Consider the following 72,089-nt stretch of genomic DNA (forward strand, 5'->3'; position numbering starts at 1 on the left):
GTAAAACTAGATGGTATAGAGTTACGGTCTGCAACTATTCAAATATCTCAGTTCAGTGCTGAGCCATGACAGGCATATGGATGCAGATGTTAGGAGTCTCATGAAGAGCATTTGCAAATGGAGGGAGTTGATGGGAATTTTCTGTGATAAGACTATGCCAAGTAGATGTAAGTGTATAAGCCCATGATTGGGCCAGCCATGGCATACAGGTTAGAATGCTGTCTAATGAGGAAGAGAGAAGAACAACTACTTGACACTGACAAAATGAGACTTCTCAGGTGGGTCCTGGGTAGGACTAAAGCTGATAGGCTACACAATTAAATGGAATGAGACATGATGCAGGTAGTCCCATCACACAAAAAGCTGAGGGAATATTGCCTGAGATGGTTGGGTCATGTGAGATGATAAGATGCAGGATATGTTGGCAGAATATAAAATCTAGTAGTTGAGAGACAAAGACTAGGAGGAAGACAGAAAAAATGAATTGAGATGCTGAAAGAGGACATGAAGAAGATCAGAGTCAGTTTGGAAGATATACTTGACAGAAACACTTAGACACAAAGAACAAGAGCTGCTGACCCCAACAAATGGGACAAAGCTAAGGTACAGAACAATTAAAAAGGCAACACAATATTCCTTTTTATTGTCCAGTGATGTTTAAATAGCAAGCTAGCACAAAAGCTGCACTGATAATGGGATTTGGGTGTGCGTTTCAAAGGGCTGCATATTAATAAATAATTAAATAAAAAATCAATCAGCTCATAATGTAAAACATCACATAACATGAATGCATTATCAGTGCATGACATCCACCTCACAGTATTATCCTTGCAAGCTAAGCAAGCCTGCAGTGCCACCCAAGACAAATTTGCTAACTTTACTAAACTTTACTAAAGCAACCTTCAAATCATGTGTATCCGAGCATTTTCACAAACAAAAATGCAAAACATATATTATTTCAGTTAGAGGAGTTGCATGGGACCCTGAAAAGGCTTTGGTATTTCCAAGCATGGTGGATCTCACAAAGTGAATCATAAATAGATATGTTATTGTCCCCATCCACAAACACTTGCACTGATTTGCATTTCACGAGTCTATCACCTGATTCTCAGCTAGAACCAACTCTTGAAGTAAATGATTGCAAGCAATGTTTGCACTGGGAAGTAATAAGTCACAAAAAATGAAAGAACTAAAAACAAGGAGGAAAAATCACAGATGGGAGTGAGAGAGTACAGTATAATCACTGATATTGCCAGACCATCACGTCTTCCTCTTATTCAAGCTGTGCATAATAGCACTGTAAGGTCTTTGGTATAGGGGCAAAAGACTGGAAGACACAAGAAGAAGGAATTAGTTAGTAGGTTTTTTTAAACCTGCATGATGTGGCTCATTCCATCAAGATATAAAGCTCTCTAATCTGCACCAGGGCAACTTGGCTAGAATGTACCAAATGCAAACGTTTCAAAATGCAAATACCATAATTATGTCTCTCCGAAGATGACAATCTGAAAAATCTTTCCCTGGAGGAGTAATTTGCAAGCTGATCATAAGCAGATAGTTATTATAGACACACACACACACAAAAATTCTGTTAAGAAACGTGAAAGTTGTTTGGTTAACCACATGGAAATCAGGAAATGCCAAGATTTAGGGTTCATGTGCATCTTTAATTCAGTCCCATGTGTGTTTGCATATCAACAGAGTCATCATGTACTATTTTTCACATATGACGACAGTATCTACATATCATACAGTATATTCTCCAACTTTAATATCACACATCTCAGAATGTAGTAAGTATTGTGTACGACTCTCTGCCAGAGTCCATTCAAATCACGTATATGAAAAATATATAATAAAGCAGTTCTTGTTCAACATAGTACAGAATAAATATTACATTTACAGTACAGAAAACGACGGACATTTATTTCAATAAATTCGCAGGTAACTTTGGAGCTAAATCAACTTCATCTTCAACTGCCATATGTTCTGAATTGAAAATGAGGGAAGTGAATGTAAATTAACAACAAAGTTAACTGCCTCAGGTACTGCCTGGCTTCAGCAGGAAAACTCATGGCAGGGGGATAGTCGTTTGGCTCTCCTAGGAGTTTCTCCCCATTCATTTAGTAGGGGGTTGTGGTTTGCCCCTTAGCCCTGTGGAACATAAGGATGATCAGGCCCTTGGAAATGGATGCCAAACTAACATGACCAATTTTCAAGCAATCGATATTTTTAATAACCAGGGGCAGATATAAGGATCAGATCATGGTCAGCAAACATGCAGCATGGGGCCCAATAGTCATGTCACCTTAGGCTTTTTTAAAGATAAAGAGTTAAAAAAAACACAAAAACAAAAAATCACAGTGGAATCTCACCCAAATTGTGTTGTATACTGTGTGTAGTTCTGGTTGCCCCATCTCAAAAAAAAAATGTTACAACTGGAAAAGAAGGGCAACAAAAATGATTTGGGCAATGGAACAGCTTCCGTATGAGGAGAGATTAAAAAGACTGGGATTCTTCATCCTGGAAGAGAGACAACTAAGGGGTGATATGATAGAGGTCTATAAAATCATGAACGGGGGGAGGGAGAAAAAAAAGTGAATAAGGAAGTGTTATTTACCCCCTCACGTAACACAAGAACCAGGGGTTACCCAATGAAATGAATAGGCAGTGGATTTAAAACAAATAGAAGGAAGTACTTCTTCACACAACACACAGTCAACCTGTGGAACTCGTTGCCGGGGGATGTTGTTAAGACCAAAAGTATAATTGGATTTTAAAAAATTAGTTAAGTTCACGGAAGATAGCTGTTGATGGACCTATCAGCCAAGAGCCCTAAGCTTCTGACTTCAAGATGCTGAGACTGGACGACAGGGGATGGATTTCTCAATAATAGTCCTGTTCTGTTCATTCCCTCTGAGGCATCTGGCATTGGCCATTGTCAGAAGACAGGATACTGGGCTAGACGGACCATTGGTCTGACGCAGTTTGACCATTCTTTTTTGTTCTTATGACTTGCATATTTCCAATTAGTGGAACATTGCACCACAGCAATACTTTTACTTGGCAAATTGTTCTGTGATGCTGTCCAGCTCCAATCTTGCTATCTTGTCATTCTCAAACGCAAAGAGAGCAAGGTCACTCAGCCATGTCTGGGACAGTGTTGAACATGTGTAGGTTTTTGACACATCACAATGTTCTCATTGTGCATTCAGCAGTAGCCGCTCCAATTGGTATGGTGACAAAAAGTCAACACAACATTTCCATTTCTGGTAAAACATCAAAAAATCTTTGGTTTCAGAGTAACAGCCGTGTTAGTCTGTATTCGCAAAAAGAAAAGGAGGACTTGTGGCACCTTAGAGACTAACCAATTTATTAGAGCATAAGCTTTCGTGAGCTACAGCTCACGCATCTGAATAAGTGAGCTGTAGCTCACGAAAGCTTATGCTCTAATAAATTGGTTAGTCTCTAAGGTGCCACAAGTCCTCCTTTTCTTTTTTCAAAAAATCTTGACGCTCTGAAATTCAAACAGCTCTGGACTCCAAGTGACAAAATGAACACCTCTGTGTCCTTTGTAAAATAATACATCTTGAAAGACGATCTCATGAACCAAGTCTAAAGAAAAATATGAGCATTTTCCCATGAGTTTAAGAACTTCTTTGACTCTTCTAAAATTATATTTTGAAGTCATCTGGGATAGAAAACCAAATAGATAGCTACTTCTTGAAATCCTTCACATCACAATTTTAGTTCCCCAATCATATTGTCTAAGACCTCAAAATATTCCCTTTGATGGTTATCCTTCGCATCTAACACAGAATAGTATGCAAATTCATCATCCATGCAGCATACATGTCTCTTCCTGTGGCTTGGATAATTTACATTTTCAAAACCCATTGCTTCCCATCTGCTCTGGGATTCTTTTACAATTTCCTGATTCTTTTTTTCAGATCTGCGTTTGCTGAATTCATTTACTGTATCCTCAATTGTCCTGAGAACTTGGAACAGGTCAATTTTCTTGAATAGAAGTATTTCAGAGGCTGTAGCCATGCTAACTAAGCTCCTACACCACTCTAACAGACTGAGGTAGAACATCCAAGCTGTCAAAGACAGGTTGCTTTTTGCTCAATGTATGCCCTTACTAGTCCTGCATTCAGTGACCGTTTCAGCCTCTAGGCATTCACTTATACTCTGAAAATTTACTATCATTGCCTCATTGGCTTTCATTTGACTGGTCCATGTAGTCTTGCAGACTGCCTTTAGATGGACAGGTCTCCTTTGTTCTTCGGAAGCCTGTTCAATTTCATCTGCTGCATTTATCCTGTCAACTTCTTGAGAGGCTGAAGTGCATCTTCAAGTTCCTCTTCCCTTTTCAAAACTGTGCTCTCTTGAGCAAGAGTTTGAAGATAAAGATTATTTTTAGACTTAATCATTAGTTTCTCCCCATAGATGGTTAGAGTCTGTGAAACATTTATATATTTCCTGTAAAGTTGAGAAGAAAACCTTCAGGCCTGCAAGGGCATTATCTTCAGCAGCATTCACTGAAACTAGGTTAACGTGATGTGCTGGGCAATGGATGTATGCTACATGCACTTTGTTTTGCTTGCCTGAAAGATAATCTCTCATTTTTGCTTGCAGTCCTCCAAGAGCTCCAATTAGCTATTTGACCAACCTGGCTAATATCCATGGTTGCATATGTAATCACAGTAAACAACGTAGCTTCTTGACAGCTATTAAGCATGCACTCCTGGTGCCTGATGCTAAAAGACTTATAAGTTCATCAGTAATTGTCTTGCTCAAGTATTTGATTCTTTTGGTGTCACTGATACACTGGGAAAAAGTTGTATTATGTCTGGTAAGTAGCTTACTGATGCTCAAATAAATACTACAGTTGTTGCTCTCCAGTACTTCATTGTAGCAGTGGAAGGGGAGACCTACATTAGCCAAAGTTTTGACTTTGTCAAGCAATATTTTTTAGTAATTCTCGCCATTTCCTAATATTTTCAGATGCTCGTTTATCAAAACACACATTGATTCTATGACTATTCGCGAACTGTAGAACTGCCACATGACTGTACATGTTATTTGCTCCTCCCATGAAGAGACATTGATTTTACCATATTTAGCACTGTTAACCATGTTGATTTTTGAATTTCTGTATCCTCAAATAACCAGCGAATGTGACCGTATGCATAATCTGAAAGATATGCTAATCCACTCGACATGCAAATCTGCATGCAGTGCATTTTTCATTCTGTATAATGAAGATGAAAAATGGTGGTTTGTTAGGAAAAAAATGAAATAGACAATTTGGCATATCACTTTTCGTGGTCTGGCAAGGACCAATGTGCACAAGCATACACAATTACTTAGCTGAGAAAACTAAATCTTGACAACTACCTTTATCAGGTGGGAACATCAAAACTGTTTCAGCAGGAAGGATGTTCTGACCTGCTTCATTGCTGACCTGCTAATCTACATGGCCTTTGGTTTTGCTTCTTTCAAGTTCATCTACAGAGTCTTAGGATGTTCATGCTTTTTGATTTTAAGATAATTCATGGTATCTTTGGCTTTGTTGGTTTGTAACTCATCTACAAGGTCTTCAGTTGTGCTGGTCTCAAGCAAAGTTTCTCTGGAAGCATCATCAGCTACTACTACAAATACAACATTAATGGTATTGCACAAATCATTTTCCTGAATTAAATCCTGACACAATGACAGATTTATTCTCACTAAATTGAGAGGCGGTGCTTGACTTGCTACTGCAGGAGCTGATCAGAAACTGTTCAACCTAATAGTTTGTGCTGCTTAGGATCTTAGGAGGCAGTTTGTAATAACAAAATCTCTTTTTGTTTTCTAAAACCTGACTTACATAAGAACTGCCATACTGGGTCAGACCAAAGGTCCATCTAGCCCAGTATCCTGTCTTCCAATGGTGACCAATGCCAGGTGCCCCAGAGGGAATGAACAGAACAGGTAACCATCAAGTGATCCATTCCCTGTCACCCATTCCCAGCTTCTGGCAAACAGAGGCTAGGGATACCATCCCTGCCCATGCGGGCTAATAGCTATTGATGGACATATCCCCCATGAATTCATCTAGTTCTTTTTGAACCCTGTTATAGTCTTGGCCTTCACAACATCCTTGAGCAAGGAGTTCCACAGGTTGACTGTGCACTGTGTGAAGTAATACTTCCTTTTGTTTGTTTTAAACCTGCTGCCTATTAATTTCATTTGGTGACCCCTAGTTCATGTGTTATGAGAAGGAGTAAATACACTTCCTTATTTACTTTCTCCACACCAGTCATGATTTTATAGACCTCTATCATATCCCCCCTTAGTCATCTCTTTCCCAAGCTGAAAAGTCCCAGTCTTATTAATCTCTCTTCATATGGAAACTGTTCCATACACCTAATAATTTTTGTTGCCCTTTTCTGAACCTTTTCCAATTCTAATATATCTTTTTTGAGATGGGGGCGACCACATCTGTATGCAGTATTCAAGATGTGGACGAACCATGGGTTTATACAGAGGCAATATGATATTTTCTGTCTTATTATCTATCCCTTTTTTAATGATGCCCAACATTCTGTTTGCTTTTTTGACTGCCGCTGCACATTGAGTGGATGTTTACAGAGAACTATCCACAGTGACTCCAAGATCTATTTCTTGAGTGGTAACAGCCAATTTAGACCCCATCATTTTATATGTATAGTTGGGGTTATTTTTTCCAATGTGCATTACTTTGCATTTATCAACATTGAATTTCATCTGCCATTGTTGCCCAGTCACTCAGTTTGGGAGATCCTTTTGTAGTTCTTTGCAGTCTACCTGGGATTTAACTATTTTGAGTAGTTTTGTATCATCTGCAAATTTTGCCACCTCACTGTTTACCCCTTTTTCCAGATCATTTATGAATATGTTGAATAGGATTCGTACCAGTACAGACTCCTGGGGGACACCACTATTTACCTCTCTCCATTCTGAAAACTGACCATTTATTCCTACTCTTTGTTTCCTATCTTTTAACCAGTTACCAATCCATTAGAGGACCTTCCCTCTTATCCCATGACAGCTTACTTTGCTTAAAAGCCTTTGGTGAGGGACATTGTCAAAGGCTTTCTGAAAATCTAAGTACACTATATTCACTGGAACCCCCCATCCACATGCTTGTTGACCCCCTCAAAGAATTCCAGTAGATTGGTGAGACATGATTTCCCTTTGCAAAAAAACATGTTGACTCTTCCCCAACAAGTTATGTTCATCTATGTGTCTGACATGTTTGTTCTTTACTATTGTTTCAACCAGTTTGCCCAATACTGAAGTCAAGCTTACTGGCCTGTAATTGCAAGGATCACCTCTGGAGCCCTTTTTAAGAACTGGTGTCACATTAGCTATCCTCCAGTCATTTGGTACAGAAGCTGATTTAAATGCTAGTTTACAGACTACAGTTAGTAGTTCTGCAATTTCACATTTGAGCTCTTTCAGAACTCTTGGGTGAATACCATCTGGTCCTGGTGACCTATTACTGTTTAATTTATCAATTTGTTCCAAAACCTCCTTTAATGACACCTCCATCTGGGACAGTTCCCCAGATTTGTCACCTAAAAAGAATGGCTCAGGTTTGGGAATCTCCCTCACATACTCAACCATGGAGACCGATGCAAAGAATTCATTTAGTTTCTCCACAATGGACTTGTACTTGTATTTATGGTTTTCATTTTTAGATATCTTCCAATATGAGAATAATTAAATTGGAAGATAGGCCAAAATAAAGTGTGTTTTTGTGCTGCTTATCTTATCCTTCAGTTGTGGGGATGTTGATTTTTCTGTGCTCAGTCTAGCAGAGATAGGCAGAACTGGAGTGGGGCTCGTGGGGAAGAGTTCTGTGGGGGACGGAGAGGCTGGAGCTGGCAGAGGCACATCTTTCAGTGTCCCACAGCAAGAGGAGTGTATGGAAGCTATGGAAACAAACTACATTTCCCAACAGCAGCCCCTTCAGCACTGGAGCATACCCAGTGGCTGTGACCCCTGCAGGAAGGGGTAGGAAACTTCTACTACTACCAGCATTCTCAAATGCTGTGGGATTTAGCAAAAGTATTGCAGGACAGGTGGGTGCCAGTCCCCTGTGACCTCTATAAAAATGGGAGCTGATAGCTGAGGGCCAGGGGCAGCGTTAGACACAGGCAACCCGTACAATTGCATCAGTCATGAGGGGGCCAGGAGGCCCTTTGCCATGGTGACTTGTGGGGTGAGGACCCAGATATGAGTGTGGGGGGGCAGATGGCAGTAGCAGCAGAATAGCTGTGCAGCTGGTCAGGGGCCAATGCATTTAGAGATCCCTTGGAGGCCCAGGGCTGCTTGAGTGCACAACATGCCCAGCCCAGGCTGCTGCCACTGTTTCCAGCCTGCTGGATCCTCTAGGAAAGAGCAGTGTTCCGGTCCCCACTGCCCATGTTTGAATTTGTCTGGGGAGGAGGCCTCCAAAATGGTGGCTCTCCCATAAATTCTGATTAGTGGGATCACCAAAGGCAGAGCCTCCATTTTGGTTGGAGACTCCTCTTCCTCCCCTCCCAGTTGATTGGGCAAATTCAATGGCAGGTAGCAGTAACTGTCCCACTATTTTTCCTAGAGGCTCTGACTCTAGCTCTAGTGGTGGCAGAAGTGGTGGTTCGCAGCTCTGTCCCTCTTCCCCCTTCCTCCAGCAGTTCTGGCTTTGGCAGGAGCTGTGGTGAGGGCTCTAGCAGCAAAGGAGGAGCAGAGTGGGTGTGAAATAGCAAGGATGAACGTGGGGGGGAGAGGGGGTAGGGGAAGTGAGAGTTTATTTGAATGTGGAGCATGTGGTGGCCTACAATACAAAACCTGTAGCAGATCTCATTTTTTGTTTCTCTGCCGTTGGCAGATGGGAGAAGGCTAGAGAGGGCCCAGACCATGTGGGGCCCGGTCAGCATTTGTTGACCTCGGCCGCCTATTAAATCTGCCACTGTTAATAATGCTAACAATGGGGCAGTTGCACATGTCCAGTATGATGCTGAGAATGAATGAGTGAAGGGAGTTTGTGAAGTTTAAATGCTACTCTTATTGAAAACAAAGCACATAATGACTAAGGTTAAAGATCAGCCAACCCAGAGTGGGATGGGGTTTCACAAACCCCTTAGAAGTTTTTAAAACACATTTTTTTCATTTAAAGAAAAGCATGTTTCTCTAATTCAATACATGTCTTGTGGCATGCAGAAATAAATACCAATGAATCTCAGACCCACAGCCTCTGTGGTTGGATGAAATACCTCTCCTAGTTTGAGTTATGGGAAAAATTTTCAACTTTTTTTTCTTAAAGAGCCCCTTCTTCTGCTCCCAGATTCCTGATCCTCTTTCTTTTTCCTTTCAGAGCTCTGTCTGGCTAATTTTACTCCAAAGTCTCTTACCTTACTTCTTTTCTCTTGTCTTCCTGCCACTGTGAAGCCCCAGCTCACTTTGTCTTCCTTGCTGCCTGCTCCTCTCTCTGTCAGTCCACAAATTCCTCCCCCAACATGTTGTTGGTGTTTTTACCAAATCTCTTTTCTCCCTTTCTCCCTATACAGGGCCATTCATCTGCTCGTGGCACCCAATTTTTCTTTCTCCTCCCATTTATTGCTTTTCTGCCCCTCACCATATCCTCCTTCCCGTGACAGATTACATTCCTCTCCCACTTCACTCTGGAGTTCCTCTGCACATCCCAACTTCTCTCCCCTCGAGCACATCCCTCTCTTCTGCCTGCTTCTTACCACTAGCAACCAAAATTGATAAAATATGACCTCCTGTGAGGTATTCTGGTTTTAGTTACTCAGTGTAGTGGATGTAGCTATGAAATTTTGTGCGTGTGCGCACATGGGCAGGTGCATGTCTATGTGTACACTGCATTGTTAGGGACCTTCATTTTTGGTTTTTATTTTATTTAATTTTTCCCCATGAATTTATCAGTGTTTATTACTACAGCAACAAAACTGAAAATCAGTGCAAAAAAACTATTAATAATCTTTCTGGGTACATATCAGGGTTTATTTTGGTGGACAGAAGGACAGGGGGAAAAGTATTCAGTAGATTAATGCTTTGAGTAATAGAATTCATTGTAGTTTGTTGCAGAACTAAAACAGAACTCAAAACACAAAGCTTGAAATGTGTAGGTGGTGGACGTGAGATTCAACAGTACATTCAGATGCACATGTACTTCGGAGCTGGCATGGGTGCCTCTGTCTTTACTGTATTTATCTTCTACACTAATACATAGCTTTACTGCTTTGCATATACACACAGATTAATGTATTATTATAATACATATAGCTCATGCAATGTGTTGTATTTTCCTAATAACCCAAGGTTTTTTTGATATACTTGATACAAATGTAGGGTGAAAATTGGAAAAAAAAATGCTTTAGTAAAACCTGGGATGGTTTTTTTTTTTTGGTAAAAAGCAGTTTAAACTAAAAATGAAAGTGCTTATACATTCTACATGTCTAAGAACGCTTCCCTATATGCAGAGTTGGCAGCCATTTTGTTTTCAGTATTTTTGCAACCTGTTACACAGTAAGAACACAGGCTGTATTTTCCCTTAGAGATTTCATATTTATTCTTTCCTGTTTGGGAAAATATATCTATACCCAAGAGAACAAAACATGAAGTTTTAGTTTAAAATTATGTAACCCTTCTGCCCGTCAGAGTTGGCAGCAACAAGGGCCGGGTTCAATATCTAGGGGTTCCATTCCAATAACACAATGCAAACCGGCTCGAGCCCCCACCCAGTGACCTGGGACAAATATATACCACCCCCGCTGGGCGCCTCCAAGAGGCAATACTTCCCCTCTCGCAAGCACATAGTCTGAGTGTAGCAAAAGTCTTTTAATAACAGAGAGAAACAATGTGGCATTATGTTGGGGAAACACCACCAACCGGATTCATAACACAACCCATGAGCAAAAACAACCCCACCCCAGGCAAATTGGGGCATGCCCTTTTCCCTTTGGTTCTTGAGTCCAGCAACCCCAAAAGTCCAATGCCCCAAAAGTCTCTGTCCCTGGTCAGGGCAGCCCCAGAGTTCGAAAGTTTATCGGCGGAGCTTTACCTCCCAACCTGGGTGGAAATGGGACGGGGGTAAGAGGCACCTTACGTGATCTGAAGCTGACCGCCCCATAGCTCCATAGCGGCGCTCCGCTCCGCCAGCCGCCCCACAAAACTCCTTCGCGCAGCTGCACTCCGCTCCACCAGCCACCCCACGAACTCCTTCACTCAGCTGCGCTCCGCTCCGCCAGCCGCCCCACGAACTCCTTCGCTCAGCTGTCCTCCGCTCCGCCAGCCGCCCCACGAACTCCTTCGCTCAGCTGCGCTCCGCTCCGCCAGCCGCCCCACGAACTCCTTCGCTCAGCTGCGCTCCGCTCTGCCAGCCGTCCCACGAACTCCTTCGCTCAGCTCCGCTCCGCTCCACCAGCCGCCCCACGAACTCCTTCACTCAGCTCCACGGCCCACAAGCAGCTCCTGCCATCCACACACTGCTCCGTGTCGAACTGCTTCACCCGCCGTCCCGCAAACTGCTCCACAATATATCTTCAGGCTCCCCCACTACTTAACACAACACTCAGTCATTTCAGCTCTTAGGTGAATTCAGCTTATAGTAGGGGAGCCCCAGTGCTGGTGCACTGTCAGCCCAAAGTGAGCTCAGCAGCCTATAACTAGACTTCTAATGAAATCAAAATTAGCTCTGATATTCCACAGTGGAGAGAGGAGGTAGTGCAATCAGCATGTAAGGCTCTCACCAAGGGGCCCATGCCACCAAGTATTAATACTTGTCCCCAGCCTCTCTCCATTCACACAGTTTTGGAACCCATGACCCTTGCCTAGCGAGTGCTACTTAGATGATGGTGAATCCCTCCATCGTAACAAAAGGCCACGTACAGTTCCAAGCACAGTTCCCATAATCAGGGTAATAACAATTTATTCTTCCTGCCCCAATAACAGAGACACTGGGGATCCCACAGCAGCCAAAGTGACCATTTGGGCAGCTATGGTCTCATTCTAGGCGTGGTGGGTGTGCCTATGCAAATGAGATCGGCCCCTGAAGTTCTTTTCCACAACTTGCCACACCTCACCACCAGATGTCAGGGTGGAGCTCATCCTGACACTGCTTACAATTATATTTGTTAAGTTAAAAAAAAACAAATGAAAAAAGAAAGAACAAACGTAAAGTCTCCATTGCAGGACACTGGGGATGTGTGTGTGTGTGTATTCTTCAACAGGCTAGAAGCAATTCTGAGCACAAAATGCAATGGTTCATAACTGCCAATGCTTGTGGAGGTACCACCTTATCCTTTGCCACAGAATAAGAACTGAGGCATAGATCCTCAGGTGTTGTTAATCATTAATGGTTGAAGCCAGTGGAGCTATGCCAATTTATATCAGCTGAGGATGTAGCCCAACTATAATATTTTGTTTTGACCAAAATGTTCATCATATTTTTCTTTAGGGATGAAAAAAGGAGAGGTACTTTCTATTGGCCTAAAAAGTTAGGGGTTAGATTGTGCTTTCTAGGCACAGCTCTGAGAAGGGTAAAGCACAGAGACATGTCACCCCTGTGGAAGCTCTAGGAAGCATTGTACACAGTGATTCCCAGAGCTCCTCAATGTTCGTTCCCCTCCACAGCAGGCCAGCTCCGTGGTCAGTGCAAATTGGGGATGGAAGCCATTGTCCTTCCCCCTTGCTGCTCCTTCCTTCCCCACAAATGCTTAAAATGATCTGAAAAGAAGTGGGGAGGAATATCATTTTCTAATAAAAGCTACATCACATATGTTCTGCCCCTGCAATCAGTTCTGCCCCCTCCAATCTATTCCATTCCCCCACCCTCGCCTCTGCTCCTCCTGCAGTTCCTGGGGCTCTCTATCCTTCTATCCCAAAGCTGGGGGAGCTGCAGAGTTGGGGAAGCCACCTTCCGAGGCCTCGTGTTGCGGGTGTCAGAGGGGCGGAATGGACGGGCTGTCTGGCTTCTCACAGGAGAGGAGGGGTGAAAGGGAGCAGGGCTATTTGAGCTCTGGACTCCCTCCTCCTCTCCTGCAAGATGGGCTTCAGCTCTTGAGAGAAGAGGAAAGAGCTCTGCTTGCTTCCTGCACTACTCCTGATTGAGTGCTTGCACCACATGAGGCTGAGAAGTGGAGAAAGCAGCCAATTAGACAGGGTTACTGTCCTGTTCCCCCTCCCCCGACTCCCTGCATCAGGTCTGAAATGTGTATACACCTCAGGATGCTGTGGGAATTCTGTTTGGTGGGTCTGTCACCCCTTACAATCAGGAACACTTTCAGCACCATTCCCCACACATCTAAGAGAGGCTAGCACCAATTTGGTGCAGGTTGTGAGCATCCCTCACACTCAGGGAAGTAAAAGTGCTGCAATTGTTTCCTCCTTGCCCTTCCACATTTAGCACCCAATATGGAGCCAACCAGCAACAATCTGGCCTGAAAGGAGAATTGTGCTGTCATGTATCTGAACATTTTATGGGCATATTTTGCAGAATTTTGTCTGCCAGTTCCCACTGTACTGTTAAAAAGCTGCACATAAACAAGCAGTCTGGATACAGAATGATGACATTATCTAGATCCCACCACTATGTTTCATTAAGTAAATTTTCCTACTTGCTTTAAAGTCATTCAGTTACTATGGTAATAGTTACATTAAAGACAGGTTTCAGAGTAGCAGCTGTGTTAGCTATATCCGCAAAAAGAACAGGAGTACTTGTGGCATCTTAGAGACTAACAAATTTATTAGAGCATAAGCTTTCGTGGGCTATAGGCCACTACATCAAATGCATAGAATGGAACATATAGTAAGATATAGACTGCTATGGGTACCCGCATGGCCCCACAGTATGCCAACATTTTTATGGCTGACTTAGAACAACACTTCCTTAGCTCTCGTCCCCTAACACCACTACTCTACTTGAGCTACATTGATGACATCTTCATCATCTGGACCCATGGAAAAGAAGCCCTTGAGGAATTCCACCATGATTTCAACAATTTCCATCCCACCATCAACTTCAGCCTGGACCAGTCCACACAAGCGGTCCATTTCCTGGAAACTACTGTGATGATAAGCGATGGTCACATAAACACCACCTTATACCAGAAACCTACTGATCGCTATACTTACCTACATGCCTCCAGCTTCCATCCAGGACACACCACACTATCCATTGTCTACAGCCAAGCTCTACATTTGCTCCAATCCCTCATACAGAGACAAACACCTGCAAGATCTCTATCAAGCTTCTTAAAACTACAATACCCACCTGCTGAAGTGAAAAAAAAGATTGACAGAGCCAGAAGCGTACCCAGAAGTTAGCTACTACAGGTCAGGCCCAACAAAGAAAATAACAGAACACCACTAGCCATCACCTTCAGCCCCCAACTAAAACCTCTCCAACGCATCATTAAGGATCTACAACCTATCCTGAAGGACGACCCATCACTCTCACAGATCTTGGGAGACAGGCCAGTGCTCGCTTACAGTCAGCCCCCCAACCTGAAGCAAATACTCACCAGCAACCACACACCACACAACAAAACCACTAACCCAGGAACCTATCCTTGCAACAAAGCCTGATGCCAACTCTGTCCACATATTTATTCAAGTGACACCTTCATAGGACCTAATCACATTAGCCACGCCATCAGGGGCTCGTTCACCTGCACATCTACCAATGTGAAATATGCCATCATTTGCCAGCAATGCCCCTCTGCCATGTACATTGGCCAAACTGGACAGTCTCTATGCAGAAGAATAAATGGACACAAATCTGACATCAGGAACCATAACATTCAGAAACCGTAAGAGAACACTTCAACCTCTCTGGCCACTCAGTAAAAGATTTAAGGGTGGCAATTTTGCAACAGAAAAGCTTCAAAAACAGACTCCAAAGAGAAACTGCTGAGCTTGAATTAATATGCAAACTAGATACCATTAACTTGGGTTTGAATAGAGACTGGGAGTGGCTGGGTCATAACACATATTGAATCTATTTCCTTAAGTTAAGTATCCCCACACCTTCTTGTCGTCAACTGTCTAAATGAGCCATCTTGATTATCACTACAAAAGTTTTTTTCTGCTGCTGATAATAGCTCATCTTAACTAATTAGCCTCTCACCGTTTGTATGGTAACTTCCAACTTATCTGTATGTGTATATATCTATATCTCTATATATCTTACTATATGTTCCATTCTATGCATCCGATGAAGTGGGCTGTAGCCCATGAAAGCTTGTGCTCTAATAAATTTGATAGTCTCTAAGGTGCCACAAGTACTCCTGTTCTAGTTACATTAAAAATACTGATGGATAAAACAGAAACAGTTCCAGGTCATTGGAAGTTTAATTACAACTCTTACTTTGAGAAACATTTGGGCCCTTATTATTATGTAGTTAATTATACAAAACAGAGTATCTTTACACACTCATGTCTAGGGCATTCTTTTCTGTGCATATTTTAATTGCTTTCTGTGTATTATGTTGTCACAGGTTATATTACAATTATATGCATCTGACTGGATGTGGATGCAACATTACTATGCAGCATGAATTTAAAGTGACTGTTTAATCTTTGTTGCAAACATGTGGAAGCCAAAGCCTACATTGTAACCTTACTTTATTTCAGGGCATCAGCAACAGATAATTCAGCATATATTAAAAATTCTGACATTGTTTGAAGTTTCAGAGGAGGGTAATGAAATATAAAAAAGCACAGAAAATGTTCATCTTCGAGGTAAGACTGGTCTGACTTATTAGTATTCACAAACAGATGATTCCCATTTCCGCTGCAGTTGCTACATATATGTTAAGTATCCATTAGATGGCCTTCAGTCACTAATGGTCTTCTTGGTCCCCTTGGGTCTGTCTGCTTTATGGATTCAGTCTGCATGTATACTATAAAGGCTTTTGTTGCAGTAACTCACTCAATAGCCCCTTGTTGCACTAGCATGAATCATTCTCAGCACAGACTTCTGTTCCCAGGCTACGCTCAAGTGCATACTTTCTTATGTCAATTAAAGGCCCAGTAATACAGAACAAAGGAAAGAATCATCACAATATTTTTAGTATATCTTATCACAGAACTTTTGGTCTAGTTGTTGTAGTGTTTACATGCTAATGACAATCTGGTATTGTCTGTCAATTCTTTTTAATCATCATCTTTAGGCTAGAAGGTCTCTAACCAAAAAGTAACATTGCCCTCTTTGGATTTTTTTTAACCACTTTTTACCTCTAAAAAGCATTTTATTGACTGATTTTTACATTTTCCCCAAGACTCAAAAGAGGAGATCTGGAACAAAGAAACCTATTTCATTTACAGAATATTATAGAAATCTAACAATACACAGCGCTTATTATTACAAATGCAAATATATATATTTATAAATGTCTTCAATGAAAATATGCAACAAAAAGAATCCATTCCTGTAATAATAAAATGGAAAAATATATAATTGATACAAGTACAATGGAAGATAATACAAAACAAGATAGGTGGAAATAGTCATAAATCAAGCACAATCAAATGACAATGAGCATTTACCATACAATCTGGCAATACTGTCATTTGCATAGAATTGCATCATATTTGCATAATACATCATTGTACATTATTAGAGTGGGAGCAACTGCTATTATTGTGGTGGCATAATAACTTCCAGTTGCTTAAACATTTCCCAACCATTCATTTTTCAGGCCTAAATTCTCCAGGTTTGGCTTCTGCCAAAAAGAGGCATCTTTGTTTTTTTACGTTTAGGTGGATCAACCACTTTGGAGAACATGGAGAGTGAAAAGACAGAATAGACTTTTCCTATTATTTAAAAATATGTCTGTACCTTGGTACCTTATGGTGAATAGATCTGGCACTGAACCAACTAGGGATAGCAAGCTGCCATTTGGAAGTGTAATAGCCCTCTTTGAAACCAATATGGATCTTTGCAGGGGTACAGTATCACTGAGATGCAGGTCAACATTAGCCACACCCCTCCCTCAGTGATCCCTGGAATGCTCTTAATGCTGGGGATTGTTGAGGACATGGAGTAGAGATGGTGGAGCTGGCTGTGTGTCTGGGCACAAAGGTCCTCTCATGGGGATAGTGGGGACTTTTCTGGCCTGCCAACCCCCATGCCAGCCTAGCTAGGGGAGTGATGAATCAGGCCCTACGAATCACTTAATTCCTTTTAGTATTTCAGTGCAAATAATTTGCTCTGTCTCTTCCTTTAGAAATTGAAATGTTTTTGATATCAGCATATCACCATTCTTAAAACAGCCTGCTCATAATGACAGAGACCTATTGGTACCAGCTGGCAAAAACTTCACTACTCTGTGTCAGCAACTAAAAGGCCTGACAAACTCACTGCCCCTACTGCACAGCTTTCATAGTATTTGTCTGTAACGAATGTCATGTCAGGTATTTAATATAAGCTTATGTCATAATTGTTGTGAGATGTACGTAGCTTTCTAGCTTTTCCAAGGGTCAGACACCCTGCTCACACACTGCTGCTTGTTTTCTTGGTTCTGGCTCTTTCAGTTTCTGTGTCTTCACCCCAGTTGTCCTTTTCACCCACAGACACATACTCACCTACCTGGTCAGAAGAATACCCAATGTAACCCTCTACCCCTGCTAGTTTCTGGAGAGACTATCAAGGCTTGTTTTATGGATGGCCCCTCAACTTAATCACAAGTATCTAAAGTGAAGGTTGCATTCACATATCATTTTAACTCAACCCATAACAAGGTTTAACCCAGCTCATAGTCTTATTGTTTCCCCTTGTAGATCAGCTTCCCATTGAAGGAGAAATCAATGCTGCAGAGTCGGGGTATACAGTCTTAGTGTAAATTGTTTTATTTACACATTTACCCCAGTCCAGGAAAAGAGATGGTCACAAACAGTAAACAGGGCAATCCCTTCTTTTAAGAATCTCAGCCCAGCACCAATACCAACTCCCAGGGATCAACCGTGCCTCAAGAACTAACCCAAATCAGAGACTAAGGCAAAAAGTAAACTCTCTTGCTGCTCAGACAGCTCCCTCTACCCAGAACAAAACCACCACCACACAGCTGGTCTACCCAAGACTGAACAATTAGTCACATGCTATGAAAAGGAACTTGGAAGACTGTGTAATAGCACCACCTGGTGACTCCCGCCAAACAAAACATTGTTATTTTATTCTATTTACAGTAAAAGCTTATTTTATCCAGCATGATGGGGGAATGGGGAGTGCTGGTAAGTAAAAAATCCCAGTTAACTAAGAGGGAGGGGATTTGGGTGTGGGAGGGTGCAGGGCTGGGGCTGGGGTGCAGGAGGGGACACAGGGTGCTGGATCCAGGCAGCACTCACCTCAGGTGGCTCCCCGCAAGCGGTGACATGTCCCTGATGCTCCTAGGCAGAGGCACAGTTAGGAGACTCTGCACGCTACCCCAAGAGCTGGCTGCCCAGCTCCCATTGTCTGGGAACTACAGCCAATGGGAGCTCCGGGGGCAGCACCTGTGGGTGGAGAGAGAGCTCAGAGTTGCCTAGCAGCACCTCCACCTAGGAGCAGCAGGGACATGTCACCGCTTGCGGGGAGCTGCCCGAGGTGAGCACCCCCCAGATCCAGCACCCCAAAATCACTCCTGTGCCCCAACCCTGCACTCCCACGCCCAAACTCCCTCCCAGAGCCCGCATCCCCAACCCCAAACCCCTTTCCACACTCCGAACCCCTTGTGGCTGTTCCTCCACTTGGGAGCAGCAAGGACATGTCACCGCTTCCAGGGAGCCAGGTAGAGAGCCCACCGGCCCCGCACCAACCGGACTATAAACCAGAGTTTCAGTGAAGATCAGAAATGCAGTTTTCCAGTTGGTAAAGTTCCAGATAACACAGCTTTTACTGTATTTTATTATTTGTATTGCAGAAGAGTGCAAAGGCCCCAGTCAGAATCAGGGCCATTATGCTAGGCTCTATACAAACACAGAGAAGGACACGACTCTTGTTCTGAAAAGTGCACAGTCTAAATAGACAAGACAGGCAAAGGGTTGGAGGGGGAAACAGAAACAGAGAGGGAAGGAGAGAGGTAAAGAAACAGAGAGGAAAGGAGAGAGGTGCTCTGATGTGCTTTCCCAACACAGCACATCAGAGCCAGGAATAAAAGGCCCTTTCCCTTGGCTAAGTGCTATGATTCTGCTTAAACATGCCTCAGAATCTTTAGCATATAAAACAAAGTGGTCAACCTATTATATGTTTGAACGTTTTAAAAAGAAATGGACATTCTGTATTTTTAAGTGTTTGTCAGAGGTACCTCATGTTTTGTAAATCTAACTAAATGAAAGAATCCATGCAGAAAGCTGAAAAGAACTATATGGCTTCAGTCTTGAAGTCTAGTGCCATACAGTATCTAGCACCTTATTCCTCTTACTTGTAAAGTACATGGAACCATTAGGTTTAGACTAATATTTTTTCAAGAGCAGTACAACTTTATTTTAATTGAAAGCTGGAAGCTTAAGCACATAAAAAATACAAGCAGGTGAAAAAAAAAACGAACCTCAAAAGTGTGAGAGCCAAATTCAGCTCTGGTGTAGCTTCATGGAAGCCACTACAGTTATAGTGAATTTGACCCAGAACACTTTGCACAGAGCTGAAGTGTGTCTGTGTTTTTTAAATTAATCTGATCTTTTTACAAGACTGAAGCACATGATAAAAGTAGTTTCCCCTGCTATCATGTAGTGCTTCATCACTCCAACATTCTCAACATCTTCCAAGAGAAACATTAGGTGTTTTTACAACTTTTTCTTCTTCTTTAGGAAAATAATTATGGTGTAATTTCTTCTCATTCAGACTTTAAGCCTTGATTAGAGATGTGCAATCTTACCTTCAAATAAAATATATAATTTTGTGCAGTACATACATTGATTCATCTTACTAAATTACAGCAAACGGTCCAATTTTGATTTTGGGGACTGTGTAGTTAGGGCAATCAGCTTACCTGCACTTTACCTCTGCATATGCTATAGTACCCCTCATAATGAATGTCATTTTAATCAAAAGGCTTGGAGAAGTCTTGTGATCTGACAGAAGACTTCTGCTTAGAAAACATGTCACAAGACAGTAATAGGAGCACACAGACCTTCTCTTAGAACTTCTATAATCAGGTTCAATTTAAAAACAAAAAACAAAAAAAAGGAGTTCTGACAACTCTGTGGAAGAGGACAAGCCAAAGAAAAGCACCAGCCAGAACCTGCTGGACTATGTCCCCAATTATCCAAACCCACAATTATCATCTGATTTCATTAAAGGTTTCTTTACCCGGGGGTTGCAACTCTGAGGGGATCAGAAACAAGTGTCAGAATTATATTGCTATACGGGAAGGGAGGCCTGAGTAGATTAGGTATTAGCTACAAGGGTGGGGGTTCTGGTCTGAAAAACGAGGTCCCAACATGGAAGAAAGTAGAGAATCACTTGTGACGGGATATTCCTTTGAGACCTTCGGAGAATCAGTGTGGCGCTACAGCTGGCTGAAAGAAGTCACAAGCTCTGCCAGCAAAGCCAAAGAGTAAACCATGCAGACTGTGTGTGTGTGTGTGTTTCCTGCCCTTTCTTTCTTCTCAAGCAACTAGGAAATTCAATGCAAAATACTATGTTGAAACAATATTAAAGTGGTTACTGGTAAGCATCGAGGGGCAAATTTTCGGCTGATGTACCTCCACTGAAGTCAATTGAGTTATGCCAGCAGAGTTTAAATTTTAAAGTTTAAAAAGAGTCTAAAATTCAGGAAATGGCAGAGATAAGGTTGAATACAAAGCAACATCATCATATTTTTACAATGAGAAAAGCACACTTTTTTCACCATTATACTACTCAAAACAGCTGAAGACATTTCCAAAGGAATTTGGAAAGGTTGGCTTAGCTCTATTGACAGGTCCAGGCTAGCCTGAAAAAGCCATCACTGGATGAGGGTTGGTCACATGGTCCAAAGTGAGTATGACCTTAGAGAATGAAAATAAATTTATACAATTACCCAAGAAAAAGGAATCCCTTCACTTCTAATGACATCTCAGTGGTGGATACAGGCTCTATATATGCCACCGATAGTTGACTACATCATGGTGTAATGCATCATGGGGGACACATGAATTATTATAGCTCAGAAAACAATATGGTTGTCTATAACCAAGTTACAGTCTTTCTCCCCATTTCCCCCATTTTAGCTGGTTTTTACTGATTTCTAGGGCTGGTCAAAATTTTTCCATCAAAAATATTTTTTGATGGAAAATAGAGGTTTTTCCAGTTTAAAAAAAAAAAAAACATGAAAACCCCCAGCTTCCCATGGAAATTTTCAACTATTCACAGAAAAAACAAAAATCCCGAAATCGAAAGTTTAGTTTTCACCCAACACTGTTTGATTTTCTGATGAAAAATCAACATTTAATTTGGGAAAAAAATTCAACCAGCTCTACTCAGTCATTTTTTCTTAAAGTTATTTAAGAGAGACATGAATAGCAAATAATTTCCAGACAAGTATAAGATGAAGCCAAGTGTCTATATGACAATCTAGCATCATTTCCATAACAACAAAATAAAAGTATCTGGTAAATAAGTCCAGGTAAGTTGCCCCAGAGAGAATCTTTGCTTTTCTAATATTTTAGAGATAAAGCCAATTTGCTCATTGAAAAGCCCAAAGTGTATATGACAACATCTTATTAGATAAGTAATTTCATACATTTTTTATTCTTTGTCAGGAATGTTCTTCCCGAGGTCTGCTTTGTTTCCTTCACTCACGTTCATTCCTGCTCTCAATCTTTTATCTATGTGAGGCTGAATATAATTACTTGAATAAATTATTAAATTAAATGAATACATCTAATTACATCCTCTCTTGAACATTTTTATTAAAAGTTTATGTATTTAGAGTAGCTTATTATTCAGGCTAGCAATAATTTTTGCCCTTCTTTGTTCTAGTATCCCTGGGAGTGTGACAGTTCTACATGAGATAGTACATCAAGGCTGCAAAGGCATGGGCAGAGGCTGGAGGAAGCTTAGGGTCTTTGAGGGTTCTTGGTATAGGTGCAGAGGCTACAGAACCTTATATAATCCTTGAGGTAATCTCATTAGCCTGGCCACCAGAAACTCCTTGAGATAAGATTCCTGGTCTTGAATTGGCCAAAATGGCCCCAAAGCAGTGAATCATGGCATAGCTTCAAAATCTAAAACCTAGATTGTCACTGCAGAACATAAAGACAATTCTTGCGATAGAGGCGGCCATTCTGTCACCAGAACTTGGAGCTGGGTTGAATACCCACATCGTTCAGGGTCTGGCAGATCTGGGTTATGAACCGGTTATTGTGGAGCAGGGAGAGGATGGAGGAGGTCAGACTGCTGACAGTCATCACATTTACAAAGTTGGACACCTTGGGCACAGTGGCAGATGGCTCTTGACAGGTTCAAGATATTCATCTTTGCAGGATAGGGCAAATGCCTTCCTGTTTCTCATCCCCAGGTGATAGGTTATAACCAAAAAAAACCCCAAAACCAAAATCCAAGCAAGCAAAGAAGAGAGACCAGCAGATCTGATGTTGGTTAAAGCATGTAGCAGACCTTCAGTATTCCAGATTCTTATAGTCCATCATGACAAGGGCTGGGCTCTTTCTAAGAGATGGCACCACCCCTCAAAAGCCGCCTTGATAGCCAGTGTTAGTTCTGCGGAGTTGCTAATGCTGCTAGTGCTGCTGTTCTTGGACCTCCGGTATCAGCTGCACCAGCAGAGAGTGCAGCGTGTTAATTCAGAAGACATTGGTATTGTTCATAAAGAAAAAACACAGGCTGGGTTCGGTGGCAAAGGTGCTTGGCCAGGTTTACTGGCCACAAAGCACAGTACTAGTGCCCTGGCTCAACGGTTACGGGTACACAAACATGTGTATGCTTGTGACAAAGGTACCAGCTCAATCAACATAACAGGATGCTGTCCCCTAGGCTAGCACAAAGATGCCGCTCCTATGGCTAGATTGTCGGGCTCAACGGGTAGTGATCAATGGCCCCATTGATAGATCACTCAACGGGTAGATCACTCAACGGGTAGTGATCAATGGCTCCATGTCTAGTTGGCAGCCGGTATCAAGTGGACTGCCCCAAGGGTCGGTCCTGGGGCCGGTTTTATTCAATATCTTCATAAATGATCTGGAGGATGGTGTGGATTGCACTCTCAGCAAATTTGCGGATGATACTAAACTGGGAGGAGTGGTAGATACGCTGGAGGGGAGGGATAGGATACAGAAGGACCTAGACCAATTGGAAGATTGGGCCAAAAGGAATCTGATGAGGTTCAATAAGGATAAGTGCAGGGTCCTGCACTTAGGACAGAAGAACCCAATGCACAGCTACAGACTAGGGACCGAATGGCTAGGCAGCAGTTCTGCGGAAAAGGACCTAGGGGTGACAGTGGACGAGAAGCTGGATATGAGTCAGCAGTGTGCCCTTGTTGCCAAGAAGGCCAATGGCATTTTGGGATGTATAAGTAGGGGCATAGCGAGCAGATCGAGGGACGTGATCGTTCCCCTCTATTCGACATTGGTGAGGCCTCATCTGGAGTACTGTGTCCAGTTTTGGGCCCCATACTTCAAGAAGGATGTGGATAAATTGGAGAGAGTCCAGCGAAGGGCAACGAAAATGATTAGGGGACTGGAACACATGACTTATGAGGAGAGGCTGAGGGAGCTGGGATTGTTTAGCCTGCAGAAGAGAAGAATGAGGGGGGATTTGATAGCTGCTTTCAACTACCTGAAAGGGGGTTCCAAAGAGGATGGCTCTAGACTGTTCTCAATGGTAGCAGATGACAGAACGAGGAGTAATGGTCTCAAGTTGCAGTGGGGGAGGTTTAGATTGGATATTAGGAAAAACTTTTTCACTAAGAGGGTGGTGAAACACTGGAATGAGTTACCTAGGGAGGTGGTAGAATCTCCTTCCTTAGAGGTTTTTAAGGTCAGGCTTGACAAAGCCCTGGCTGGGATGATTTAACTGGGAATTGGTCCTGCTTTGAGCAGGGGGTTGGACTAGATGACCTTCTGGGGTCCCTTCCAACCCTGATATTCTATGATTCTATGATTCTATGACTCAAGAGGGGTTGGGAGCTGATTGGCCATCACCAGGCTACCAGTAGACAATAGTAGTGTGGGCTGCTAGGGAAAGGGGAAGGGGACCCAGACCCTCCCAAGTCTATCCTTCTCCATATTGGAGAGGGGTCCAGACCTGATAATTTTGCATAGATTCAGGTGACAGAGAAAGGACTGGTGATAAGGAGACCAGAGTTGGTGAGGTGACAGAAGCCAGGAGAACTATCCTTTTTCTTGCCAGCATTCGGTCAGGATGGGGATTCCACCTGTACCAGTTCATCTTTAATATCATTATTTAGGCTGATTTAGAAATAACACTGGGTGCGGTGGGGAGGGGCTTATTCAATTTTGTGTCTACCACCAAGTGTCAGAATGTCTAAGGAGACTGCAGTTTGGACATCTTGTTAACCAGTGTGGCGAGAAATACCGCTGGGCTTAAGAGCTAGTCTGATGACTCTTCCCACCAATCAGGCAGTCTGATCAATTAGGCAGCCTACCACAGGCCAGCGGTGCTCATAGGTTGCTTGGAGACTGGCTGTGGTGCAGGCCCTGATTCCTGACAGCTCCCACCCTATTTCAGTGGTGATGTGAGTTTTCATAGCTTGTGAAGCTTTGTGAGGAAAGTGTAAAAAACATAAAATATTGTATTTTAAAATGTTTCTTCATAAGTAAAGGCATATATTACAGACCAGATTCTCCTCTCACAAACACTGCTGTAAGTCAGCAATTATTTCACTGATGTCAGAATGTTAGTGGTTTAAAAGTGGTGTACATGAAAGAATAATTGAGCTTCACATCTCTTAATCTTGAAATGCCCTGTTAATTATTTCTGGATAACTTAGATCATCAGAGAGTACCCTTAAAAAAGGCCCAGCTGGAATAAATTGTAGACTCACTTGTCTTCCAACTACATTATAAAAGGAAACAAAAAATGAATAAAATGTAATTTTCAAAGTGTGGTTTTGATTATGCCATTGCGTGTACATTCCTTATTTGGTGGTTTGGTCTAGCAATCGTTGCTGAAGTGTGATGAACACTTTGCGGTAGAAATATCAAGTATCTGCTGCACCCATAGGAGATATTACGATTTAAGGTATAAAGAAAAAAGATTTGATTTTCCAAGTCTGTGAACTTTTGAAATTCAATACACATTGGAATCTATGTATGTACAAGGGCCATTGATTTTACCTTGTTAATTGTTCACAGCCAGTATCAGAAAACCCACTACTGCAAATGCAGTGCCTGATTCTGCTCTCACTTAAAGTCAGGAGGAACTCAACCTAAGTCAAAGAACCTAACTAAAATTATATTGAATCGATATAAATGAGATCAGAATTGGGCTGATAGCCTTTGAAGCAATAAAGATATTGTACTCTCCTCTCTTTCTCCAAAAGACAAAACGAGATGACCAAGACCATCTGCAATCAGGGTTTCTCCTGATCCTGAAGGGACTGTTACTGGTGTTTGGCAAGAGCTTCCAGGTTTGGGTGTCTCCTCCTAATATGGCTAATTAATATTAATTATTTGTTAAATTTTTGTTCACTAAGGACAAATTTTTGAAAGGTGCTTGCTCTCAGCCCATCATAATTTTGCAGGCACTATTTTGCACCTGCAATTAATGTTCTCTAGCCAAAATCTTCTCTTATATAGGCCTTGATTCAACAAATTTTTAGTACACCCATAGTTTTAAGAACATGAATACTCTCTTGACTGTCTAAAAGTGTTATATGAAAGCTAGATATTAAGTACCCTTCTGAACTTGGGCCATAATTATTAATCCTGGGCACAAAGGGGACTTTCTGGAAGACTCTTCAAGAGACCAGCTGAGATATTCCAAGCAGCTGAAGGGACTTAGGTGCCCAATTAATTTCAGTGGGATCTGGGTGCTTAACTTCCTTCAGCTCCTTGGAAAATTCCAGTGACTACATATTGATACACAGCTGCATTCCTGGGACAGCATGTGCACTGGAAGGGAATCTGTAGAGTTGTAAAGCAGAATAAATGGCTCTATATCAGTAATGGGCAATCTGCAGCCCGTCAGGGTAATCCGCTGGTGGGCCCCCAGGCAGTTTGTTTACATTTGTATGGCCGCCCACAGCTCCCAGTGGCCATGATTCGCCATTCCCAGCCAATGGGAGCTGCGGGAAGCGGCGTGGGCCTCAGCGGTTATCCTGACAGGCTGCAGGTTGCCCACCACTGCTCTATACGCTGGAGGTAGCATGAGGGGTAGATCTTCCCCTTCCCATTTAGAGGTGCAGTATTTGCTCTCTAGTGTAACCCTTGGACAAAGAGCCAATGTAAAGGGGCTCCTCCATACCACTCATATCTTCTTTAATGTCAATAGCACTGCTGATGGTATTATGACTCAGGAAGCACAAGCAATGGGATTCTGGCTGTCCCCTGTGCAGGTGTGCAAGGGCTCCCTGCCTCCTCTGTTCCCTTACACACCCTCAGGGAGAGCCAGAAGCTACCTGTGATGATGTTGAAGCCTTGCCAGTAATTCCTCATATGTAAAGATGACTTTTTCCTTAATCTTCAAAGTCTCTTTGCACTCATGCCTACTCCACTGAGATCTGTCTCTGCTCACCATAGCACGCACAGTGTAAATACATAAATAATTTCAATTCCACAGAAGAAATGGAGCACTCCAGGCAGTGCCATTTTCAGATGATAGCTGCACTTCTCAAGTAGATTAAAACACTCAGACTTCAGGTTTAAACGTGACACGCTAGCACACCTGAGATCCCAGGGTAAAAAAAAATGCTATGCAAGAGTTAGCTTTTATTATTATTATTGATTACACAATTACCCAGCATTGCACTACCACAGAGTCCTGCTGCTTTAATCTGGGTAACATTGCAGGCTCATTAGTGTGGCATTCACTCTGTGATGCCGTCCAAAGTTGGTGGTAAGCATGTAATCAGAAAATGATATCTAGTCACAAAGTAGTAAGTGATCCAAAACGATGGGTGGGTGCAAAGCTTTATTATTTGGCTTAAAGGAGACCAGTTATCTTCACAGGTATGTATGTGCAGCTCTCACTGACAGCTGCATGCATCTAAAATTTGTCCCACAAGTTCAAGAGAGAGATCACGTTTCAGGGGCTAAGCACACAAATGAAGTTAAATCATTCATAGAAAGTTAATATTTTAAAGCACTAAGCTTCACAACCACCCTCCCCCATGAGCTGTCAGAGTAAGTATTATTCCCATTTTTCATACTGCAACTGAGAAGTTAAGCAGCTTGCTCAAGGCCACAGCAAATGCCAGTGTCAAAGCCTGGATCTGCTCTTAGGGTACATATATGCAGCACAAAACCAAAACAGAATACAGTATTGAGTCTCAAAGCCCAGTCAGCTGATTCAAGCTAGTCTTGAAAGGCTAAAAATAGCAGTGTACAAGTTCAGGCTTGGGTTAGAGCTCAGGCTCTGAGACCCTCCACCTCACTGGGTTTCAGAGCCTGAGCTCCAGCCTGAGCCCAAACATCTACACTGACATTTTTAGCCCCCTCAAGCCTGAGTCAGTTGATCTGAGACTCGCTGGAGCTGGGTGTGGGTTTTGCTATATAGACACACCCTTAGGGCTGGTCTACATTATGTCATTAGATCGACATTCCCTACATTGCGTCGAATTTATAATGTGCTTGTCTACACTTCAGAGCCCTTCCTGCCGACCTAAAGGGCTTTTAAAATGGATGCCTGTACTCCACCTCAATGAGAGGAGTAGTACTAGATTCGACCTTTCCAGGTTGAATTAGGGGTAATGTAGACACAGAACAGTGTATTTCAACTTGTTTGGCCTCCGGGAGGTGTCCCAGAGTGCTCCAATGTGTCTGCAGTGGACAGCACTTTCAACTCCACTGCACTTCAGCCAGGTAAACAGGAAAAGCCCCAGGAACTTTTGAACTTCATTTCCTGTTTGATCAGCATGGAGAGCTCACCACCACAGTTGTCCATGGCTGCCCAGGTACGCAAATGTGCTCCAGTGTGGAGCATACAGGAGACACTGGATCTGATTGCTGTGTGGGAAGAAGAGTCTGTGCAGGAAGAGCTCTGAATCAGCAGTGCTATGGCATCTGCTCTAGTAACCCAGGCTTAGGCACAAAAATGATTGTTTGCTGTTGCTTTCAGAGAGGGTGGGAGGGAGGGAGGAAGGAAGGAGCCAAGTGCATCATGGGGGGCGGACAATATGTACCCAAAACACCTCACAAAAATGTTTTTGTCCCTTCAGGCATTGGAAGACTAACCCAGAATTTCAATCCGGAGCAGGAACTGTGGGATAGCTGCACACAGTGCATCGCTCCATGAGTCGATGCTACTCATGGTAGTGGAGATGCTCCACTGACGGAATGTACATAGTGAGGACATCCACCATTGATTTTGTAAAATCTGAGGCTACAGGTCTATTTCAATAAATTTGAACTAATTTTATAGTGTAGACAAGCCCTTAGTTACACTGGTGAATCAGTGGAGTTACACTGGATTAACACAAGTGTAACTCTGATCGGACTCTAAACTAGAGCTGGCTGAGAATTTCTGACCAAACTCTTTTTTCAAAACTGACCCATTTTTTCATAAATGTATTGTTTTGACTAAACTTTAGTCAATAAAATTTCTCAGGTGCAGGATGTAATTTCTGGTCAAAATCAGAGAAAGACAGACCGATCAACCACAGAATATCAAGTACCCTGGCAGTTAAGGCATTCACCTGTGATGTAGAAGAGCCAGGCCCATCTATGTTTTGTCTGATTCAAGGCAGTGGTAAGACTCATTTGGAATTCTGTGTAACATTCTGGTCACACACGTTCAGGAAAGATTAATTAAAACTGGAACAGATGCAGAGAAGAGCTACTAGGATGATCAGGGGAACAAATGGCCTAACTGATGGGAGGAGATTGGAAGATCATGGCTTGTTTAGGCTAATAAAAAGATGGCTCAGAAGAAGGGCTGTCATGCGATTAAAAAAATTAATTGCAATTAATCACACTGTAAAATAATAGAATAGCATTTATTTATATATTTTTGGATGTTTTCTACATTTTCAAATATATAATTTCAATTACAACATAGAATACAAAGTGCACACTGCTCAGCTTATATTTATTTTTTATTACAAGTATTTGCACTGTAAAAAACCAAAAATAGTATTTTTCAGTTCATCTAATACAAGTACTGTAGTGTAATCTTTTTATCATGAAAGGTTTCAGAGTAGCAGCCATGTTAGTCTGTATTCGCAAAAAGAAAAGGAGTACTTGTGGCACCTTAGAGACTAACCAATTTATTTGAGCATAAGCTTTCGTGAGCTACAGCTCACTTCATCGAATGTAGCTCACGAAAGCTTATGCTCAAATAAATTTGTTAGTCTCTAAGGTGCCACAAGTACTCCTTTTCTTTTTATCATGAAAGTTGAACTTACAAATGTAGAATTATGTAGAAGTCCACTCAGTCCTACTTCTTGTTCAGCCAATCTCTCAGACAAACAAATTTGTTTAGAGTTGCAGGAGATAATGTTGTCTGTTTCTTGTTTACAATGTTACCTCAAAGTGACATTGAGGATTCTCATGGCATTGTTGTAGTTGGTGTCGCAAGATATTTACTTTCCAGATGTGCTAAAGATTCATATGTCCCTTCATGCTTCAACCACCATTCCAGGGTACATGTGTCCATGCTGATGACGGTTTCTGCTCAATAACAATCCAAAGCAGTGTGGACTGATGATTGTTCATTTTCATTATCTGAGTCAGATCCCAGCAGAAGAAGGTTGATTTTCTTTTTTGGTGGTTTGGATTCTGTAGTTTCTACATCGGAGTGTTGCGATGACTTTTAAGACTTCTTTTAAGACTTCTGAAAGCATGCTCCACACCTCATCCACTTCAAATTCTTAAACCTTGGATTGAGTGCTGTAGCTATCTATAGAAATCTCACGTTGGTACCTTCTTTGCATTTTGTCAAATCTGCAGTGAAAGTGTTCTTAAAATGAACAACATGTGCTGGGTCATCATCCGAGACTGCTATAACATGAAATATATGGCAGAATGTGGGTAAAACAGAGCAGGGGACATACAATTCTCCCCCCAAGGTCGGTCTCAAATTTAATTAACACTTTTTTTCAACCAGTGTCATCAGCATGGAAGCATGTCCTCTGGAATGGTGACCAAAGTATGAAGTGGCATACGAATGTTTAGCATATCTGGCACGTAAATACCTCTCAATGCCATCTACAAAAGTGCCATGCAAATGCTTGTTCTCACTTTCTGGTGACATTATAAATAAGAAGAGGGCAGCATTATCTCCTGTAAATGTAAACAAACTTGTTTGTCTTAGCGATTGGCTGAACAAGAAGTAGTACTGAGTTGACCTGTGGGCTCTGACGTTTTACATTGTTTTGTTTTTGAGTGCAGTTATGTAACAAAAAAAATTCAAAATTTGTAAGTTGCACTTTCACGACAAAGAGATTGCACTGCACTACTTGTATGAGGTGAATTGAAAAACACAATTTCTTTTATCATTTTTACAGTGCAAAAATATTTATAATAAAAATAATATACACTTTTATTTCAATTACAACACAAAATACAACATATATGGAAATGTATAAAAACATCCAAAATATTTAAATTTCTATTAGTATTTTATTGTTTAACAGTGCGATTAAAACTGCAATTAAATCGTGATTAATTTTTTGAGTTAATCACGTGTGTTAACTATGATTAATCGACAGCCCTACTCAGAAGGTATATGATGCAGTGGGGGGGGGTAAACACAGTGGAGGGTGAAGAACTGTTTAAACTAAAAGACAATGTTGATACAAGGACTAAGGGGTTTAAAATGGCCATGAACAAACTCAGACTGCAAACTGGAAGAAGGTTTCTATCCATCAGATGAGTGAGGTTCTGTAACAGCCTCCCAATGGGAGTTGTGGGGGCAAACTACTAAATTAGTTTTAAGATTGAGCTGGACAAATTTATGAGTGTGATTGTATGATGGGGTTGTTTGTGGTGGTAGGGGCCAGGACTCAATAACCCTGGGGCTCACTTCCAGTTTTTGTCTGACATTCCTGAAGCTCATACTTCAAGATTTCAGCTGGCCAGTGGCAAAGGTCAGAAAGGGATTTCCACCTTCCACTTGCCATCTTCCAAGTATTCTGAAAGGGTTTTTTTTAAATCTCCTTCCCCTGAAGCATCAGGGATCACTACCGCTGGAGATGGGAGATTGCGGGAGAGCCACGACTTTGTGGTGGCACTGAGCAGTCTCTCTCTCAGGTGCTTGGCTTCCTGGTTTTTGTTCGCATGCTCAGGGTCTAACTGATCAACATATGTGGTGTCAGGAAGGACTGTCCCCCCAAGTCAGATTGGCAGTGACCTGGGAGTGGGGGGCGGTTCACCTTCCTCTGCTGCATGTGGGTGCAGGTCACTTGTCAGAATTATCTGGATCTCTCTCACTTAATCATTTCCCTGCCATTGTGGGGGCCACAGGCACTGGTGCACCACAGTCCCTCCTATTCTCTGCCTGTGTCACATAATAGTCTAGTATCCTCTACTAGTATGCAATACTTAGGGCCAAGTTCAGTTGTTGTGTTTAGTGTGGGGGTGCTGGTGTTGGTGGTCTGTGGTATACAGGAGGTCAGACTAGATGATCTGGTGGTCCCTTCTGTCCTTAAACTCAATGGCTCTATATAAAGTGTAACCAAAGCTTCTGAAGAACAACAGCACAGTAGCAGTTCTGGTTGCCAGCTTGAAAACAATAGAAATGTTAATGAACAACATCTTCCTTCTAGTCCTTTTTCTTTGAACAAAATGCTGTGATGAATGTGCAGTTGTTACATAATCATCTAAGAATTCTGAGATTAATCAGGTTATGAATATTGTATGGGAACTGATCAGTGAAGTGAAGTTATTGTATCCTGGGTTATGACTTTCCAGTATGAATGCATTCTTCTAGCTTTATTGGGAGCTGTGGAGGGGGAAAAAAAAAAAAGCAGGAGGCAACATGTTCCACAGATAAGAACATCCTGGCATTGAAAGACAGTAGGTGGGAGGAGAGAAGTTATTGACTCCAAGAATCCTATAGCCTATCTCTGGCAAAGAAGCAAACCTTGTTTTGCTAGGCTAGGAGCCTGGAGATGAAAGGACATAGGACAGTTAATAACAAGATCGTAGTTTCATAGCTACATGAATCTCAGTAGCACAGTCTAAAAATGTCATCAGATAAGTGGTTACTATTATAGTTACTAGAGCTGGCTGAAATGAAAATGTGTCCTTTACATCAGTATATTTTGCAGAAAATATATACCATTTTTCATTCAATTTTTTATTTTTGGCAGAATTTGTCAGTTTTCTGATTAAATGAAAACCAAAAATCATTTGCGGTTTTTTGTTTTTAATTTCTCCCCTCTCTCACCCTTTTCCTCTGCCCTTTTTTTGTTCTCACTGGAACGGAGGAATAAGACAATAGTGTTAGAGCTGAAACATACATTTTCAGATAACTCAAAGTTTTCCAGTTTTTTGGCAAACCATGAAAACCAAAACGTTTTACAGTTTTCTGTGAAAATTTTCATTTTGGTCAAAAAAGCTATTCATTGAAAAAATCATTCAACAAAAAAGCTTTAACCAGCTCTGACACTGCTTTTCTATATATCTTTAGCATGTATGTGTGAACTGTTGTAAATCTAGGAAACAAAAAGGCCTAATAAATAATAAATAAAATAATAATAATACCACCTAGCGCTTACATAGCACTTTTCATCTGTATATACCAAAGTGCATTACAAAGGATGTCAGTATCATTATCCCTAGAAGAAGAAAGAAGAAAGTGAGGCAGAAAGCAGTAAAGTGACTTCCTAAGATCACCCAGCTGACCCGCAGAAGAGCCAGGAGTTGAAGCCAGGTCTCCTGAATCCTAGACCTGTGCCCTTTACAATAGGCTTCCCTGCCTAACAATGGTCAGTGTAGGATAGTAGGGTAAAATCCCACTAGCCACAAATTGAACAAATTGTGGGGCAAAAACATCAAAAAGTATTGTGGAATGGGCCTGAGAACTAGAAGCAACATCAACTATACCTATAAAGTTCAGACTAAAAAGTCTGCTGCTCATTTGTGGAGAAGAACACAGAATCAGAATGTGATTTCGAACTGGGGAAGCAGTAATCAGAGTAGCGGCTTTAGCTCAATCAGAAAATTAGTTATGAAGGATTATTATAGTAAAAAGTAGCAATGGACTTTTTCAGACAACATCATTATGACAATTTTAACTTAAGGATGGTGGAATCTTTATCATCAGAAACCTCATTACTCTATTACAAGTCTAAGGTGCTGCGAAGCACCACATGCCACCTATTGTCTACAGGACATCATTGGGGACCTCTGTGAATCCTGCTATCCATTGGCCTCCATTCTATCATAAATTTTCATTTTAATTCTCTTCTCCTTGTGATAGGTGAAGTCCAGTGTTATATTAGTATCCTCTCAGACTTCAAGATATCCATCCCCTTGGTTTGCTTTCTTATCCACTTGCTTGTTCTCTTTCTTTCCACATAGTACATTATTCTATGCTTTGCAGTTCAGCCTTTTTTACCTCCATCTGCTTGCTAAGTGTCCAAGTGTATTCCCCACCTGCCATGGCTGGCAAGTCCACCATTCATCAATAAATAGTCCCCTAATGGACAGAATAGTGAAAATATAACAAGATCAATACCATACTTCCATCCAGTAGTGACATGAGCTGCTGGTATCAAAGCTAGTGAACACCTGGCCAAGACACTGTATGTTTTTCCTTGTCTTTTTCTAAATAAACAAAGGAATACCTTTTTTGAACTACTCCTTCTTTATTGACAGGTTTCAGAGTAACAGCCGTGTTAGTCTGTATTCGCAAAAAGAAAAGGAGTACTTGTAGCACCTTACACCACGGTATGCATCCGATGAAGTGAGCTGTAGCTCACGAAAGCTCATGCTCAAATAAATTGGTTAGTCTCTAAGGTGCCACAAGTACTCCTTTTCTTTCTTCCTTCTTTATTGCCTTTCTTTCTTTTCTTCATGTTGGATGATTTCTCTTTCATGTTCCGGTACTAATGCCAAAGATTGAGTTGATTGTATATTGTACTTGGTTCTTCAAATCCCTCCTCAAAACTCACTTCTTTCAATTAGCCTTTCATCTTAGATTTTCAGCCCTGCCCCTTTTTATAAATCTAAATTGTTCCCAGTATTAGTTAAAACATGAGAAACTAAAAAGATATATATGTAGCAGTAAGTATTTTTCACAAACTTCACTGTTGTTACAGAGTAGCAGCCATGCTAGTCTGTATCCGCAAAAAGAACAGGAGGACTTGTGGCACCTTACAGAATAACAATTTACTTGAGCATAAGCTTTCGTGAGCTACAGCTTATTTTATCGGATGCAAGTAGTGGAAAATACAGTGGGGAGATTTTATATACACAGAGAACATGAAACAATGGGTGTTACCATAAACACTGTAACAAGAGTGATCAGGTAAGGTGAGCTATTACCAGCAGGAGAGTGGGGGGGGGGGGGGTGGAAACCTTTTGTAGTGATAATCATGGTGGGCCATTTCCAGCAGTTGACAAGAACATCTGGGGGGGTGGGGAGGAGGAATAAACTTGGAGAAATAGTTTTACTTTGTATAATGACATATCCACTCCCAGTCTTTATTCAAGCCTAAGTTAATTGTATCCAGTTTGCAAATTAATTCCAATTCAGCAGTCTCTCATTGGAGTCTGTTTTTGAAGTTTTTTTGTTGAAGAATTGCCACTTTTAGGTCTGTAATTGAGTGACCAAAGAGATTGAAGTGTTCTCCGACCGGTTTTTGAATGTTATAATTCTTGATGTCTGATTTGTGTCCATTTATTCTTTTACGTAGAGACTGTCCAGTTTGGCCAATGTACATGACAGAGGGGCATTGCTGGCACATGACATATATCACATTTACTTACAGTAGAACAGAAGAATGGCCATACTGGGTCAGACCAATGGTCCATCTAGCCCAGTTTCCTGTCTTCCAACAATGGCCAATGCCAGATGCTTCAAAGGGAATTACACTGCAATCAAAGGACAATCATAAAGTGATACATACCTGTCGTCCAGTCCCAGCACTCAGAGATATGAATGTCGGGTTGCATCTGTGACCATCTTGGCAAATAACCATTGATAGAGCTATCCTCCATGAACTTATCTAATTCTTTTTTTAAATCCCGTTATAGTTTTGGGCGTTCACAACATCATCTGGCAATGAATTCCACAGATTGACTGTATGTTGTGTGAAGTAGTTCTTCCTTATGTTTGTTTTAAACTTGCTGCCTATTAATTTCATTTGGTGACCCCTACTTCTTGTGTTATGACAAGTAAATAACACTTCCTTATTTACTTTCTCCACACTAGTGATAATTTTATAGACTTCTATAATATCCTCCCTTAGTCACCACTTTTCCAAGCTGAAAATACCAGTCTTATTAATCTCTCCTCATATGGAAGCTGTTCCATAGCCCTAATCATTTTTGTTTCCCTTTTCTGTACCTTTTCCAATTCCAATTTATCTTTTTGTGATGAGGTGGCCATATCTGCATGCAGCATTCAAGATGTGGGCATACTATGGATTTATATAGACAATATGATATTTTCTGCCTTATTATCTATCCCTATTCTAATGATTCTCAACATTCTTTTAGCTTTTTTGATGAAAACATCCACTCAATGTGCAGCAGCAGAGAACTATCCACAATGACTCCAATATCTCTTTCTTGAATGGTAAAAGCTTGCAGATTTGTGGTTTCAGGATCGGACTCCTGAGTCATATTAGGATCCATATGTAAATCCGTGGTAGAGCTCATCCTTGAATTGAGGGATCGCCAATCAACCAAAAGCTAATTTAGATGGCATTGTTTTATATGTATAGTAGGATTATGCTTTCCAGTATGCATTACTTTGCATTTATCAGCATTGAATTTCATCTGCCTTTTTGTTGTCCTGACACACAGTTTTGTCAGATCCCTTTGTAACTCTTTGCAGTCCATTTTGGATTTAACTATTTTGTAACATCTACAAACTTTGCCACTTCACTGTTTATCCTTTTTTCCAGATCATTTATAAATATGTTGAATAGCACTGACCCCAAAACAGATCCTTGGGGCATCCAGCTATTTACCTCTCTCCACTGTGAACACTGACCATCTATAGATTCCTACCCTTTGTTTCCTATCTTTTAACCACTTTCTGAACCATTAGAGGATCTTCCCTTTTATCCCTGGACTGCTTACTTTTGCTTAAGTGCCTTTGATGATGCACCTTGTCAAAGGCTGCCCTTGGAGCCTTTTGTAAAAATTGGTGTCACATTAGCTATCCTCCAGTCATCTGGCACAGAAGCCAATTTAAGAGATAGGTTACACACTACAGTTAGTAGTTCTGTAATTTCATATTTGAGTTCCTTCAGAATTCTTGGGTGAATATCATCTGGCCCTGGTGACTTATTATTGTTTAATTTATCAGTTTGTTACAAAACCTCCTCTATTGACACCTCGATCTGGGACATTTTCTCAGATTTGTCAGTGAAAAAGAATGGTTCAGATGTGGGAATCTCCATCACAACTTCTGCAGTGAAGACCGATGCGCAGAATTCATTTAGCTTCTCTGTAATGGACTTGTCTTCCTTGAGTGCTCCTTTAGTATCTCAATACTGGCCCCACTGATTGCTTGGCAGGCTTCCTGCTTCTCCTAAACTCTTTAACTTAAAAATTAACATAAAAAACATTTTAAGTCTTTTGTTAGCTGCTCTTCAAGTTCTTTTCTGGCCTGCTTAATTATATTTTTGCACTTCACTTGCCAGAGTTTATTCTTCTTTCTCTTTTCCTCAGTAGGATTTGACTTCCAATTTTTAAAGGATGCCTTTTTGCTTTTAATCATCTCTTTTACTCTGTTGTTTAGCTGCTGTGGCTTTTTTTGGTCCTCATATAATTTTTTAATTTGAGATATACATTTCATTTGAGTTTCTATTATGGTGTTTTTAAAAAGTTTCCATACAGCTTGCAGGTATTTCACTCTTGTGAGTGTTCCTTTTAATTTCAAGCTGCCTCAATTTTGTATAGTTCCCCTTTGTGAATTTAAATGCTACTGTGGTGGGCTTCTTTGGTATTTTTCACCCTACACTGATGGTTAAATTAATTACATTATGGCCACCACTACCGAACAGTTCAGTTATATTCACCTTTTGGACCAGACCCTGTGCTCACTTAGCCTAAATCAATCATTCAGTAGCACTTCTTCCTGCAAGTTGTCCAAATGACTTTAATTGAACTAATCATGGGAGTAAATGCTCAACACAAGCACTGCAGAATATGTTCCTTAGATAGGTTCTTCTGAGCAGGAACTTAATTTCTTCTAAGTGCCAAGTGCACCTATGGTGCTGCGTGAATAACACAGAACTAATAGGGAGATGTGGTCATTTTTTGAAAATGTCTTCAGCTATTTGGAAAAAAAATCAAACATGACTTTTTAGGTTACTACAAAATTTAAGTTCCCTACAGGTATTCTGGTGGCACCTTCACTAATGTGGCAGGTTGAGTTATACTAGATAAGGGGAACTGTAAAATACAATTCTGACTTCCTCAAATAATACAAGACAAGCAAAGTATCAGACTTTCTCAAACATAGGGTGTAGAATGTAATTACCCCTAAGGCTACTGAAGAAAAATGGGAGGAAACATTTTCCTTTTAAATTGAAGTCTTGAAGTCAGAAAGCATTTTCTGTGTATGGAAATGTCTTTTAACATAGCTCTGCCAGGTAGAAAATGAACTTTATTTTGAGTGACAGTCTGCTATTTTCTTCTCGGAAATCTTCAGTCTAACTCCATTTCATGGCATGTCGACTCTCTATATGATTACTCCAATATTCAGGTGCAGAGAAGTAAATGTTTCATGAAAGCGATGTCCCTGTCAGTAGTATGCATATCATCTGGCCTCCTGAGCTGTCAGTGAACAGATTGTAGAATTACCATCAGAATACAGGAGCTCATAGCTGCAGGCAGTAAATGGAGAGTCGGTAAGCATATGTCACCAGCATGATATTTTAGCTTCCTATGAATTTGTAAAGTGGAAATAAGCCAGCAATACTGCCGCAACTGCTAACTGTTCTGACTACCCATGTTTCCACATTACACCATATGTTCACAAAATTTGCCACAAAAGGAATAAAAACTGCTTTCCACTTTTCTGAAATATAACATTACTGGATGCTTCAGAGCTGTGTTTGGCTTGATGGAATTTACTTTTTAAGATGGCACAGGGTTTCTATGAAAGTCCACCTAGGAAACTAGGACTAGTTGCCAGCATGGGGGGAGGGAGGATTAGACATCTGGTTCTGTCATGTAGGAAGGAAGGTGCTAGTTATATGTGGGTTTCACAGTCAACTTTTTAATTTGATTCCATATGCAATTTGATAGCCACAGCTGTGTGAATGGATGGACTGCTATCAACATTTGCTATCTGTTTTTGCTCCTAACCTTGGTGAGTTCTGTCTCCCAAATGTTGCAACATTGTTTAGTTACCTTGTTTTTAATTGAAGAGGAGGACTTACGAGAAACAATGGGAGGCTTTTATCTTAAATGTCAGTCCCTCATTTAAAAATATGTAGGTTTTCACTCTTTTTTTATTTTTCAATGTATGGGAAAACTGTAATAAAGCAATTTCACCAGACCTTAACCCACTGTAAAACAGGTAAGCAGGTTACCTCATATCACCAGTACATACTATTGTTTGTTATTATTTCACATTTATATTTCAGTAGTGCCTACAAGCCAACCCAATCAAGGCCCCATTGTGTGAGGTGCTGTACAAACATCTAGAAAGTGACAGTCGCTACTCCCAAGAGATGAAGCGTTGTGCCAGGGGCTATACTGTTAGCAAGTGAGACAATGTCATTTTCTATATGCTGTGTTTTGTCACGAAAGATGAGCTTGAGGTGAAATATGCCCTAGCACAACATACAACTGCTCATTGTCTCTTAGGAGACATGGAATATGAAAATGAATGTAATTTTTGTAATAACTCATCCAATAAACAAATTTATGGACATTTCCTTGGCTAAAACCGAATAAATAGGAGCAACCTCAGGTGACCTTCATATTTGGAGGCCTCATACCCAACGCGGATACCTAATGTGAGAAATTAATATAATCTTGGTCAGTTATTACCCCTAATGTCCCATTAGTCCCTGGTCCATAAGAGGCCATACTTGATTTCCTTCTGGGCATGTTGCAAAAGCCATTTATCTGATAAAGCATTTGGGAACAGTGCACCTATTCTGCCCCTGAATAAAATTATGTTCCTAGGAGGTGAAAAAGCTGTTGGTTTGATTTATTGCCTGGCCAAATTAATTTGTTCCCTGTATGTCACTATTGTAATGCTGCTTGATGATCATTATAGGTCTAATTTTTAGTTTTCCCATGAGAAAGGGTCCCCTGTCCTTTGCAAAACACTCACCTGAGGCCTGACAAACTCACTACACCAAATACAGGTCTTAGTCTTTATGGATAAATATTGTGTAATATTTAAAGTACCTACAAAAAGCTCATAACTTGTCAAGATCCATAATCATCGTGTGATGTATGTATGGGTAATATTTAAGGAATAATGTATTTATATTAAAAGTATGCTTTAGGGACTTGGAGTAAAAATTAGTGATCAGGGAATAACGTGTCTCTCTGATGGTCCATTCAGGCTGGAGGGAGTTCATCACCCCACCCTGGGTAGCCAATGATGCAGTGCAAAGCTTAATTGTAGAGCCTTGCACAATACCAAAACTTTCAATAGAAAGCCATCAGAGGCACCTGCAAACAGTCAAAACCACTTGAAGGTAAAAAAGGAACAGTGCAAGCCAGGGGTTTGCTCTGCCTCTGAATATAAACAAAAGACTGTTTCAGTATAACACAGAGGAGACAGAGTTACTCTGCATCCATTCAGAGGAAATCCCTGAGGAATAGGGCTGTTTTCATGAATGTTTGGATCCTGGTTCTTGTGAAACCAGCTAGCTCTGCAACTTTGAGGGGGAAAGTCTACTTTATTAGATAGGAAAGTTAACATTAATAAGTGTAGATCCAGGTTTGTGTTTTATGATTTTGTTTTGTATTATAACCAATTGTTTCCATCACTTTCTCTCCTTTCTAGTTAAATCTGTCTTAAATAAACCTACTTTTGTTTTATTATAAGTGCTCACAAGTGCTGTGTAGTTTACAGGAGCTTTGATTTAAGGTACATTGCATCTTGGGGGGCAGAGGATCTGGAATTTCTGTGAGTAGCCACTGTGCGGGGCTGAATATCACAGGGGAACACTTCAACGGGACTCACGGACAGGGGTGCACCTCTTGTAAACCTGCATATGCAAACTGGGTTGGCATAGCCCAGAGGAGAGTGCTTGAGTGGCTGAAAGGCTGGTGGTGTTAAGAGAGTTAACACCCAGCTAGGCACAGGCAAGATTCCCTCATGATAGAGGCAGGAGATAACAAGGTGACTCACAGTCTTGGGTGCCCTAAGAACCATCATAGTACCTAGACCTCTTGTATGGCATTTTATATTGTTGAAATCTAGATACATTAATTATCCTTTAAATCTAGTATATGTTGGCATCCTTTCATCTGGGAGAGATGGTAGAAATTGCAGCCTATCATGTAGATGGTTTGCAATGTTTCATGTGACTGAATAGGCCAATCCGAGATTTTCATGATCTTTGGCAGTTATTGCAAATGTACATATCTTGGTTGGGAGCTGCTTGCTTCCTATGGCTCTTTTCTCTTCATGCTTTAGGAGGCAGCTCCTGTCATGGACTTAGATACCCTGATGGAGACAATGGCACCACTAGTTACGATCACTTGTCAAGATTTCCCATTGGTCAGGATCAATTCCAAATTCCTTCATATCTCGCTTGCATGTGTCTTTATAGTGAAGCTTTGGATGTCCTGTTCTTGTTCCCTCTGATAGCTCCCCATATAGCATGTCCTTGGGTGTGTGTCTGTCTTCCAGCCTACTCAGATGGCCCAGCCAGCGCAGTCGTCTTTGCTGTCACAGCTGGTAAATTTGCCATTTGAAGAACCTCTCCATTGGGGACTTTATCTTGCCATTTTGTGTTGAGTATGCCATGTAAACAACTTTGGTGGAAACTGTTCAACCTTTTCTCCTGATGAGCATCTGTTGTCCATGTTTCCCCACCATACATAAGAGTACTGAGGACGCAAGCTTGGTACACTAGCATGTTGGTCTTGATGGTAAGCTTTGAGTTGTTCCATACTCTTTTAGTTCGTCTGCTAAAGGTGGTTGCAGCCTTTCCAATGTGAACATTGAGTTCTTCATCCAGTGAGAGGTTGAAGGTCACTGTAGAACCTAAATCGCTGAACTAGATCTAGATACTTGAATAAAAATATGCAAGGCCCATATGGACACCTAAACCAGTTAAATTCAATTTAAAAAATTAACCAAAAAAGGACCTTTTATTGATCTTTTATGGAAATTTCCGCATTCAAATTTGGGTTTTTTTCTCCGACACTGAACAACCTATGGTAAATGAGTGTACCAAATTTCAAGGTTCTACTCAATGGCAATATGGAAAGGCAGCATTGTGCTTACAGTGTACTTGCTCACTTTCAGCAATTTTCTTGGCTGCAGTCAGATAAATAGGGCTGGGGACATCTAATCACCTTCATTATTCCAAACTGAAAGCCTCCTGCACCTTAATATGGATAGAAGGAAGCTTCTCCATCTGCTATGACTGGCAAGTTCATGGTTGAAGTTTGATAAAAATGACTGGCAAACTTTACACTTTATTTAAATGTCAGCTTTCAATTTTGGGGTTGGTTTTCTGTTTTGTAGTGTATGATGAATGAAAAAACACCCAGATTACAATATTCTAATTCAATCAGATCATGGAAACTAATTGTCAGTGTGAGTCATCCATTACAAACATGTGTATTATATAGACAAATCACATGGTTTTGGTTCTGGTTTCCTATTGGCAAACAAGGACACTGAACTTCAAAAAGGCAGATTTCAACTAACTCAGAGAAATAGTAGGCCTGGTCCCATGGAGAGATCAGTTAGGAAGAAAAGGAGTCAAAGGGAGCTGGCAATTCCTAAAAGATGTAATAGAGGCTCAACGTCAAGCTATTCTGATGCAGAGGAAAGATAAGAGGAGCCATAGGAAATCAACGTGGCTGCACAAGGAGCGTTTTAGCTAACCAAAAGGGATACATACAGGAAATGGAAGGAGGGGCAGGTCACTAAGGATATATACATGGGAATAGCACGAGCATGTGGGACAAAACCATGAAAGCCAAGGCAAGGATTGAGTTACAACTGGCAAGGAATGCTGGAGACAACAAGAAGAGGTTCTACAAATATGTCAGACAAAAAAGAAAGGTCAGGGAGGGTGTGGGTCTTCTGCTCAATGGAGAAGGTGAACTTGTAATGGAAGATAAGGCGGAGCTGCTCAATGCCTACTTTCTTTCAATCTTCACACAAAAAGCAACATGTGACTGGATGACTAGTGAAGTTATCATGGACAATATAGGGGAAGAGATACAGATCAGGGTAAGCAAAGAACACGTCAGAGATCCTCTGGCTAATTTGGATTAATTTAAATCATCAGAACCTGATGCTATTCACCCCAGGGTGCTGAAGGAATTAGCTGAAGAAATCTCGGCACCACTGGCAATAATATTTGAAAACTCATGGATGACAGGCGAGGTCCCAGAAGACCAGAGAAGGGCTAACATGGTGCCCATCTTTAAAAAGGAGGAAAAAGAGAAGCCAGGGAACCATAGACCAGTCAGCCTGACTTTGATACCTGGGAAACTACTAGAACAATGTATAAAACATTCAATTTGCAAATACCTGGAGGATGAAGGGGTGATCACTAGCAGCCAGCACAGACTTACAAAGAACAAATCATGTCACACCAGCTTGATTTCCTTCTTTGACAAGTTGATTGGTTTGGTGGATGGGGGAATGCAGTGGACATAATGTACATGGACTTTAGCAAGGCTTTTAACACAGTCCACATGACATTCTGATAAGGAAGCTGGAGAAATGCAGGCTTGGTAGAACTACTATTAATCATAGAATCATAGAATCATAGAATATCAGGGTTGGAAGGGACCCCAGAAGGTCATCTAGTCCAACCCCCTGCTTGAAGCAGGACCAATTCCCAGTTAAATCATCCCAGCCAGGGCTTTGTCAAGCCTGACCTTAAAAACCTCTAAAGAAGGAGATTCTACCACCTCCCTAGGTAACGCATTCCAGTGTTTCACCACTCTCTTAGTGAAAAAGTTTTTCCTAATATCCAATCTAAACCTCCCCCACTGCAACTTGAGACCATTACTCCTCGTTCTGTCATCTGCTACCATTGAGAATAGTCTAGAGCCATCCTCTTTGGAACCCCCTTTCAGGTAGTTGAAAGCAGCTATCAAATCCCCCCTCATTCTTCTCTTCTGCAGGCTAAACAATCCCAGCTCCCTCAGCCTCTCCTCATAACTCATGTGTTCCAGTCCCCTAATCATTTTTGTTGCCCTTCGCTGGACTCTCTCCAATTTATCCACATCCTTCTTGAAGTGTGGGGCCCAAAACTGGACACAGTACTCCAGATGAGGCCTCACCAATGTCGAATAGAGGGGAACGATCACGTCCCTCAATCTGCTCGCTATGCCCCTACTTATACATCCCAAAATGCCATTGGCCTTCTTGGCAACAAGGGCACACTGCTGACTCATATCCAGCTTCTCGTCCACTGTCACCTCTAGGTCCTTTTCCGCAGGATACATTATTGGATAAACAACCACAAACAACTATTAATGGAGCAATGAGACAGGGGATGGATTAATGGAATAAGCTGGGAATGGGCAACAGGGGACGGATCACTTGATGATTACCTGCTCTGTTCATTCCCTCTGAAGCACCTGGCATTGGCCACTGCCAGAAGACAGGATACTGGGCGAGATGGACCTTTGCTCTGACTCACTATGGCCATTCTTATGATGTCATATTGGAAGGAGGTCTCAAGAGGGGTTCGACAGGAATCTGTTCTGGGTCTGGTGTTATTTAACATCTTTATTAAAATGATCTGGATGTAGAAATAGAGAGCACACTGAACAAATTTTCAGATGACACTAACCGGGGGGATGTTGCAGGGGGGTTGCAAACACTTTGAAGGATAGAACTAAAATTCAAAGAGAGTTTGATAAATTAGAGAATTGGTTATAGACAACAAAATGAAACTCAAAGACAAATGTAAGGTGCTACACTTAGGGAAGAAAAACCAAATGCACAAATACAGAACGGGGAATAACTGGCTTGTCAGCAGCTCTACTAAGAAGAATCTGGGAGTAGTGATCAATCTCAAGTGCAACATGAGTCAACAATGTGATACTGTTGCAAAAAAAAAAAAAAGCAAATGCAATTTTGGATTGCATTAACAGAGGTCTACCATGCAAATCATGGGAGGTGATAGCACTGCTCTACTCAGTGCTGGTTAGGCCTCAGCTGGAGTACCATGTCTAATTTTGGTCACTGCTATATAGAAAGGATGTAGAGAAGCTAGAAGGGATCCAGAGGCAAGTGACAAAAATGCTCAAAGGGATGGAATGCAAGCAATATGAGCAAAGGCTGAAGGAACTGAGTATGTTTAGTTTGGAAAAGAGGAGATTAAGGAGAGACATCATAGCTACCATAAAAGAGATGTAGAAAAATTGTTCTCTCTTGCCACAGAGGACAGGACAAGAGGCAATGGGTTCAAACTACATATAGCAGATTTAGATTAAATCTCCGGAAAAACTTCTAAACTGTAAGAACAGTTGGGCAATGGAATAGATTGCCTCGGGAGGATGTGAAAGCTCCTGCACTGGGGATTTTCAAAAGAAGGCTGGATAGCCATCTGTCCTGGATAGTTTAGACAACAAATGCTGCATAGCCATCTATCCTGGATGGTTTAGACAACAAATGCTGAATCTTTGCTGGGGGTTAGACTCACTAGACCTTTGTGGTCCCTTTTAATCCGATGGTTCAATGATCATGGAGAAGTGATGGTGGTCTGGGCAATGTCTTTTGACCACACCCAAAAATAGCAATATGCAGACTTGTGAGGAGGGGAAATAAAGTTTCTTCCCATCTTCTCTTCCCTCACATCTCCCTCCTCCTTCCTTGCTTCTACCTCTTTTCCACTCGTGTGGAAGCTTATCCTTGGTTGAGGTTTTAGAGGTCAATCTTCAGCTGTGCTGAGTATGGGTCCAGCTCAGCCAAGAAAGATGATGGCAACAGGTGGCTCTACTCTCCCTTTCTACCTCCCCAGATCCTGGTAGAGACGGACTGAACCAGCATTTGCTGCAAGTTTGAGCACCCAGCTGTCTCATACCTATTACTGTCCTCCAGCCCCTGACATGCCCCCCCCATACCAGTGGGCTGCAAGGGGCTTTCACAGAGACAGCTACATAGGTTTTACCCCACCTTAGGAATCCCCCACACCAGGCTGATGAGTCATGAGGCATTTAATGCTTGGCATACCAGGAGCAGATCTACTGAGTAAGAAGGTGCCTTTTTAAAATGGTCTCTTTTCAGAGAAGAACTTCACTTTATGTCTGAGTTGGTTTTTAATTATACAAATACAAATAAAACTTTGGAAACATCTGTTTCTGTTTGTATACACTATAAACCAATTCTGTAAAAGAGAAATCTGCAAAAGAATTTGCTACCAAGGCTGAGATCCTCATTTGCCAAGTTCTAGCTGGGATCTAATCCTATGGCTGTATAATAAATCCTGAAAATGATGTTTATACTAGAAATACGAACAGAACTTTATCCATAATTGCAACATGTTACTATAAATATACATGTTTGCACAACGTATACATGCAATGTATCCACATACATACGCCATATGTAGTGTTTTTATTAGTCACAAGGCACTTAATGTTTGACATATTTTATAAGTAAAAATGCTGTAGCCCTGAACACATTTTAACACTGACAATAATAAAATTATAGCTATATTTATTGTGACAGCTCCACACAGCTGTCACCCTTGATGATGATGTATTGATACAATACGTTAGAGGAGCGAGCATTTGGCTGATGTCTCTCTCAAAAGATAGAAGAACTGCTCCAGTAGCAGATTTGCTTTAATTAAGAAAAAAAGATTAAAGGAGAGAGAAGCAAAAGCACGGGTGACAAATCTATTGCAATGGCACTCCTTCTGGCAAAGGTGCAATCTTTCTAACCCCCATTGCTTTCTAGTAACTCAGAGAAAGAAAAAGAGACATTCAGGTGCTACTTGCACACATTATTCCTGTACCATATCAATGAAAGGAGATACTTCCATTGCAGTATGATTAAAATTCCCTTAGGGAAATTGTCATTATTGTCAATCTAAATCCTTCCCCCTGACCCCACCCCGCCCGCAGCATATTTACTAAGATAAATGTGTCTTTTTTAAAGGGATATTGTCAAGGTTTTTTAAAAGTAATCATGGAAATATTTTTCAGTTTGCGAACAACATAATGATGTATATCTGACTGTCCGTCGGCCCCTCCAATACACTTGTGCCAACGAGCAGCAGGATAGTAAAATATGCTAACATCCTGATTTCCAAGGAAGGAAACAGGCTTGTAGCTAGCCAGGTAAACAGAAAAAGGAAAGTTGACAGGAGACAAAAATATATGGGGGATGTCTGGGGCATTCCAAAATGTGTGTGTGTGTGTGTGTGTGTGCGTGCACACGTGCAAAACAAGAAGTAATAGTAACTAATAATTAACCTCTCAGGTATATTTCTGGAGCTCTAGATGGGTGAAATGCATTCCAATGCAAGATGCTTCCACAGTGTTACCAACCATTTTGATTTTATCATGAGTCTTGTGATATTTGGTGTTTGTTCTTAAAGCTCCAGCTACAGGAGTCCAGTGATTCCATGAGAATCTTACGTTTTTAATAAATGAAAGCTGAGTTTCTACCCCACATATGGAAAACCTCTCCCCCCATTAACTCTAAAACAAAAAGACATAACTTAAAAAACTTTTTTAAAAAATCGCAATTTTTAAACCAATGACATGATTTTTTTGATCTGACTCGTGATTTTTAGAATGCTTGGGGTTGGCAGTACTGCCTGCACAATGCTCTGTATACTGATTAACCCCTGAATGTAGGGGTATAGGGACCAGGAGGCCAGCACAGAACTTGAAGTTGCCCTCATTGGAACTTTAAAAATGTTTAAGCCCCAGTTATCTTGAAACTCAGCCAGCACAGAACCCAGTTGGGCACACCTCATGTGCCCAGCCAAAGGAGTTGAAGGCAGAATTGCATGGTCTTCTCATTGATCTTTTGAAACACTGGGGGGCACATGGAAAAGACTATATGTTATTATTTTTAAAATCAAATTATTTGTATACAGATCTCACAGTTTGGGGAGTGGGGTTGACTCCTGATGTTTGAAAGTTTGGAGTTGGCAATGCTGTATACGGTGCATTTTATATTTCACTCACAAAACTCAGCCATGGGAACAATTTATATAGCCTTGAAATGTGACACTCTCAGGAGCCTCTGCATTTCCCATCCAGGCTACCCCAAAGTAGAGGATTAAACCAAGAGGATCTGCAAGACAGGAAGGTCTATGCTTTTCCCCCCCGCCCTTCCCCCCATTGTTGCTGGGTAAAAACCCCAAGGGGAGCACAGAGCATGGAGACTTTATGAAATTATACACAGATTTCCTTCTCTAAGTTAGAATTTTGCTGGAATTGTTCCCTTTTCTCCTCCTTCATTCCTTTCCACCTCAGTGCATTAAAGTGAGGTACTCTTATTGATAATCATGTTTATCAAGGTAATGCCTCAGGAGGAGAAATGCCCCAATTTCAGTCCTGTTCAGAGTGGAAAAGGAGTACGTGCAGTTTGTCTGTGAGATGCAGCAGGTTACCAGAACACTAAAGACTTAGCCAAGTCCCCAACACAACACTCTCCCACTACACCAAACTCTGTGGGACCCATGCATGCCCTGCCGCCTCTGCACGAATCTCCCCACCCCAGCTGAACCTCTAGACATCTAAAATTCCCACTCTTTCTGATGGAAACTCTCCCAGACAAACTCACAGACCTAAAAGCTCCCCCAGGTCCCTCTCCCTCCGAAGCAGAAGGGATAGATCACTTATATATTTTCCTTTCAATCCCTCTTGTACTTATTTCTTTTGACCTCCCAGAACAATTGGAAAAAATCACAGAACCCACATTCATTCCCAAAAGAACAAAAACACACGAGAATCCATGGAGCTCCCAGCACCACCTTCCCAATTCTCACCATTGGACAAATCTTCACAGCATGCCTGATTTAGGGATTCCCCTGCACCTATTACTCTTTCCATACCATCACCCCCATGCACATGCAGGCTGCGTCTATGCGTGCAGCTGGAGGGTGCGATTCCCAGCTCACCTAGACATACCCATGCTACTGTTCCAGCCAGTGTGCTAATAATCGCAGCGTAGCTAAGGTAGCATGGGCGGCTCTGAGCAGTGGCCTGAGCTAGACTGAGTCCAGGCTGGTTTGTACTCAGGGTGGCTAGCCCACACCCCCCATGCCATTGCCCATGCGACTGTGACTATACGACAATTTCTGAGCTAGCATGAGGATGTACACTCGATCTGGGATTCACACCCTTAACTCTCTGGGTTCCCCCTCTTCCCTTCCTATGTCACCTTTTAAATATGTTCTTTGGTTTTTTCTTCTGTTTTTTCCCTCTCTCCCAGACGTGGCCTTGTGTCTCCATAGCCACAAGAGTGCACTCAGCCACTCTGCTCCAACTATGCTTCACTGCTGAGTCCTTTCTGGGCAGGCAGCAAAGGGCTTCATCTGCCTCTCAGGCACCGTGCTGACCTTATTGCCAACTTCACAGCGCTAGGTGTTGTACTGATAGGATGACATCACACTGCAGAGCTGAGGTGCTCCTGTGCTCTCTCTTTTCTTTCTCTGAGATTTAGGCAATAGTGTATATAATGAGTATTGGCACTGAATTCACTTTCTCCAAGTCTCCCTTTACTGCCTTTAAACAGATGCTCCTTATGTTTGCAATGGGATTAACATTGGCAATACTTTACTGATTAAAAAAAAATTAAAAACCCAAAGTGAAATCCTGTTCCCTTTGCAATCCGTGGAGCCAGGACTTCATTCTCAAATTTTAAAACCGCACCCACCATGCCATATATAAAGGTACCTTATGTTATTAAAATTCTTACATCAAAGGGTTAATTTCAGCTTCTTGTGCTTTGGTAGTCAGGATGGATCTGATTCTTCATTTACAGTGGTGTGAATCCCAGGGACTTCTATGGAAGTACAAGAGATTATGCTGGTGTAAAATTAATGGGAAGGAAGTGTCAGACTCAAAGTTTATACTGAAATCTAGCATTTTGTGCAAACTGGATTGTTACAAAATCAGACACATGTAGTATGAGGGCATTTTTATTGCTTTTTTCTATATAGTTTGGCAGCAACAAGCTAACATTTCCCACAGATGTTGATTAAATGAGCCATATGATTGCAGAACCTAATATTTAGAAAGGGCATAACAGAGAGAGATAGCAATTGCCCTTAGTGAAATGAGGGGGTTAATTTCTAAACCAGCCACACACAGGAATTAACTAGCGAAAATGTCTTCTGCTCTCTCCACACACATAGCTTTTGCAATATTACAAAAGCTATGTTAATATCATCAAGGTTGCAAAGGCAAGCACTCAAAAATTGGAACTCCTAGATTCAAGGCTGCCTGTGCAATCTTTTCCAGCCCCTTTGTACACAGACATTATAACAGTCTTTAATTACACAGTCACATACTATTTCTCCCACAAGACTCCAGCTCTCCATAGAATAGACTGTGGTCTGGGAATGAGTCACGATTATGTAGTGAATTAACCTGTTGTCTATAGGATCCTCTCATTTCTTACAGAAGCTGGAAGGTGCACAGACAGTGAGATAGAGGGCTGCAGGAAGGGAAAAGATGGTCTTGTGAGTAAGTTGAATGCTACCCTGGAGAATCAGAGTCTATCCCTGCATATGCCACAGAGTTCCAGTGTGACGCTGGTCAAGTCACTTAAACCAATCCTTTTGCAGGTGACCACTAACTCATGTACTGGGTGCCTAATCTGACACATCTGGGTCCAGATTTGCAGAACTGCTGAGCACTTAAAACTGCAACTGAAGTCCTTGGGAGGTCTGTGTTGAACATATACAGAGACATAAAAATGCTAAGTGTTCTGCATGCATATTCACATGGGGACTGAACTTAATTCTGTCATCTCCTAACTTTTGATTGCTTGATTTTGCAACATTAACTTTCTTTCATTTTTTGTTTGCTGCTTTTTAAAAAAGCAAACCGAAAAGAGCCAAAATTTCATCATGTGGAACCATATTGACACTCACATGAGATGGAACCCGTAGATCCACAGCACAGTCCTTGCCACTTGTGTTACTGAAGTAAGTGGGAACAGTAGTAGGCTGTTATTGTCTGTGCAAACTAGTCACTAGAGAAGGGTGAGATTCACATTTTCCCATTGTGTTCACAGCTATTTGTTGGACAGCAGAGGAATATAGAGACTCAGGAATCTTAGATTCAATTCCAGGTTCTGGAGTGGAGTGTGAGTAGGGCTCACAGAACCTTCTGCTACTTCTGCCCCTCCCCCCTGTACTCCTATCCCTTCTGCCTCCACCCCTTCCCTGGCTCCAGCTCCTGTCTTCCCATACTCCTCTCTCCCCACCAATTGTGGTTTCTGCCTGTTTCCCTTCCTGCTGCTCTTCACCCCTCTGCTTTCAAGTCAGCCCACTTCTCCTTCTCCACACTGTCTGGGTGAAACAAATGGTGGGAAGGGGAGTGGACCTTGAGAGCACATGTGAAACAGTTTCTTAGATCTCATTTCTGGTACACAGCACCACAGTGAGCCATGAGAGCTCAGAGGAGCAACTGAAGGGAAAGTCCTGCTCAGTCCCTCTAGCTGTGGAGGGTAGCACGCTCAGTTAGTCTCTGGTGATGGTATATATTCAGTCTGGTTGCATGGGGGCGCGGCGTGAGCATTTGGGGATGGAGCATTTTCAGCGTACACAGAATCTGTAGAAAATAACTCACAACTCTACTGAGCAAACCTCAGTTTTTTAGCGACTTCTAACATGGCCAAATTTGGGTAAACTTTTTTTATGGAAGATAGGAAAAGGCACATCTATGGCACCACGGCTACCTATATACCAAATTTCAAGTCCTAGCTTCAAAGCATTGAGACTCCAGAGCTTGTCAATGAAATCCTATAAGAAAATTTCAAATATGGGCCACACAGCTTACGTTCCCCCGCCTGTATTTTCTGAAACAACTGAACTGTTTTAGCTGAAACTTTCAAAATAGATTTGTCCTAAAGCAGACACCTGGCATGGAAAATTTCAGTGCAAACAGTTAAAGTTTTGCAACATTATAAGCAACTGAAAACAGTGTCATAATGAAGTGTTTGGCAACGTTAATTATAGATGTTGCTACCAGCTCTGCCTGGAGAGAGAGCAGCAGGATGAAAAGAATATCCAGGTCACAAAGTGAAGCATTTAAAAATCATGAAATGATGGTGTCAGCACAATCTGCCCATTTGTGTCTGAGTTCTTTAGCTGAAGGTGAGATCAGAATGAGGCAGCAGGCCTGTGAAAAAATTAATAGGTAAATAGTGGAGATCTGCCAGGGCAGTTTCTTGACAGAGAATACAACTTTTCCCTTACTGATTTTTTTCTTTTCCATTTGATAAACATTGATTTTGTTCTTGTGGTTCTTACAGAGAACAATTTATATTGGCTCTTTTGTTCTTGCTTCTTGTCTATCCATTTGCCTTGTATATTTGAGGAAATGAAAACTGTTCTGAGCGTAGGGCTTGTTTATTAGCATGTGCTCCCCCTCCTGGCTCTGAGGCAGCACAGCCCTAACCATTGTAGGCCCTACAGAAAATGGCTTCTGACATGTTAAAAAGCATTTTTAAAGTCTAGTTTTATGTTTTATTAATAATACCTTAGTTCATAAAAAACAAAATAATTTAAAAACTGACAAATTAATTGTGCTCTTTGTTTACATAGCTTTTATTTGTCTCAGCTTAGCCATAAAAATAGAACAGTCATTTTCATATTAAGGTTCTCATGAATTGGGCCAAAATAAATCTGATGAGGTTCAACAAGGACAAGTGCAGAGTCCTGCACTTAGGACAGAAGAATCCAATGCACCGCTACAGACTAGGGACCGAATGGCTAGGCAGCAGTTCTGCAGAGAAGGACCTTGGGTGACAATGGGCGAGAAGCTGGATCTGAGTCGACAGTGTGGCCTTGTTGCCAAGAAGGCCAATGGCATTTTGGGGTGTATAAATAGGGGCATTGCCAGCAGATTGAGGGATGTGATTGTTTCCCTCTATTCAACATTGGTGAGGCCTCATCTGGAGTACTGTGTCCAGTTTTGGGCCCCACACTACAAGAAGGATGAGGAAAAATTGGAGAGAGTCCAGCGAAGGGCAACAAAAATGATTAGGGGACTGGAACACATGAGTTATGAGGCGAGGCTGAGGGAACTGGGATTGTTTAGTCTACGGAAGAGAAGAATGAGGGGGGATTTGATAGCTGCTTTTAACTACCTGAAAGGTGGATCCAAAGAGGATGGATCTAGACTATTCTCAGTGATAGCAGATGACAGGACAAGGAGTAATGGTCTCAAGTTGCAGTGGGGGGAGGTTTAGGTTGGATATTAGGAAAAACTTTTTCACTAGGAGGGTGGTGAAATACTGGAATACGTTACCTAGGGAGGTGGTGGAATCCCCTTCCTTAGAAGTTTTTAAGGTCAGGCTTGACAAAGCCCTGGCTGGGATGATTTAGTTGGGATTGGTCCTGCTCTGGGCAGGGGGTTGGACTAGATGGCCTCCAGAGGTCCCTTCCAACTCTGTGATTCTATAATTAATTCAACGTTGCAATCTTTGGGTTCCAAGCACTGAATGCGTGTTTATTTCCTGGGGGGAAACAACTGATATTGTTCAGAGATTTTTAAGACCAGAAGGGTCAATTATGATCACCTAGCATGACTTCCTGTGTAACACAAGCCAAAGAAACTCCTCCAGTAATTTCGGCATCAAGCCGGTATCTTCTGTTTAGTCTGTGTTGATTAAACAAAAATGAAGGAAATATTTCTGTTTGTAGGTTTAGTAAAATCTAGGGCTGTCAAGCGATTCAAAAATTAATTGTGATTAATCACATTGTTAAACAATAATAGAATACTATTTTTTTAAATATTTGATGTTTTCTACATTTTCAAATATTTTTATTTCAATTACAGCACAGAATACAACGTGAACAGTGCTCACTTTATTTTTGGTTACAAATATTTGCACTGTAAAAAAACAAAAGAAATAGTATTTTTCAATTCACCTAATAGAAGTACTATAGTGCAATCTCTTTATCATGAAAGTTGAACTTACAAATACAGAACTGTGTGCAAGAAAACCTGCATTCAAAAATAAAACCATGTAAAATGTTAGAGCCTGCAAGTCTACTCAGTCCTACTTCTTGTTCAGCCAATCGCTCAGACAAACAAGTTTGTTTACATTGGCAGGAGATAATGCTGCCTGCTTCTTGTTTACGTCACCTGAAAATGAGAACAGGCATTCTCATGGCACTGTTGTAGATGGCATTGCAATATATTTACTTGCCAGATGCACTAAAGATTCATATGTCCCTTTGTGCTTCAACCACCATTCCAGGGGACATGGGTCCATGCTGATGACGGGTTCTGCTTGATAACAATACAAAGCAGTGTGGACCGACGCATGTTCACTTTCATTATCTGAGTGAGATGCCACCAGCAGAAGCTTGTTTTTCTTTTTTGGTGGTTCAGGTTCTGTAGTTTCTGCATTGGAGTGTTGGTCTTTTAAGACTTCTGAAAGCATGCTCCACACCTCATCCCTCTCAGATTTTGGAAGGCACTTCAGATTCTTAAACCTTGGGTCAAGTGCCGTAGCTATCTTTAGAAATTTCACATTGGTACCATCTTTGCATTTTGTCAGATCTGCAGTGAAAGTGTTCTTAAAATGAACAACATGTGTTAGGTCATCATCCGAGACTGCTATAACATGAAATATATGGCAGAATGGGGGTAAAACACAGAGCAGGGGACATATAATTCAAGGAGTTCAGTCACAAATTTAATGAACACATTTTTTTTAATGAGCACTATCAGCATGGAAGCATGATCTCTGGAATGGTGGCCAAAGCATGCAGGTGCATATGAATATTTAGCATATCTCGCACATAAATACCTTGTAGTGCTGGCTATAAAAGTGCCATGCAAATGCCTGTTCTCACTTTCTGGTGACATTGTAAACAAGAAGAGGGCAGCGTTATCTCCCGTAAATGTAAACAAACTTGTTTGTCTTAGCAATTGGCTGAACAAGAAGTAGAACTGAGTGGACTTGTAGGCTCTGAAGTTTTACATTGTTTTGTTTTTGAGTGCACTTATGTAACAAAAAAAATCTACAATTATAAATTAGATTTTCACAACAAAGAGATTGCACTACAGTACTTGTATGAGGTGAATTGAAAAATACTATTTCTTTTGTTTATCATTTTATAGTACAAATATTTTGTAATAAAAAATAATAACTTTGATTTCAATTACAACATGGAATACAATATATATGTAGAAAAACATCCAAAATATTTAATAAATTTCAATTGTTATTTACTGCTTAACAGTGTGATTAAAACTGTGATTAATCATGATTAATTTTTTTAATTGCAATTTATTTTTTGAGTTAATTGCATGAGTTAACTGCAATTAATCGACAGCCCTAGTAAAGTCTTGTCTTTACAAATACTGAAGTTATGGTTGCCAATTTTAGCTGGACGTATTCCTTGAGGTTCCACCACATGACATAAACTTTAATTGGATATTAATCTTTAATTCCTGAAGACTCCAGAACAATCCAGGAGTGTTAGGAACCCTAACTAAAGTTGAGGCTGAATAAAACCTAACAATGTTAAAACAAAAAAACTAAAAATGAACTCTCTATGAAAGCCGGAGGGTTTGGGAGCAGACAAATAAAAATAAGGGACATTGGGCCAGGTTTTGGTTCCTGCTACAGCTTCTTAAACTGGTCCTTTCACGGTGTATAGGTACCATATAAAGGGAGCAGAGCAGCGTCCCAGGGCAATTCTCTAAGCACTAGGGCAGCTAAAGACTGGTAGATGTGGCCCTACTGTGCCTGCTTTGCAGCTCGTGTGAGGAGTGAGAGGGGTGTGCTGGGGTTGAGGATAGGGGTAGGACAGGAAGCAGCCTAAGTGCTTTATGCTCCAGCTATTCTGGGATGTGGACCCCACCCAGTGATGTCATTAGGAGCTTCTAGATGATCAGCTCTTTTGAAAATCAGGCCACTAGTTTAGGCTCCTAAATAAGGGCAGAAGGGACCATTATTATATGTAATCCGACCTCCTGAATAACACAGGCCAAAGAAGTTCATCCAATTAATTAATAGGGATAATCGAGCACTATGAGGTTAATTTTGATAACTGCATATTTTAAAACGATATATTAATTTTTGTTTAATCACAGAGCACTACCTACATGTACCGTAATTCCCTGTATACCTGCAGGTGCATTAGATGCAACAGAGTAAAATGCATGTATCGATTACGGTACTGCAGTACAGACACTAATAGCACTGGGAGTATTGCCGAGTCACACCACCATAAGGGAAGCTCTGGCATGCAGAGCGCACATGCTGCAATGTCCCTTTTGATGGTGCAGTGTACTGAGTTTTGTGTGTCTGTCTGGCTCTGCAGTCTGACATGGAGGGAGGCAGATGTATGGTATTACACAGATCCAATCATTATCCCAGCCCTCACTGAGACCTCAGTGTGAGTTTTATTTAAGTAAATAAACAGGATTTGACTGTGAAAGGAGATAGAAACTTTAGGAAGAAAATTAGTCAGTGATTTTTATTAGTCTGACCCCCAGCATGGTTATTAAGCTCTTCACCAGGAAATCCTTAGATGAATAACACCCCAATAGCAAAAACCACAGCAGAGGTGCTATTAAGAACTTTCCTTTTTGTGATTCTTATTGTTTCATTATATTGGCTTCTCAAGTTACTCAGCTTTGTTCCAGACAGACAATCAAAGCTTTGTCTCTCCAAGACTGGCTTCCATGATGTCAGCCTACAACAACAGAAATATAGGAAAACAACTAAAACTCATGTTTTAAATCCCAGTAATATTTCCTTCTGCCTGATTGATTTTAATATGATCAGTTACAATGTACAAAATGCTATTATATTCCTGAAATGAAGAAAAATCAAGTTTTTTCTAAGATTTGCTTGTCCATTAATATATGAAAATGTTAATGATTTGAGAATAAAAGCATTTTCTCTGACATAGGAGAGATGTGATCTAGTGGTCTGAGTGTAGCTCTGGGAATTGCTGTGATTAGTTGTATTACAGTACCACCCCGTGTTGCAGGACTGCTGTATAAAAGAGAGATGTTTATATTGTAAAGCACTTAGACTAGTGCTGTATAAGCGGAATCCTGTGTTTTTCCCAAAGGTGAATAGCAAAATAAAATAAAAAACACCTATCAATTGAACAGCTTACCCTGCCGGGGCAGCTCCTATAGCTCCTGTCCTGCAGGACTGGCGTTTGCTGCCTGCTCTGGATGTTGCAACGTGATGCACAGGGTTGCATTGCCATTCACTCAACTGTGCTCCACCCACCCTCCCAGTCGTGAGAGAGGGGTGATTGGGCCAAACCTGAGTGGCACTGCGACCCCGTGTGCCAGGTCGTAATGTCCAGAGCAGGGAGCCAGGCCCAGTCCTGTGGGGCAGGAGCTTCCACTGCCAGGTGAGTGCAGGGGTGGGCTTACTTTGCAAACCCTCCCCCCAGCCAGTTCTCTCATCCCCTGGGGCAGAACCCAACTTGTCACAGCCTCCCACAATAAAATAAAACAAAATAAAATGAAAAATTATTAAAAATGAAAAGAATTTCACAGGGTTGGCTATATAAGAACAAGGTATTATTGTGGAGAGATATGTAAACAGTTAATAGATCAGGTGCCAATAGATGGCACTCAAGAATATGCAGCATTGTTCTTGCATTTTCCAGGACCAATAAAGCATGCAGCTCATAACACCTTGGGCACATAGACACCATACTGTAAACCTGGGACCGTGGGACCTGGGCTTGTGGACTTGGTTTTTCCAAGCCTGTGCATGAGCGTCCACACTGCATTGTAAACAATTGATTGACCTGGGTCTCACATCTGTGCTAAATACGTCCATACTGCACTACTGCTTGAGCTGCGTCGACACTACAAAATGACAGGGCTTGGACCCAAGTCAAAGTGGGTCTTGGACTCTGACTCATACTCCGAGCAGGGTCCTAAGAGGTGGGGCTCAAACCTGAGCCAGAGTCTGGGCTTAGAGTGCAGTGTAGACATACCCCTGGAGGCCCCATGGTGCTGGATGTTCTACAAACATGAGACAATCCCATTCTCAAGCAATTTTTATTCTGTGGCCCCAATCCTACAATCCTATCCTTGCTGGCAGGATGCCAGAACTGTGAGGCTCTGCTTGAGCAGGTCAGACTGCAGGATTAGAGCCAGATTTAAAACAAGATGCAAAAGGGGAGTATAACAAATGGTTGAAAGGAATAAGGAGGCTAAGAGTAACAGTGAGAGGAAGACATGGTTACAGTGATGACCTACGTACATAGCTAACTAGCTATGTAGACAACTGGTAACTCCTGACTGCTAATGTGAGCTCTGACATTGACTCCTTCCACAGGTAATTCATGGTTCATTCCTGCCAGGTGTTGAGTTCCTCCTGGGATGTTGTAGAACACCTTCACCCAAAGTCAGTGGGAGCTAAGAATGGTCATCATCTTTCAGGAGGCACTCACAACTTGCAGGATTGGGCCCTCATCCATTCTGTCTCAATTTCTCCATCTGTAAAATTAATTATTTCACGGGGTATGGGTGGGATTAATTAATGCTATTAAAGTGCAAAGTATTACCATATGCTTTATAAAATACTTTGATATCTTCACAATACTCTGTGGGGGCTCTCACATTTACCTCTCCTCTTTTCTTTCTCTCTGATATTTTAAAAACCACTCATTCAAGTCTCCAATCCAGACACAGAGAAGACTGACAGAGAAAGGGAAAAAAACCAGGCAGCCCCTGTCTTGAAAATGCATTAGCAATTCTAAAAACTCTGCATTGAAAGAAACCATAGTGTGCCGGAGCAAAGTGTAGGACTAAATGCCACTCTTGTCCACTTCAGCAGAAGCAACTGTACCAACTAGAGTGACTGCTAAATTACCTGGCATTTAGACACCAGGACCTTCGATAGCAAACCAACTGGATAGCAGAAAAAGAAAGCTCATTTGTCAAACATGAACCCGTTTTTTGTTTGTTTGTTTTTCTGTGAACAAAGTCAGGAAAAAGTATGACAGAAGAACCAGGCCATTTTGTAATAATATGAACTTCTGTGACTACCTGCAGAAGGATTGCCTGGAGTGCTCCCACCCTTGCCCTAGATGTAATTCAGAAAAATGTGGGCTAGTATTCCACTGTAATAGGAAATGGGTTTACAACAGGTTTGGGAATGAAACTAGAGATGTTAGCAGGACGTTCTCATTTTTTGTCCCTGAATAAAGCATTGTTCTTATATTGCCACCAAGTTTAGAAATAATTGAACCAAACAGTGTGGGTTTTTTTTCCTAAAAGGTGAATTTGCTTTTGGAGAAGACGCTGGAGTGACATTGTTGAAAACTAGTTCTCTCTTTATTGAATACTGGTACTGCAAACGTAGCCTCTGCACACCCTTTTTAATCCTATTCCATCAAGGTGTCCTATCCCTCAGTTTTAGGGGTGAAAGTCATTTATTCTCCATTGGCAAAATTCACCGCAATGCATTCAGTTCTACTTTAGGCCTAATTTTTCCCATTAACTTCACAGTCAGAATACTATGGGCTATGTTTGCATCTGCACTTTTTTCCCCTTAAAAGTGGTAAAGTCTGATAAATCCTTTATTGGGGGACTGTGTCGTGCACTGCACAGAGGTAGCCTTGACTTAAAGTTTACCTATGCCCCTGATGCTATAGGCAGATGCAATGTAAGACAGGACTATGGTTGATTCAACAAGGGGTCTTAAGCACATGAGCAGTACCATTTTCTTCTGTATAATAATATAATACAGATTATAACACAACACACAGCGGGAGGAAAGTATCTTTCAATGGACTACTCACAAGTTAAAGTTCCCAAATTATTTTGCAGTTAATAGGTTATTGATGGTCTCAGATCTCTAGAGGTACACCATGATAAAAAATTGCTAAAAGGAAAAATTGAGAATATGTTGACTGCTTATATTGAAGAAAAAGCAAAGGAAGAAACTGTTATCAATACCAATCAACTTTGGAGACTGAAATCCTGTGCTATTCTGAAGAGAGGAATTTATCTCCCCACCCCCACCACTAGTAGTATTATATACACAGAAATCTTGGTCCCTGATTAACCCCTGAGTAAAGAGTAACCTTCACCTAGACAGCTCTGCTTTCAAAAGAGTTAGCTGCTGTAACCAGAGCCTGTTCAATTATTCCTCTTCAAAGAGAACAGGCAACCAAGAATGTCAGGTTCAGAGAAGGGGCTATAATTTCGAAGCAACTTCCTGTTTGGAGATTTTTTGATCTCTCAGTGTAGTGAATGGAAGGAAATGGCACGAAGGAGATACTTTTCCCATCTGTGTGCTATGTTATTATTTGTAATTACATAATTTTACAAATGAAGGTGATTTTCTGCTTTTGCCTTCTTATAGGTTACAACTTAGAAGACTCTTGATACATATTTATCAGCCAACTGTCTCTGGCCGAGTTGCACATGCCAAATGTATGCTTTATAGTATGCGTTATACAGAGCAGCATTGTTCTCTGCCAAAATCAGCGTCCTTTACTACCGTATATATCTGATGATGCAGGGTATTGATTTCCTAACCCATTTAAGATACTATAAACCAACTGCTAGTATGTAGTGACTTCCTGTTCTTATAACGTTTATTTTGTCTTTTGGGCACTGAAAAGGATTTTTTCACATGTTGGCATAAGAAGACCCAAAGTTTGACCTTTGTCTCTCCATTTGAGAATGTGCCCTGGCACAAATAACCATTTCAGTCGAACACCCCGATGATTAAGGTCTGGAAAGAAATGTCTGGATTTAAAATCTTATTTTACTTTAGTTTTGATAGGTAGTCCATACAAAACTTTAGGCTTCTAGAGTCTGAAATTCAGTTCTTGAAGAAAAAAAAAACTTTATCAAAAGATATACTATATATAGCCTCAAAAAACAAAAATTATTCCCCTAAAAGATGAACACTCCACAGCTTTGAGCAAACTAACTAGCTTAATCTTTACTGACATGGATGAGCACTACACAAGTAGTTTCACTGAAGCCAGTGCATCTACTCACATAAGCAAGGGCTCACTAGTGCCAGTCGGGGCTCTGCAATCTAGCCCTTCATGACCACTTATCCTTACGGGCCAGATTTTGACATCCCTGCCCATACTGAATGAAGACTAGAACTGTGTGAATAACTGATTTTTTGGTTCACTGTACTGGGCAATCCAAGAAAAAGAAAATCTTGATCAACCCAAACTGAAATATTTTGTTCAATTTTCAAGTTTTTTAACTTTTTAAAAATAAAACTTGAATATAAAAAAGTAATTTTCAATTGAAAAATAAAAATATTTTGTTTCAAAACTGTCAAAATAAAATATTTTTTTTTGGAATTTTTTATTGAAACAATTTGACTAACTGGACACAGATTAGCAAAATGTTTCAGTTGGATTAGCAAAATGTTCCAATCTCCATTTTTTAGTTGAAAAAAAATTCTGCTGAAAACTGTCAGAGTTCTAGTCAGAATTAATTATGGAGTAAGATACTATTCAGTATAAAAGTATCAGAATCTGGTCCTTGCTGATCCATTCACATTTAGTGGGTCTTTTCAATTATGTTTACATCGCCAAGAAGTTACCCTTATTTTAAGTGTTTAAATTTTCCAGGTTTATAGTTTGTCTTAGTTCTGCTCATATGCTCACGTGTGCTTAGAGTCCATTTCCCCTCTTTCTATGTGGCTACTATTTTTAAATAAAACAATCTTCACAAAGCAGGGAAAAACCAAAAATAAAACTTACTCACATAGTCTAACACAAACACTAGCCACAGAAATAGACAGATAGAACCAAAGTTGAAAAATCAGGAATAATAAAAGAAATGAAGTGACTATTATGTCTTGCCCCCAGTCTCTGTCTTGAAAAATGCATATGCTGTTTATGTACTTTGCAGTAAACACACATTCTAACCCTCAGTTCTTTCTCAGGGATGGGCAAATTTAGCCTTTAACCTAAGTACCCACTGGATAACCCTGAGCCTTTGCTTCCACTTCCAGAAAAGCCTTTATCCAGACATTCTTAACAGACTTCCGCTTTCCCTCAGGAACACTTCTAGAATGTGCAACCTGTGAGTTTCCTTGGCAACTAGCATGCTGCAAGTATAGTATTATGGCACATACCTATTAAGCTTCATAGATTTAGCCACACACACACACAAAACAAACAAACAAAAAAAACACTTCAGGATGGATACCAGGCCTGGCAGTCCAGCACTAAAAAATACAATAACCCATAAAGATTATAGGATGCTGTCAGGGAAGGGGACACTGTAGTGTCTTTAGGTGAGTTGTGTGAACAGAGAGAGCCATGTGGAGTTCTCCATGGGTTCAGATAATTTGGCTAAACAGCTAAACTGTAAAGCATCCCCATCCTCAGATTTCTATTGTTTTATTGGGTTGAGACTGTTTTACAATGAGGCATTACACACACACACAGTGGCTATGTTAAGGCTTACAAGTTTTGTAGTGTTAATTTGAATTTGGCCCAGGATGTCCAGGTCATGAGAATCCATAAAGCTTTGTGTATGCTTGGCTTTCCTGAAGGGGGACAGATTTCCGCTGTTGTGCCATAACAGCAGTAACCATTAGTAACTCTCAGCCCCATCTTCTCTCCTCTCACATTGGCTGCCTAGGTTCTGATTTAAAGTCACATACATCCTCAACTGGTTTCTATCTCAGTAACCTGCCACGTCCCTGCGCACTTTAGAAAGGAGAATGGAAGCAGTCTTGAATGGCACAGTGGCAGGATGAATATGTGTTGCACCACTGAGCAGCCAGACTATTTGGTCATGTACAGCTCTCTCAGGGTCATCTGGTGCCTGCTCCCATTCCTTGAGGGCCAAGTCATGCTGAGTAAGAGCAGCCCCAAAATGAATGGAGACCTCTGCCATCTGGGCCATCAATTGTTGAAACATCTGGCAGCTGGATCCCTTATGAGTGCTGACACCTGCATGCTTCAGCCTGTCCAGATTACAGAATGGGGATTTTAGGCATGCAGGATCTGACACTGTTCCCGGTGCCACTTCTGAAGGAGCACCCATATAGTCCACACTGTTATACCACCAAAATCCAATCTGCTAGTCATTCTTCTCAATTTAACTTTAATGTCTTTAAATGGATCAGATACCACCATGAATATAAAATAACAAAATAATCAAGTTAGCACTGTGAGAGGGTCCTTATGAACTGCTGCCAGTACACTCCATTTGTGGGTGGAGTATCAAGCTAACTGCAACTGCTGCCACTTGACAAGTCTTTTGAACTCTACTTCATAGAATTAGAGTGGACTGAATAATTGTTTTTTCCATTTGGTGGACAAACTAAAAAAATCTGAAAAATAAAATTTCGCATTTCAAGCCAAAACTGATTTTTTTTCTTCATTTTTTTCCCCACTGAAACAAAACACTGGGGGGGGGGAGGAATCATTTGGGTTCAGTAAAACATATTAAAGTGTTTCCAAAACATTTAGAAACAAAATGGCCTCTTTCTAAATAAAAATTTAAATAGTTCATTTTAAAAATGTTGAAACAAACGGTTTAGAGATTTTTTAAAAAATCCTCATTTATTTGGCTGAAACTATTTGCTGAATTTGACCCATATTCACAAATAGTTTCAATTCCCAAAACTTCATTTTTCAGTGAATTTTCTATTCAAATGAAAAAAATTTGCTCTTCTGTACATAGAATCACCTAGATCTTAAAGGTGCTTGAAGATCTTAAACCACATGCAATTACTGCAGTTTGTAAAGCTCCACATACATGGGCTTAGCCACTTCATTCTTAAGGTGACCTGGTGTGTGTGCCCGTGCCCGTAACAACATGCAATGAGTTATGTTTGCTCTGTCCCTTCAAACTTTTGTCCACAAATGAAACACATCAAAGACGGGTGTCCAGGTACATCCACATGCACATTTCAGACATGCTACATTTTGATCTACAGTTGGATTCATAAAGTGATTTGCAAAAAAAAAAAAAAAATCAGGTCTTCCAAATTTCTTGCGAAGCAAAATTCAGAGCTCTCAAAAACTACATGCAACTACGGTGTATATTTTTGCATCCCCTTCTCTCATCCTTACAGTTGTTTACAAGTGAATTTATTTATTTTGAAAAAGAGGCCTTTCTGAAACTCCAGACAGTTTTGACATAAAATACAGAAACAAAGTAGCAACCAGAAATCAATTACAAAACAAAGATCTAAATATAATCAATAGAAAATAAACCCCCCAATAAAACAATGCACTTCATAAGAATATATGTATAAAGAAACATTATTAAAATGCCTAGGAACTTATGTACTATTTACTATCAAGTTATGACAATCTAATATGTATAATTTCTAAATACAATTGGATTAATCAGTGCCAGACAACACTATATTATAGTGGTTACACTGATTTATCAAGATGCTAAACCTTCAAATATCTGGCTTCTGAGAAAAATAATCTAAGTTGGAATATTTTTCTCTTCAATTTACTCATTGTGTTTTATTTGGGCTCTTTCCTCCTTGTGAAAAATGTAGACGGAAAAGAATACTGCACTGTAGCTGAAAAGCACCATTTCAAGCACCTCACTGCAGCAGTCATTCTGAAATGGAGTTAGGCTTGTTTATCAGGCTTGCAGGGTCATGCTGAGTGACCTATTCCCCTCTGGTTCCACTTAAAACTCAAATTTTCTCCATGAAGATAACATGCTCTTCTCACATTTGGTTACCTGGTCCCCCAAAGGATTTTATTTTTCATAATGTAATTGTAACCTTTGTTTAAGAACTTTTTTCCTCGTCATAAATTCTTTTAACATGATATATTTCTTTGAAGAGAGGAAAACCTTTGGCTATTAAAATATCTTACAGTGCCAGTTCACTGGAAGCTCACTTTGATGTGATACAAATGGGTATATTAGTCAATCATCCAAAGAGTGACTTTTGTTTTAATTTTGTTTGTATTTTGTGTGGGTATATATACACATTCACACAGAGTATTATATATAAGGAGGAGGTCTGTGTTTGAAAGAAAAAAATAAACAGATTTGTACTTTCACAGTTTCAAAGCAAAGAGATCTATTTAACCAAAAGTGCAATTAAATATATATTTGGAAGGTTTTGAAATCGCACTTAGCAAAATGGCAAACATTTACATGTGGAATTCTGAGAAACAGCTCTATCCATTTTATGATTACAAGGGAAAGTATTATTTTCCCATTGAAGGCAGTCTGAAAGAACTCCTAAAAATACAGGGCCAGGATCTTTTATCTGGTATAAACTGGCATCAGGCGAGTGTCTGACTGACAGTGGTACATCAATAACATATTCCTGTTTATTTGATAGCAATAAAAGAATATTAGATATGTATCTGAGAAAGTGCTTTCTGCTTACAGTGCTGGGGGAATGTCAAGTCACCTAACATATTCCTGCTGTAATACCCCTTTCAGAGGCCTGATTGGCATGTATGGAATGCAAGGATTAGTGGTGTAAACTACAGCAAATCCTGTGTTTAAGGAGGGCAGAGACTATTTAAATAGGATGAAGTTCTATGCCAGTGGAGGCTGGGAGTTAGATAAACAAATAAATAAGATGTCTTCTCCAATCTTTTCTTCTTAAATCTTGTAACTGATTCCCAATAAACTGACAACTATGTCCACTATGTCTGAGGGAACATTGTATTTATACTTCTTTTTAACCACCTTTGACCTTCTCTTCCCATATACAATAGATAAAAAGAATACAATGTATCACGTTGCACTTCATTTTATCATAATTTTTCATAAGAGAAATTAGCACATTATCATATCTGTCTCCAAAAAAATGCAAGAAAGAAAGAAATTTCAAGCAGTGGGCCTATTCGTGAGAAAAAAATCACACATAGGGATTAATAATCTTCTGTGCCAACATATAACCTTTCATCCCAACAAACCCCCACAAAATACTTTACAAACCAGAAACTATCTTCAGAGACGCCAAGCTAATGAAATCAATTATAGTTGCACTAGAGAAAAATGGGGGGTGGGGGGGAGAGGAAATAATTTCAAATTGACCCCAAATTGACATTTTTCAAAATATTTGCCAAGTCAAAAAAATTGTTTTGGGTTGAATAAAACAGTTTCAGGTTGAGTTAAATAACCTTTTTTAAAATTATTTTGAGCCTTTTAAAGCTTTTTAAAAAATAAAATTGAAGGGAATTTCTAAACAAGATTTGCGTCAAATTGAAAAATGGAAACATTTTATTTGGAAAAATTTTAAAAATGAAATGTTTCATTTATTTCACCCCAACAGAAACAATTTGGCAAAACCAACACAACTTTGTGAAATGTTGCAGAGTTGGCAAATCTGCATTTTTCACCAAAAGAAAGTTTTGTCCAAAAATTTTCACTCAGCACCTCTTGGGGTCACACAGAGGGCATCTACACTGTGATAAAAAGATCTGTGACACAGGTGTGGCTGACTTGGGTTCATGAATTCAGGCTGCAGGGCTATAACATTTCAATGTAGACATTCAGGCTCGGGCTGGAGCTTGGCTTTGAGACTCTGCAAGGGAGTTCAATAACAGCCCTTCTTGGTATCTGGTTTTATTAACACAGAATTCCAAAATGGACACCAAAAGTCTTCCACCCAGGCTTAAGCTGGGCACAGCCCTTCCTCCCTGAGGTACTGTCCCTTCCTTAGTACTCTGAGCAGCTGGAGAAGATGCAAGGGCTAGCCTCCTTTATCCTTCTGGGGAGTGGCAACTTCCAGCTGATACTTTCTATCCAGCCTTAACTTTCTTCCTCTAGGACCACTACAGGAGACACTCTCTCACTCTGCAGTCCCCCTTTGGCTGTCCATAGACCTGTCTGTCTTTCTACCCCCTCGCAGGCTTGGCTTAGTCACATGACCACCTGTCTCATGACCTGATTCATTCTCGTCATCTGGGGAGGCAAATCAACTGTGTCACAGGCAGCCTGAGACCTATTTCCCTTTAGAAGAGCCAGACACCCTGTGACACAGACCTTGGTAAAGAAACTGCTGGAATGTTCCACAGTAATGAGACAAGACAAGTGCAGCAACACTATTGTGAGTTTAATCGTGAGGGCTCCTAGAGATTTTGGTATGTTTTTTGTGTTGTTTGGGTTGGATTTTTACTATTGTTTAAATCTAAATAAATCCAAATGCAAATAAACAGAATATGCTAGTGTTTGAGACCATTCCTACACAATACTCTATGACTATACCTAAAAGGAATAGTTCAGAAAAATGAAAATCCATCTTCTGCACCCTAACTCACATTCAGATTTCATGCTGCACCAACTGCTGTAGTATCTCAGAGAATCCCCCACTTCGATGATTTTTCTTGGAATTTTAAAATTATCCAGTTTTTTATTTTTCTACTCCCTCCAATACACTGTTGTAACCCACTTGTCTGTTGGTCAATGTGTATTATGCCTGATCCGCCCAAAGATATGAGTGCATGACTCTTTAGCTCAAAAGAGCTGCAGCAACTTGTGCTTTTAGCTCTTGAAGGTCCCAGTTCAGACCCTGATGTGTTAACCAATATGGTGGCCATCACAATCCATCTGAGGTACTTCTATGTCCCCCATTACCATTGGATCTGACCCCTGTGGAGATAAAGGAAGAAGGAGGCATGCCTCATGGCCCTATTTCACCCCGGGGTGTTTGCTACTTCCCACCACCCAACACAGATGTAATGAGGTTAAGTGGTGTCTGTATAAAACAAGGAAGAACTACTGATTATTCCTCAAGAAAGGCTTTTAATGATTTCCGACTATAATAACAGCATAAATGAAACAAGAAAAGGAAAACCAAAAACCAGCACTGAATAAGGACCATTTTTGAGTTCCTGAACAGTGACTCTACATATGTTGGCAGGACAATAAAAGCCCCGAAGACAAGCATAAGTAAAGCTATTATTCACCAGCCCTATATTCCTGGTGTAAAACTATTTTAAAGGCAACATAAAGCTGACGAACGACAGCGCTACATGCATTTGCTATGACTACGTAAAAGACAAGCAATAATACATGCAAAGCTATTATGCATCAGCCATTTACTATTGATTTTGTACTACAGTATCGATACAACTATGATCTATTCGGCTCGAGCAACCAGACTTCTTTACTCTATAGACTTACCCTGCATTCGTCCGAAAAATACGTTACCCTTCAGTCAGCCGCTTTCCGCACTTGCCAGGTACAGACAGTCGAGAAGTGCACATCCCTTCAGTTCAGGAGGTGTGGGTCAGGTATGACCAAAAAAACCACACATACTCCCATGCCTTCGTCCTTTTTATCTGGTCTGACGGCCGTGTTTTAGAACAGACCAACCAATCAGGGTGGGCCACATTGTTTGTGTGGTTGCCCTAATTGTATAATTGATGCGTATTTAATTTTTATGTCCAATTGTTTGTTGTTTGTATAATTGAGGCCTATTTATTTTCTGTAGACAATTAGAACTTGAATGTGGGTAATTTTGGATTTATAAGTACATAGGAGTCCGTATAAATTGCTATCTGGTCACCTCGCTTCCTGATCACAAGTCACAAGCTTAAGTTTTATTTTTGCAAGACTTGCATTTTGCAGTATACGGAAGTTTGAGGCCTAACATTTACAATACTTCTATTTCATTCCAGCTTGACAAGACAGTTGTTCACTTTATTCATAACCACCTCACAATTTTTAAAGTATTTATCCTCACAGGCAAGGAAGTAATATGTCCATTTTACAGATGAAGAACTGAGACACCAAGAAACTTTCCCAAGATTCACTTGGTCTTCCAGGCCCTAAGACAGTGCACTAATCATTGTACAATCCTTTTCCTCCTTACGAAACCCCTGTATCCAGGCAGCCAGCTTTCCTACCCAGAGAGGAAAGTCCCGCTTGTCCTCTCCTCCCAGAAGCCCCTCAATAATCTTACAAAATAAAACCTACTTTTAAAAATAGAAAATCAAATCTTTTCTTTCATATTTGTTGACAGTTCTTAAGGACTTTTAGTTCTCCTTCTCCACTACATTTATTCACACATATGGGACCAGATGCTCCATGGGTATAAATTAGCATATTACCATTGACCTACTGAGGATCTGGCCCATTTACTTGCCTGTCCTTTTCTGTTGGAAATATTACATAAAGTAATAGAGAGGCATTTTCATAGATTCATAGATTTTAAGAGCAGAATGGATCATTATGATCACCTACTCTGACCTTCTGCATAACACAGACCATAAAACCTCACCCAGTAATTTCTGCATCAAGCCCATAAATTGATTTAGACTTCACGTGATGGAAAATCAACTATATCCCTCAGCAAGTTGATGCAATCATTAATTACCCTCACTGTTAAAAATGTACACCTTATTTCCAGTCTGCATTTGTCTATCTTCAGCTTCCAGCCATTGGATCTCATCACGCATTTTCTGTTGGATCATAAAACCATCTACTATCAGATGTATTTTCCCTAGGTAGGCACTTGTAGACTATGCTCAAGTCACCTCTTAGCCTTCTCTTGAAAAAACTACATTGATTGTGTTTCTTAAATCTCTCACTATACAGCATATGTTCCTGAAGCTCTTTTCTGGACTTTTTCCAATTTATCAACCTACTTTTTAAGTATGGACACCAGAACTGGACACAGTTTAAAAAATTGATCTCATTAATGCTATATATAAAACCAATACCACCCCTGTGCACGTGCTTGATGTTCTCCTGCTTACACCGGATCACATCCACCCTCTTTTTCAGAGAAGCAGAAGCATTTACTGAATTTACTGAATGTAAAAAGGCTCCCCCTTGTGTGAAATGCTTCCCAGGCTTGCAGTAACAATCCTAGGACCTAATTCTGTGATTGCAATGGGGGTTAAGGGCTTTCAATACATTTGAGGAGGCACTCAATCTTTACAGGATCAGGACCCAATTTACCCAACTGAACAGGTGGCAGATGGGTGCTGTGCAGATTTTCAAATACTTACCTTACATGACAAGCCAAACGCACCACAGTTTAGGCCAGGAAGTTCACAGAACAACCCCTTTTAAATACTTATTTTAAAGAAAATCTTTCATGAAGAAACATTTGTAACCTAAAAGTCAACATATTTAATAAATGAACAGTGACACTAATAATATTAGCATAGAGAGACTGGCAGAGTGATAGAAAAACAGGTATTTGCAGGTGTTTGAATAAAGCTTCAGTTCATACTGTCTTCAAATGCAGCACTAGAAGAAGAGGCTTTTGTTCATCTATGTTTCCCTTTTAATAAGCTCATCATGTTTAATGTTGCACCATTACATAGATCTTATTTTGCATAAATACATGGTGATTATAGCTGTATAACCTTGGCAACGCAGTGTCCTCTTGAAGCAGCCTGAAATGGAATGGAAATGCAGATTATGCCACATAACTGCCCTACTGGGAGCAATATTTTATTATGTTTTATTCCCTTTCCATAAAATTAAACTAAAATGAAGGTAATTTGGGTTCTACTGAACCTATGATAAGCTAGGGAGAAGGAGATCCTTAAATCGTTATGTACGCATGCGTGCACATGCATGCATAGACAGAAGACTGACAAAATCATCAGCTCACACGGTCATCTAAATTCGGTATTTGGATCCCACCCTCTGAACCCAAAGGCTCTAGAGGCAAATAGAGACTTTTATAAAACAGAATCATAATTTATGTTAAAGATGTGATGCCAAATCTCAGATGCCAGGAAATGCAAACATAGTCCTTAGTTTATGGCCGTGTGAAAAATGATGCACAGAAAAGAGTGGAGGGCCAGATCTTCAGCTAATGTAAATCCATTGACATCAGTGGTACTACACCTGTTTACACTAACTGAGGATTCCTCCAGGGTCTTTCTCAATCTGCGCATTAGGACTATTGTAAGGATTTATGGTAATCTCAGTGATAATCTCATCTTTCATTTAATAACAAAAAATAAAGGCCCTTTTTATTAAGAAGGTAGGGCCTGAGTCTGGTCTCATATCACTTTTTAGAAAATCCTTTCATACTTCCAGGATATATTATTTGACTGAACTGAATCTTGGCCTGTTCTGTATAACAGAATGAGGCACCACCCTTCTGTGACTATGTCAGTACTACACTATTTGGGAGAGGTCACTTTTTTGTCAATGCCTAGTCAGAAACAAGATGCAAATGCTTCATAGGGTTTGATACTGCATCCTCAAAGCATACAAAACTGTGTGTGAGTTTCAAGAGTTTTGTCTGTGTGAGGCATATGGAGATAAGTCCCGTACTGTGCCACAGAGCTTAAAGAGGAAAAATGTGAAAGGCTGGCCTATGAATCAGTGGCATAATCTCTAAGAAACTGCTGAGGAATAGATCCCTGTAACTTGGGAAGCACATAGCTGTAACTTCACCAGTGACTGGATGGTGCCTTTATTCCTCAGCACTGTAACTGAAAGAGTGCTTCATTAGTATGTAAACCCATTAATCTTGTATTTCGTATATGATTTCCCTCTTGATTTGAACATCTGGCTGGAAGGCACATCTCTAATTAGAACAGACATGTTATTCCGGAATTAAAATAAACATCAAAACATATTTCTTATTCTTTCAGCTCGCTTTTCTCATGCTACCTGAGTTGTAATAATCATGGCTGAAACTTGTCAAATCCCAATGGAGCTAACATTTCATTAAGAGAGGGGAATGGAATAGTATAATTCAATACACATTTATGGGCTAATCCTCCACAGGGTTGTATTACTTCTAGATCATGGGAAACCAAACAAGACTCTAGCATAACAGTGTCATGCCAGTTACAACCCAAACATCTTTAAATAACAAACTTCTGTTTAAAGCCAAGCTGTTTAGCACAAGTATTGCTTTTGGTGGCATTAAAGAACAAATCTCTAACCTAAAATGACATTGAGGTTAAAATTATGCTCTGGATCTTGAAATAAATCACTTGCTGGGCTAGTCCTATAACGTGCTTCAAGTGGAGTGCCGATATGCTAACAGAGGAAGAGCTCATCTGCCTCAAGACGAGACAAAAAAGACTGGCTTTATTTAGTTCCCCAAAAGGAAACAAAGGTAGATGAACTATGGCAACATCTGAAAAAAAGGGGGCAACTTTTCCTGAACACTGATGTATTGAAGGGTTGTCAACCAATTTTTTTTCCAGTGGAAGAATACCCTCTCCATCTACCAAAGTCTGGGGCCTTGCATATTCTAGATTGCAACACTAACACAGCGAAAATGACACTGATAGCATTCTAAGACACTTCAGAATGACTCCTTGAGCACACCTGAAATTTGTGGAAATCAGTCTCACTGTCACATTTTGTAAGTCCTCTGAAAGATATCCATCCTGAAGGGTCACCATAAATATGCCCCCGGTCTTCCATTTGTTCTCTTACCATTACATGCTAGATACCATAGAGCATGCTAGTATCCAGAATCTTTAATTCCCCACCCTCCACACATGATACATTCCACTGTCCCTCTTTCTTCTTCTGCGAGG

This window comes from Lepidochelys kempii, chromosome 3 (assembly GCF_965140265.1).
Source record: "Lepidochelys kempii isolate rLepKem1 chromosome 3, rLepKem1.hap2, whole genome shotgun sequence".
NCBI lineage: Eukaryota > Metazoa > Chordata > Testudines > Cheloniidae > Lepidochelys > Lepidochelys kempii.